This window comes from Ranitomeya imitator, chromosome 6 (genome assembly GCF_032444005.1).
Source record: "Ranitomeya imitator isolate aRanImi1 chromosome 6, aRanImi1.pri, whole genome shotgun sequence".
Lineage (NCBI taxonomy): Eukaryota > Metazoa > Chordata > Amphibia > Anura > Dendrobatidae > Ranitomeya > Ranitomeya imitator.
In genome coordinates, this window is record NC_091287.1 from 559,344,344 (window position 1) to 559,416,432 (window position 72,089).

The 72,089-nt window shown below is 47.7% G+C and overlaps 1 protein-coding gene across 1 annotated transcript; it reads right to left on the reverse strand.

The window, feature by feature from the left end:
- Window positions 1–3,120: 3,120 nt before the first annotated feature.
- Window positions 3,121–41,941, reverse strand: LOC138641528 (secreted Ly-6/uPAR-related protein 1-like). The gene is made up of 3 exons (XM_069728999.1): window positions 41,847–41,941; window positions 21,377–21,496; window positions 3,121–3,722 (listed from the first exon to the last, which is right to left on the reverse strand). Exons 1-3 carry the CDS (start codon window positions 41,899–41,901, stop codon window positions 3,469–3,471), a joined length of 429 nt encoding a protein of 142 aa, XP_069585100.1. The 5' UTR covers window positions 41,902–41,941; the 3' UTR covers window positions 3,121–3,468.
- Window positions 41,942–72,089: the final 30,148 nt, after the last annotated feature.

Below are 72,089 nucleotides of genomic sequence, written 5' to 3' on the forward strand. Positions count from 1 at the left end.
AACCAGCAGGCATAGGAAATCCCACCATGACATCCTTAAGAGCCTCAGAGAGACCCTTTCTGAACAAAGCTGCCAGCGCAGATTCATTCCACTGAGTGAGTACTGACCATTTCCTAAATTTCTGACAATATACTTCTATATCATCCTGACCCTGGCACAAAGCCAGCAAATTTTTCTCAGCCTGATCCACTGAATTAGGCTCATCGTACAGCAATCCGAGCGCCAGGAAAAACGCATCGACACTACTCAATGCAGGGTCTCCTGGCGCAAGAGAAAATGCCCAGTCTTGAGGGTCGCCGCGCAAAAAAGAAATAATAATCAAAACCTGTTGAATAGGATTACCAGAAGAATGAGGTTTCAAGGCCAGAAATAGCTTACAATTATTTTTGAAACTTAGAAACTTAGTTCTATCTCCAAAAAACAAATCAGGAATAGGAATTCTTGGTTCTAACATAGATTTCTGATCAATAGTATCTTGAATTTTTTGTACATTTATAACGAGATTATCCATTGAAGAGCACAGACCCTGAATATCCATGTCCACACCTGTGTCCAGAATCACCCAAATGTCTAGGGGAAAAAAAAAAAAGTGAACACAGAGCAGAAAAAAAAAAAAATGATGTCAGAACTTTTTCTTTCCCTGTATTGAGAATCATTAGTTTGGCTCCTTGTACTGTTATGTTTGCTAATGACAGGTGTTATGAAGGCAATCCAGAAACACAGTGTGCTTAGCGATCAGAGCGCACACAGTGATCTGACAAATACCCAAAAATACAAGAACGAGCTCTGAGACGTGGAAACTCTGTAGACTGCACACCTGATCCTATCCTAAACACAACTAAAAGCGGCTGTGGATTGCGCCTAACAACTACCTAGGCAACTCGGCACAGCCTAAGAAACTAGCTAGCCTGAAGATAGAAAAATAGGCCTGACTTGCCCCAGAGAAATTCCCCAAAGGAAAAGGCAGCCCCCCACATATAATGACTGTGAGTAAGATGAAAAGACAAAACGTAGGGATGAAATAGATTCAGCAAAGTGGGGCCCGATATTCTAGGACAGAGCGAGGACAGTAAAGCGAACTTTGCAGTCTACAAAAAACCCTAAAGCAAAACCACGCAAAGGGGGCAAAAAAAAACCCACCGTGCCGAACTAACGGCACGGCGGTACACCCTTTGCGTCTCAGAGCTTCCAGCAAAACCAAAGACAAGCTGGACAGAAAAAAAGCAACAAAAAAGCAAAAAGCACTTAGCTATACAGAGCAGCAGGTCACAGGAACAATCAGGAGAAGCTCAGATCCAACACTGAAACATTGACAAGGAGCAAGGATAGCAGCATCAGGCGGAGTTAAGTAATGAAGCAGTTAACGAGCTCACCAGAACACCTGAGGGAGGAAGCTCAGAAGCTGCAGTACCACTCGTGACCACAGGAGTGAATTCAGCCACAGAATTCACAACACACCACATCACCTGAGGAAGGAAACTCAGAAGCCGCAGTACCACTTTCCTCCACCAACGGAAGCTCACAGAGAGAATCAGCCGAAGTACCACTTGTGACCACAGGAGGGAGCTCTGCCACAGAATTCACAACAGTTCTAGCGCTGCAGTGTGCTGCCTTATTTACTTAACTATATACGAGTTGGCGACTCTAGGTTTAGCACCTGTTCACACTGAGTTTATGTTTGGATGTGCAGGTCAGGTTTTTGAAATGTCAACTCTAAAGTGTAACTGTCAAGTTTTGTGCCTCAATTTTGATGTGTAACTCTAAAGTTCTGTGCCTCAACTCTGATATATAACCACCAAGTTCTGTGCCTCATCTCTGATGTGTAACTGTCAAGTTCTGTGTCTCATCTCTGATGTTTAACGCTAAAGTTCTGTGCCTCAACTCTGATGTGTAACTATCAAGTTCTGTGCCTCAACTCTGATATATACCCACCACCAAGTTCTGTGCCTCACCTCTGATGTGTAACTGTCAAGTTCTGTGCATCAACTCTGATGTGTAACTCTAAAGTTCTGTGACTCAACTCTGATGTGTATCTGTCAAGTTCTGTGTCTCAACTCTGATATATAACAACCAAGTTCTGTGCCTCATCTCTGATGTGTAACTGTCAAGTTCTGTGTCTCATCTCTGATGATTAACTCTAAAGTTCTGTGCCTCATCTCTTATGTGTAAATCTAAAGTTCTGTGTCTCATCTCTGATGTTTAACTCTAAAGTTTTGTGCCTCAACTCTGATATGTAACTGTCAAGTTCTGTGCATCAACTCTGATGTGTAACTCTAAAGTTCTGTGCCTCAACTCTGATGTGTAACTGTCAAGTTCTGTGCCTCAACTCTGATGTGTAACTTTCAAGTTCTGTGCCTCAACTCTGATGTGTAACTGTCAAGTTCTGTGCCTCAACTCTGATGTGTAACTGTCAAGTTCTGTGTCTCAACTCTGATATATAACCACCAAGTTCTGTGCCTCATCTCTGATGTGTAACTCTCAAGTTCTGTGCATCAACTCTGATGTGTAACTCTAAAGTTCTGTGCCTCAATTCTGATGTTTAACTGTCAAGTTCTGTGTCTCAACTCTGGTGTGTAACTCTAAAGTTCTGTGCCTCAACTCTGATGTGTAACTCTAAAGTTCTATGCCTCAACTCTGATGTGTAACTGTCAAGTTCTGTCTCAACTCTGATATATAACCACCAAGTTATGTGCCTCATCTCTTATGTGTAACTGTCAAGTTCTGTGCCTCAACTCTGATGTGTAACTGTCAAGTTCTGTGCCTCAACTCTGATGGGTAACTGTCAAGTTCTGTGCCTCATCTCTGATGTGTAACTCTAAAGTTCTGTGCCTCATCTCTGATGTGTTCCTGAATTTCAACTTCCACATGAGCAGATGAGAGATGAGATGAAACCATAACAGTATGGAGAGGACAGAGGAGTCCTGCAAATCTCCTTTACCCCATGAGGGCACCATCAGAAATAGCCGTTAGTCAAATGATCATGTTTGGACACCTTGAGAGATCACTGTTTAACTTTCAACATAAACAAGGTCCGGTTTTGCCCCATACGGGCTCCGGGCAGTGAGTGCAAGTGGATTTTGAGAAGGGTTTTCTAAGCATTCATTAAAACTGAAGATGAACTTGATTTTTTACTTCAATTTATTGGTGCTGAAGGATCATTATATGTAACAGTAGGTAAATACATGAGAATGTTCGCTGTGCCAGAGGCGATGAGACAGTCTACAGAGAAAGGACAGGAGGTCATAGCCAGGCTTCATTGCCTTCACCCAGGACAAAGGTTCAGGTTCCTGCCCTAGCGTTATACTGAAATACAGGCCCAGTGTAGAAGCTGGGTAGTGCCCCCTCGGCCACCCAGCACCCGATCTCCAGGGTCTCTGTAACAAGTATAATACTTTCTCAGCTCTGGCTTCAAGATATAACACGAGTTCACCAAAAAGATTGCTCCAGTGCGAAAGCTCGAGGTGATGGCTAAATGAAGAGTCCAAGACTGGTCAACGCCAGGGCAGCCACTAGTCCTATGTAGATGCCTCCCGCCATGATTCTGGGTGAATTATTAGGGAGGTGACCGGTCTGGTTTGTGAACATTTCGTAGAGGTGGTTGCACAGATTTCCTATGCAGCAGTACACCGAGCTCTCTTGTCCCAGGAAATTGGGGTCACTTTGGAAGCAGGATTTAGCGCAGTCTCTGGTCACCATCTCTTCTCCCGACACAAAAGGATATCCTGGAAAATTGGACATTTTTATAAAATATCATATTCAGATATCATCTAATGGGAAGATGCAAAGAAATAAAGAAATAACTGACTGCGCGTGAAGAGGGTCCCTACCTGCAAAGAATAGAAGGAAAAGGGCTAGTAGGGGAACATTTTTGTGGAGCTCATAGAGTACAGATTCATAAATTCACCTTTAAGAGGCACTTATGCATACAGATTTATACAGTCACCACTAGATGGAGCCCAGTATATACAGATTTATACAGTCACCACTAGGGCGAGCTCACTACATACAGATTTATACAGCCACCACTAGAGGGAGCTCACTGCATACGGATTTATACAGTCACCACTAGAGGGAGCTCACTGCATACGGATTTATACAGCCACCACTAGAGGGAGCTCACTACATACAGATTTATACTGTCACCACTAGGAGGAGCTTACTACATACAGATTTATACAGTCACCACTAGAGGGAGCTCACTACATACAGATTTATACAGTCACCACTAGGGCGAGCTCACTACATACAGATTTATAAGGCTATCACTAGGGGGAGCTCACTACATACAGATTTATACTGTCACCACTAGAGGGAGCTCACTACATACAGATTTATACAGTCACCACTAGAGGGAGCTCACTACATACAGATTTATACAGTCACCACTAGGGCGAGCTCACTACATACAGATTTATAAGGCTATCACTAGGGGGAGCTCACTACATACAGATTTATACAGCCACTACTAGAGGGAGCTCACTACATACAGATTTATAAGGCCACCACTAGGGAGAGCTCACTACATACAGATTTATACAGCCACCACTAGGGGGCGCTCACTACATACAGATTTATACAGCCACCACTAGGAGGAGCTTACTACATACAGATTTATACAGCCACCACTAGAGGGAGCTCATTACATACAGATTTATAAGGCCACCACTAGGAAGAGCTCACTACATACAGATTTATACAGCCACCACTAGAGGGAGCTCACTACATACAGATTTATACAGCCACTACTAGAGGGAGCTCACTACATACGGATTTATACAGTCACCACTAGAAGGAGCTCACTACATACAGATTTATACATTCACCACTAGGGGGAGCACAATAGATACAGATTTATACAGTCACCACTAGAGGGAGCACAATACATACAGATTTATACAGTCACCACTAGGGGAGCTCACTACATACGGATTTATACATTCACCACTAGGGGGAGGGCACTACCTAGATTTATACACCACTAGAGGGAGCTCACTCCATATATTTATACGGTCTCCACTAGAGGAAGCTCAGTATATACCACTGGTCACCGGCCACCCGCCACATCATCAACCACCCGAGCTGTCGCCATGTCACCAACCACCTGAGCTGCCGCCACGTCACCGACCACCCGAGCTGCCGCCACGACCATCCGAGAAGCCGCCTCACCACCACCAGTGCTGCAGCACACCAACCTCCTGTCTCTTCCCCATTATCCTGAAGAATGTAAGTCTGTAAGGACAGGGTCCTCTCCCCTCTGTACCAGTCTGTCACTGTAAATTTGTTTACTGTTAACGTTATCTATAACCCTGTATTTAACACCTTTTCACATGTACAGCACCATGGAATTAATGGTGCTATATAATTAAATAATAATAATATATACAGATTTATACAGTCACCACTACAGTGAGTTCATTGCATACAGATTTATACAGCCACCACTGGAGGGAGCTCACTACATACAGATTTATACAGCCACCACTAGGGGGAGCTCTCTACATGCAGACTTATACAGCCACCACTATAGGGAGCTTACTACATAGATTTATACAGTCACCACTAAAGGGAGCTCAGTATATACAGATTTTCACAGCTACCACTAGAGGGCGTTCACCGCATACAGATTTATACAGTCACCACTAGAGGGAGCTTACTACATACAGATCTATACAGCCACCACTAGGAGCCTGTAGTCTGTGGAGAAAGGTGCTGTTCTGTTTGCTCCTGGAGAGTCACCAGTTATTTTTTTTTGTTTTTTTTTCACCCAGGAATTCCCCCCCTCTCTGACCCAGGAAAGAGAGGGGTGTAGTGGATGGACTGTAGGGCTAAGTCCCCATCTCCCACCCCTCAGTCTAAGCCGGCGAGGGGTGGGAGCTCATTGCTATCGGCAAGGAGGGTAACCAGATCCGGCAAGGCACAAAACATGGAGGAGCCCAGGAAGACCCAGGAGGGCTGCAAAGCCCCTAAGGCTGAGGCGAGGGCCACTGCGGTGTCTCCTCCCGGAGGTGAGCGGAGTACTCGCAGAGGTGCAGCGGTGGCGGTGCCGAAGGATTGGGGTACTAGGGCCGCACGGAGCTGGTTACCAGCTATGGCTCCCGCATCCATGCATACCTCAGCGAGTATGAGGAGGCTGGGAAGACCCTGAGGAGGCTCCAGGAGGAGATGAAGGAGGTGAGGCAGACAGAGCCTCCCGCACAGAGAAGTCTGCTCTAACAGCCAGGATATCCAGCCTGGGGATCTGCATTGAGGGCTTGGAAGCCCGGAGAGCGGCGATATTGGACAACAGCGGGCCCTTCCAGGAAAAGCTGGAAAATGAGGACCGATTCCACAAAATGGCTGCTGCAAAGGAGCCAGAGGGGTCTCAGCGTCCGACCCAGGTGGAGGAGGTGGACCATGAGGAGATGGAGGAGGCACCGTACCCACCTGGGGGCTTGGTAAGTGATCTCCAGGCCACACACAGCGGGATAGATCCAGTGCAGGTCCCAGTCCCATCAGACAATAGTATTTCAGAGGATGATGGGGGTGATACGGATGATAGCAGCAGCGATAACAGCAATAGTGGGGGTTGCCTCGTCTTGCAGTAGATCCGTCAGCTAGAGTCCCCAGTAAATTATGCCCAACTGAAATTTGGGGATGAGGTCTGCAGGGACAAGGCAACCAGGAGGGGGAAAAAGAAATGGAAGAAAACATCGGAGGAGAGGTTGGTGTTTGTCCCCATTCCTGGGACCCCCCGGTCCCGCTGTGTGGAGCCCGCTACCCACCCCGGCCCGGGACCTGCAGCGGGTCCGGTGCGAGGGAGCGGGGAGAGTACAAGTCATATGGCGCAGGTCGCCGTCTCTGCTGGCGGTAGCAGAGGGGGCGAGAGCGGGCATGCGACTGCAGAGCCGGACAGTGTGCATGGTCTAGAATGTGGCCCTGTGGCGGGCAGTAATAAAATCTGTGGAGGTGTCCAGGCCCGATCCTCTGTGGAAACGGGGGACGGCTTGGTGCCTGCTGCACCCGCTGACGCTCGGGGGGTGGAGGCTGTGGGTACCTTGCCGGTGGTCACCGCTCCCCACAGTGTTGGTGGTGCGCTGTCAGCCGGGGCCGCATCATTGGCGGCGTGTGCTGTGGTGTCGGGGTCCCCCACATGCAGATCCGATGCTGGGTCAAAGTCACGGAACTCCGACACCGGTTATCATCTCAGGTGCAGCCGTAATGGCTGCGGTAATGCCGGCCCGGATCGCACCCTCACCGGAGGGGGTCTGTTATGATCTGGTGGCTGTTGTGAATTCTGTGGTCAAGCTCCCTCCTGTGGTCATGAGTGGTACTTCGGCTGGTTCTGTCTATGAGCTTCCTCTGGTGGATGTGAGTGGGGTTGCGGCTTCTGAGTTTCCTTCCTCAGGTGACGAGGTTAAGTCGTTAGGTGCTGCTCTATTTAACTCCACCTAGTTCTTTGTTCCTGGCCTCCAGTCAATGTTCCAGTATTGGTCTTGCTCTCTCCTGGATCGTTCTTGTGGCCTGTCTGCCCTGCATAAGCTAAGTTTTGCTTGTGTTACTTTTGTTTGCTATATTTTCTGTCCAGCTTGCTATATTGGTTTTTCTTGCTTGCTGGAAGCTCTGAGACGCAGAGGGAGCACCTGCGTACCGTTAGTCGGTGCAAAGGATCTTTTTGCCCCCTCTGCGTGGTTGTTTGTAGGTTTTTGTGCTGACCGCAAAGCTATCTTTCCTATCCTCGGTCTATTCAGTAAGTCGGGCCTCACTTTGCTAAAATCTATTTCATCTCTGTGTTTGTATTTTCATCTTTACTCACAGTCATTATATGTGGGGGGCTGCCTTTTCCTTTGGGGAATTTCTCTGAGGCAAGGTAGGCTTATTTTTCTATCTTCAGGGCTAGCTAGTTTCTCAGGCTGTGCCCGAGGCGCCTAGGTCTTGTCAGGAGCGCTCCACGGCTACCTCTAGTGTGGTATGATAGGATTAGGGATTGCGGTCAGCAGAGATCCCACGTCTCAGAGCTCGTCCTATGTTAGTAACTATCAGGTCACTTTGTGTGCTCTTAACCACTAGGTCCATTGTGGTTCTGAATCACCAGTTCATAACAGGTGGCCCAGGAGCAGCATGAGACGTACTCTGGAGAAGGTGGTACCTGTACTGACCGCAAACCCTGAACTTAGCACCGCAACTAGAAGTAGCCGTGAGGAGTACCTAACACTCCCTAGACCCCTCGACACAGCCTAAGAACTAACTTCCCCTAAAGACAGAAACGGGAAAACTATCTTGCCTTAGAGAAAATCCCCAAAGGATAGACAGCCCCCCACAAATATTGACTGTGAGAGGAGAGGGAAATAACATACGCAGACTTGAAATCAGGATTTAGCATAGGAGGCCATTCTAGCTAAAAAGAAAGAATAGGACAGTACTATGCAGTCAGTATTAAAACACTAGAAAATATGCACCACAGAAAATACAAATCTCCACATCTGACAAAAGACATGGAGGGTATATCTGCATCTCCAGAGACGCAGCTTGGCTGCAAAAAATCCTTCACAGACAAAGCTGGACAAGACAAAACATGAAAATGCACAGAACTATAAGGTCCACAGCAGGTAGACAGCAAAAACAAAGCCAGAACTTATCTTTGTTGAAATGAACAGCAAAACAGGAGAGACCAGGAATGGATGTGAATCCTCTAAAAACAATAGACAACTGGCACTGACTAAAGGATAAAGCAGGACTAAATAGCCCAGCCCAAATTGCAAAATGTGGATACACCTGATAAATGCTGCGATCCAAAGACAGCAGCACTACCACTCACAACCACCGGAGGGAGCCCAAGAGCAGAATTCACAACACGGGTCGCACCGCCAGGGTCCTCTGCATGTGTGTCACAGAAGGGTGGAGTGCACCCAGAAGCTTGGATATGGTCTGCAGGAAAGGCTGGAGCAAAGGTCTGCAGCTGCCAGCACATGCTCTGCTGAAAAGCAGGGTGTGGTAATTAAACCCTGCAGTATCCCTTGTAAAGGAGCAGCTGCGCTGCAAATAGCAAACCCCCCAGCAGAAAGCATTAAAAAAATACAAATAAAAATGTAAATAAGAATGGAAGTGGTGCAAGTGGTATGAATAGTGTGTGTTATAATGGTGAAGGGTCAGGTGTTGGAGGGGCAGATTCTGCTGGAGGTATGGTTGGTGTGAATGGTGCCAGCGCGGGGACTTCTACTAGTGAAAATGGTGAGGCTGAAGTAAGTGAGGTGGAGATGGTTGACTGTGAGGTTGAGGGTTCAGGGAAAATAGGGGCTGGTCCAACGTCCCCCTCACCTGCTGGCACCATTAGTTATGTGGTTGCTGCCGGTGGGGTTCTACAGGGGTCTTCCTCATCTCCGGACCCAGGGAATGATGCTTTTCGCAGCCATTTCCTGGAGGCCCTCAAAAAAGGGGAGCGGACGATCAATGTAGAGGGAAGAGAGATGGCGTTGTCCTACTGGCTAGATAAGTTTGGTCTAGCTGCCTTCCAAGAGAAAAGGGGGGGAGACCGTGTGGTACCTCCCGACAGCCGGGCAGGGGGTCTCCAGGAGAAATGTGGTTCGTCTTCGCTGGAGGGGCGATGAGGCGTGTCCATCCAGGACAAATGTGGTGAAGCTCCTCATGAAGATGGACTTCAGAGCTATTGACATCTTTGCTCTGATACATCCTTTTGGGACCTCCACCTTTGATATCAGCTTTGTTCGGCCGGAGGGCTTGGAGCTCTTTTGGTCGAATTATAGCTGGTAAAAGAGGAGCCCGGCTGGTGAGGGTTCGCCGTGGAGGCAATTTCTCGCCAAGTGGGCCGAAGAAAGTGACCGTTTTAATGTGTACTGAGTCTCTTTCTGGCATTGATATAATGACCTGGATGAGCCGATACGGCGAGGTTGTGGAGGTCCCCAGGTACGGACTGGGACTGAAATTCAGCCCTGGCATTTGAAACCACACAGGCCCATGTTGTCCTCGTCCCCAAGAACCAGATGGGATATATTACTAATATTACCCTGGATGGAGGAAATAAAGATTTACTACATGACCAATATTTCAAATGATACCCATGGCATGCTGGGTAAGTGACGGAGTCAGTGACTTTGTGCTTCATCACAACTGTTAACAGTATGGGAGTCCTGAGAACATCGATTTTGTTAACAATGTAGCAGACATAGCAGCCCACAACCAGACCGGCCCTTCTGGCATTTGCCAGAATTGCCCAATGGCCAGTCCGGCCCTGGAGGTCCCTAAGAAGAACCGGGACGATTTTGGCATCTGGTCAGGAGGCTGGACCTTCATGGTAAAGTTGAAGCGTTCAGGTGGCACTGTCACCCACATGCCTTCCTCTGCTTTCCTGGGAAGGGATCGGATTCTGGTCTTCTACCAGGGGCAGCCGAAGGTCTGCCACAGGTGCGGTGATCCTCGTCACTTCAGCGCGGGCTGCAAGGTGCTGAAATGTGCCTTGTGTGGCGAGGTGGGTCACCTCGCTGCATCCTGTGGTGTCATTCGGTGTCACCTGTGTGGTGATCTAGGTCACCCGTTCAGCCGCTGCCCTCGTTCCTTCTCTAATGCCATGGCCAGCCGGGCGGAGGGGAGCTGCGAGGAAGTTCTTGGTGCAACTTCTGCAGAGGTTGGAGGTGGTAGCCGGGGAGGAGCTGAGGGGCCGATGAGGAATGGCAGGGCTAGGGGCCCCTCTTACCAGCGGAGGCAGTCTAGGCATCAGGAGGGCAGGGGGCAGAAGGAGCCTCGGGAAACTGGAGTAATGGCTGCCCCCTCCTCCGAGGTGACGGTCCATGTCACGGAGGCCCCGGGGGAGGAAGCGGTGAATGAGATCAGACGGATAGAGAATGAGGAAGTGGCTGATCTCTCAGATGCCTCCCAATATGAAAGTTTTGATGAGGATGGAGAGGAACAGCCAAAAGAAATGGGTGACAAGGGTGCCAAGAGTGCAAAGAGTGCCAAAAGTTAAAAAAAGAAAAAAGGTGGAAAATCTTCTCCTTCCCTGACCAAGGTGCCTAGGGAAGGTCCCACCGACTCCCCTCTGATCCTCCTCTCCAACCGATTCCAAGCCCTTGACGACCCTGCTGAGACAGGAGTCGGGGGTGAGGTTCCAGAGGTAACATCGGGAGGGCCTTTGGGAGGGGGTGGGGTCCCTTTTCCAGGGGGTGTGTTTTTCTCAGGAGGTGGGGCCGACCCTGGGTCCGGAGATGAGAAAGAGGTGGGAGGGATGGATTCCTCTGTCTCTCTGAAAAGAAGAGGGGGGGGCTAGAGATGAGCGGCTAGGAAAATGGGTGGGGGGAAGAAAAAGGCCATCTAAATTGATCACTCATGATGGCGGCACCCACCCCGTTGACTCTGGTGACCATTAATGTCGCTAGTATAAAGTCTGATGCGGCTAGATTTCCGGCCTTTGATTCTCTCACCCGATTTGAGGCTGAAATTTTGTTTTTGCAGGAGACCAGACTTACGGATATGGGGGCCATACGCAAGGCGGAGAGCGAGTGGAGGTGCGGGTCCTCGTACTGGTTTCATGCAGCCGTGTAGCGGGGTGGCAGTCCTTTTTAAGACTGCATCGGTTGAATGCCTGAGAGTTATCGAAGTAGAAATGGGGAGGTGCCTGGTCTTGGATGTCTTCATGAGGGGACAGGAGCTTCGGCTCATTAACATGCATGGTCCGTAGTCAAAGTGGGACCGTAAATGTCTCTTCCTGAAGATTAAACCCTATTTTTTTACGAGCAGGTGGTCTTTGGAGGTGAGTTTAACATTGTTACAAGGCTTCGTGATAGGGGAGGCTCCATTGACTGGCTGGCTTATGATAGCAATACTCTTAATAGCATAGCTAGTGACGCCCGCCTGGTGGATGTCCACATCCAGCACACCCCAGGTCACTGTGGTTTCACCTTCAATACAGACCGGAAGGTTCTGGCAAAGGTGCTGTTCAAACGGCTGGTGAAGTTTGCACCCCGGCTCCTTTTTGTTTAGTGCTGTGCTCGGTGTCCGAGAGGCAGTGGAGCAGGGCAGGTCACTGGAAGGGGTACTTGCTGTCTTTAGATCAGGCGAAGGCTTTTGATTGGGTTAACCATGATTACCTCTGGTCCGTCCTTCTGAGATACGGTCTGCCTGGGGGGTTTGTAAATTGGCTAAAGATCTTGTACGCGGAGGCAGAGACTTTCCCGCTAGTGAATGGTTGGTCTGGCCGCCCTTTTGAGGTTGGGTCCGAGGTCCGCCAGGGCTGTCCATTGAGCCCGCTGTTATACGTATTCGCGATAGATCCCCTTTTATAATAATAATAATAATAATTTTTATTTATATAGCGCCAACATATTCCACAGCGCTTTACAAATTATAGAGGGGACTTGTACAGACAATAGACATTACAGCATAACAGAAATACAGTTCAAAACAGATACCAGGAGGAGTGAGGGCCCTGCTCGCAAGCTACAAACTATGGGGAAAAGGGGAGACACGAGAGGTGGATGGTAACAATTGCTTTAGTTATTCGGACCAGCTATAGTGTAAGGCTCAGGTGTTCATGTAAAGCTGCATGAACCAGTATGTAGCAGTACAGACACAGAGGGCTAATACTGCATAAAGTGTATGAGAACATGATGCGAGGAACCTTTTTTTTTTTTTTTATTATAAATAGGCCACACAGGGATCGTTAGGTTAATGCATTGAGGCGGTAGGCCAGTCTGAACAAATGAGTTTTTAGGGTACGCTTAAAACTGTGGGGATTGGGGATTAATCGTATTAACCTAGGTAGTGCATTCCAAAGAATCGGCGCAGCACGTGTAAAGTCTTGGAGACGGGAGTGGGAGGTTCTGATTATTGAGGATGCTAACCTGAGGTCATTAGCGGAGCGGAGGGCACGGGTAGGGTGGTAGACTGATACCAGGGAGGAGATGTAGGGTGGTGCTGAGCCATGGAGTGCTTTGTGGATGAGGGTAGTAGTTTTGTACTGGATTCTGGAGTGGATGGGTAGCCAGTGTAATGATCTTTTAAGGAGGATTGAGCGCTGGCCGTTGGCGGGAGTCAGGATGTACCAGGTGGCCCTGGAAGCCACTCTGAGGGTGGTAGCATATGCCGATGATGTCTCCCTTTTCGTGTCCTCGGCTGAGGAGGTGGAGTGGGTCATGTCTGAGGTTGATCGCTACTCGGAGGCTTCTGGGTCCAGAATTAATCAGGAAAAGTGTGAGAGTCTCTGGCTGGGAGGGGAAGACCCTAGTTCTGGTCTCTCAGACACTCTTCCAGAGCCCCAGGCATCGGCAAAAATCCTAGGCATCGAATTTGGCCCTGGGGACTACCCCCAGCAAAATTGGGAGAGCAGACTTAAGATTGCCCCCCAGAAGGTGGACCAATGGAAGGGTCTTTGACCCTGAGGGAAAGGTTAGCCTGGTTAAGGGTTTTTTGCTACCCTTGTTAATATACCTTGACAGTGTCTGCATGAAGGAGCTGCTCGCTCCGAAACGTGCGTCGGGGTCGGGCCTGCTTGACTGTTCCCTGGATCCGTGGTGCCTGCTGTGGGTATGTTGATTTATTGACACTATTTGCTATACTTCCCATGTGAGGGCACTTGCCCTGTATATATCTGACTGTTAATTATTTATTATGTGTTATTATTATTATTATTTATTTATATAGCACCATTGATTCCATGGTGCTGTACATGAGAAGGGGTTACATACAAGTTACAAATATCACATACAGTAAACAAACTAACAAAGACGGACTGATACAGAGGGGCGAGGACCCTGCCCTTGCGGGCTTACATTCTACAGGATTTTGGGGAAGGAGACAGTAGGTTGAGGGTAGCAGGAGCTCCGGTGTTGGTGAGGCGGTAGCTCCGGTGTTGGTGAGGTGGTAGCTCCGGTGTTGGTGAGGCGGTAGCTCCGGTGTTGGTGAGGCGGTAGCTTCGTTGGTGATGAGGCAGCATCGGTGTTATGGGGAAGTATTGTGTACTATCTTGCTACCATAGCAGCACGGTCTGTGGACTGGCTTTTAGCCTGCTTTGCATTGCCATTTGGAGCGTACTCTCATCCCTTCTTGTACCCCTGTTCTTTGTCTGGTGTTTTTCATGTATTTCAATAAAGAGTTATTTTTTATGGGACCATATGGCTGCTTGTTTCCTTTTCTGTTTTGCTTAGCATATGTTGTTTGGCAGCTGGCCCCTATTTATCCATACAGCATATTTCATCTTTTTGAGGTCCACTGTACTTTAGTAATATTATCTGTTTAATATGCTGGCTTCAATACTGTTTTGTAGTGTCTGCATGTTGCCAGAGCCGCTCTGGTCTACAGCCTGTTTTTTCAGATGTTATGGGGAAATAGGCTGAACCTAGACAAGTGGGAGGTCACATATCGCACAAGGAGACTAGGAGGGTTGGGTATGGTCAACCCAGTGGTGTTTCTAATAAACACTTTTGTTAAGACTGACATCGCCAACCTCTGGTCAGAGAGGGCTCCTCCATGGGTATTCTCCTGCAGGGGATGGCTTCGGCCCTTCTTCCAGGAATGGGAGACAGGAGGGCAAGTGAAGGACCTGCGCACACTGCATGGGCATCTCCCGACTTACGCTACCCCAGTTCTGAAGGTGATACGCCGGTGGGGTCTGGGAATGTGGGAGATCAGGAATATGTTGAGGAAATTCCTTGACAGGAGGGTCCTGTTGACCCATTTCCAGAAGCCTCTGGTGCTCAAAGTTTGCAAGTCGGGATCTGGAGGGTGGGCTGAGATTATTCAATTCTACATGGGTCCCCTTGAAGTTTTGGGACTTGGCTTGGCGCTGCTTCCATGGAAAACTGTATGTAAGGGACAACCTGAAGTGTAGGAACTCCGATGATCGGGGTTGTCCCCGTGAGGGTAGTTGCGACACACTGGAAAGCATGGAGCACTTCCTCCTTCAGTGTCCTTTTAATACAGGGGTCTACAACAGGGTGGGTGCTTCCATAGACTGGCCTCGGTTGGCACACCTTTCCTATGCGGAGTGGGCATATGTATCTTTATTTAACCCTTTGCCAACTGTAGGATTAGTAATGGATATTTGTCTTATTGACACCTCTCCATTACTAAGCCGGGCTTGATGTCACCTTACAATACAAAGGTGACATCAACCACCCAATTATTACTACCCCATATGCCTCTGCTACAGGGAAGTGGGAAGAGAGAGTCTAAGTGCCAGAATTGGCACATATTACAGATGCGCCTTTTCTGGGGTGGCTGAGGGCAGATGTTTTTAGTCGGGGGGGGGGCAATATCCATGGTCCCTTCCTAGGTTAATATCTGCCCCCAGTCACTGGCTTCCCTCTCTGGCTTTGAAAATTGCATTGGAGCCCATGCCATTTTTTCCCCTGAAAATAATCATTTATTAAATACATGCATGTCCCCGAATTTGCACACACACTGTACAAACTGTATTGGTCACACACATCTATATATCTAACTATTCCGCAATGGTTTACTGTATGTAAACCATGTCTTCTATCCTGTCGGCTCCTGCATTGATTTTTACAGAAGCAAACAATTGAATTAACGGCTAATCTTCTATCTATATCTCTATGCAATATAAATATATATATATATATATATATATATATATATATATATATATGCGTGTGTCACTGATATGTATATACAGTGGGGCAAAAAAGTATTTAGTCAGTCAGCAATAGTGCAAGTTCCACCACTTAAAAAGATGAGAGGCGTCTGTAATTTACATCATAGGTAGACCTCAACTATGGGAGACAAACTGAGAAAAAAAATCCAGAAAATCACATTGTCTGTTTTTTTAACATTTTATTTGCATATTATGGTGGAAAATAAGTATTTGGTCAGAAACAAAATTTCATCTCAATACTTTGTAATATATCCTTTGTTGGCAATGACAGAGGTCAAACGTTTTCTGTAAGTCTTCACAAGGTTGCCACACACTGTTGTTGGTATGTTGGCCCATTCCTCCAGGCAGATCTCCTCTAGAGCAGTGATGTTTTTGGCTTTTCGCTTGGCAACACGGACTTTCAACTCCCTCCTAAGGTTTTCTATAGGGTTGAGATCTGGAGACTGGCTAGGCCACTCCAGGACCTTGAAATGCTTCTTACGAAGCCACTCCTTCGTTGCCCTGGTGGTGTGCTTTGGATCACTGTCATGTTGAAAGACCCAGCCACGTTTCATCTTCAATGCCCTTGCTGATGGAAGGAGGTTTGCACTCAAAATCTCACGATACATGGCCCCATTCATTCTTTCATGTACCCGGATCAGTCGTCCTGGCCCCTTTGCAGAGAAACAGCCCCAAAGCATGATGTTTCCACCACCATGCTTTACAGTAGGTATGGTGTTTGATGGATGCAACTCAGTATTCTTTTTCCTCCAAACACGACAAGTTGTGTTTCTACCAAACAGTTCCAGTTTGGTTTCATCAGACCATAGGACATTCTCCCAAAACTCCTCTGGATCATCCAAATGCTCTCTAGCAAACTTCAGACGGGCCCGGACATGTACCGGCTTAAGCAGTGGGACACGTCTGGCACTGCAGGATCTGAGTCCATGGTGGCGTAGTGTGTTACTTATGGTAGGCCTTGTTACATTGGTCCCAGCTCTCTGCAGTTCATTCACTAGGTCCCCCCGCATGGTTCTGGGATTTTTGCTCACCGTTCTTGTGATCATTCTGACCCCACGGGGTGAGATTTTGCGTGGAGCCCCAGATCGAGGGAGATTATCAGTCGTCTTGTATGTCTTCCATTTTCTAATTATTGCTCCCACTGTTGATTTCTTCACTCCAAGCTGGTTGGCTATTGCAGATTCAGTCTTCCCAGCCTGGTGCAGGGCTACAATTTTGTTTCTGGTGTCCTTTGACAGCTCTTTGGTCTTCATAGTGGAGTTTGGAGTCAGACTGTTTGAGGGTGTGCACAGGTGTCTTTTTATACTGATAACAAGTTTAAACAGGTGCCATTACTACAGGTAATGAGTGGAGGAAAGAGGAGACTCTTAAAGAAGAAGTTACAGGTCTGTGAGAGCCAGAAATCTTGATTGTTTGTTTCTGACCAAATACTTATTTTCCACCATAATATGCAAATAAAATGTTAAAAAAACAGACAATGTGATTTTCTGGATTTTTTTTTCTCAGCTTGTCTCCCATAGTTGAGGTCTACCTATGATGTAAATTACAGACGCCTCTCATCTTTTTAAGTGGTGGAACTTGCACTATTGCTGATTGACTAAATACTTTTTTGCTCCACTGTATGTATACAGTGTATATATATATATATACACCTATTCTATGTGTATATCTCTATTCTTTCTTTTCTATTCTAATCTGTCAGTGTGATTCTACTGTATGCAGCATATGAATTACCAGCTATTCAAAGGACACCAGTGCATACAAATCGGACAGCACTCGCACCATGCACCTTGCGCCATGATTTTTTTCTCGCATCCATTGACTTGCATTGGCGAATCTCGTCTGAGATACGCAGCAATACGCTGCATGCAATTTTTTTTTCTCAGTCTGATTTCAGCTGAGAAAAAAATTGCAGATGAGATGTCACCCAGAGAATAACATTGGTCAGAGTGCAATCTGATATTTTATCGGATTGCAAACGTCCGTTTTTCTCGCAAATGGGTATGAGCACCATGAAGGCAACTATGGTCAAACATGGCAGATATCAGCAAAAACTGCCAAGTGCAAAACTACGTGAGATTACAAGAAAAACACAGGGCAGAGCCTGCACAGGAGAAAGAGACCACACAAGAGGAAGAGACTGCCCACAGTGTCTGCACAGGAAGAAGAGACTGCACACAGTGTCCACAAAAGAGGCAGTGACCACAACAAAGAGAATGTCCACAGTGTCCGCACAGGAAGAAGAAAATGCACACCGTGTCTGCACAGAAGGAAGAGACTGCACACAGTGACCGTACAGGAGGAAGAAACTGCACACAGTGTCTGCACAAGAAGAGAAGACTGCACACAATGTCCGCACAGTAAGAAGAGACTACACACAGGAGGGACTGCACATAGTGTCCTCACAGAAGAAATAGACTGTACACAGTGTCCACACAGGAGGAAGAGACTGCACAGTGTCCACACAGGAGGAAGAGACTGCACAGTGTCCACACAGGAGGAAGAGACTGCACAGTGTCCACACAGGAGGAAGAGACTGCACAGTGTCCACACAGGAGGAAGAGACTGCACACAGTGTCTGCACATGAGGAAGAGACTGCACACAGTGATTGTGAGTCGCCTGCCGGGGCCGTGGGGTACCCGGTACCGGTGTTCACAGGGAATGTCACGGTGGCAACCCGGTCCGTGGCCCTGTGCACCCATGTAAAAGGGAAATTGAATAAAGTTTATGTTCGTGAGGCCACCTGTGGTATTCGGTCAGTGAGGACCGACGCTGCTTTAAGGGGTCCTCTGGGGTGATGTTATGGCAGCTAGATGGTATAACTTCCCACAGGTGAAGTGTATCCCCAGGGCTCCTGGTGTGTAGATGGAAGATGGTGAATGGTGCAGTAAGGAACGAGGACACAGGTTTTCAGTCTCTTTACCTGGTTTACTGAAGACTTCAGGCAACCACAGTGCAGGGCACCAGATCACAGGTACAGGCAGGGTTCGGCCGGCTTGGAAGCGAATCCAGAGTTCCTCCTTTACCAGGTCGAATTAAAAGCCTTCCTCTAGCGCGGTGGTGTTGTAGTCCCTTACTGCATATGGCTTCTGATAAGGTCGTCACGGATCTTCTCTGTCTCCCATATAGTATAGGACATAACCCATATGACAGGTGACTTGAGCCTTTTTACAGGATCTTTATCATGACCCAGGTTCTATGTGTCACTGTGCCTCCTGGGTATTGAGGCGGACAGGTAACTTGCAGTTCAACTGTCCTGCCTGTTTCTGCTGTAAGTCGTAGAGTCCCTTACAACCTCGGTATTCTGGCTACTGGTTATCTGCGCTTCAGAGGGAGGCAGCTCATTTGCAGCTGGTCTCCCCTGATCTTACTCTCCTGTGCTTCGCTCTCCTTCACGCTCACTGAACAATGTTCTTTCCTTCTGTATGTCGCTTTCTTCAGGGGCTGTAGTACTTCAGAGTACAGGGCCCCTTCAGACCTTCTGACACTCTATGTCGGTCTGCACTCTCCTCTGTCTCTCTCTGGCAGGAACTGACTGACTTTCCCTCCAAACCACAATATATATGGGGGAGTCACCTAGAAATAGGATCAAAAGCTCCACCTCGTGGCCTGGAGTGTGAACATGTTGTGTGCATTGTGATTACGTGATAAAGAGATATCCTTCATCGCTTCCAAGCGTAACATCACTCTCGCCATGAGGAAAGCAATGTCACTTTGATGACCAGGACCCTGGGGCACCACAATTGCACAGGAGGAAGCGACTGCACACAGGAAGAAGAGACTTCACACAGTGTCCTCACAGAAGGAAGAGACTGCACACAGTGTCCGCACAGAAGGGACTGCACACAATGTCCGCACAGGAAGAAGAGACTGCACATAATGTCTGCACAGGACGAAGAGACTGCACAGTGTATACACAGGAAGAAGAGACTGCATACAGTGTCCATACAGGAGGAAGACATTGCACACAGTGTCCATACAGGAGGAAGAGACTGCACACAGTGTCCATACAGGAGGAAGAGACTGCACACAGTGTCCATACAGGAGGAAGAGACTGCACACAGTGTCCGCACAGAAGGGACTGCACACAATGTCCGCACAGGAAGAAGAGACTGCACAGTGTATACACAGGAGGAAGAGACTGCACACAGTGTCCATACAGGAGGAAGAGACTGCACACAGTGTCCATACAGGAGGAAGAGACTGCACACAGTGTCCATACAGGAGGAAGAGACTGCTCACAGTGTCCATACAGGAGGAAGAGACTGCACACAGTGTCCGCACAGAAGAGACTGCACACAGTGTCCGCACAGAAGGGACTGCACATAATGTCTGCACAGGAAGAAGAGACTGCACAGTGTATACACAGGAGGAAGAGACTGCATACAGTGTCCATACAGGAGGAAGAGACTGCACACAGTGTCCATACAGGAGGAAGAGACTGCACACAGTGTCCATACAGGAGGAAGAGACTGCACACAGTGTCCATACAGGAGGAAGAGACTGCATACAGTGTCCATACAGGAGGAAGAGACTGCACACAGTGTCCATACAGGAGGAAGAGACTGCACACAGTGTCCATACAGGAGGAAGAGACTGCACACAGTGTCCATACAGGAGGAAGAGACTGCACACAGTGTCCATACAGGAGGAAGAGACTGCATACAGTGTCCATACAGGAGGAAGAGACTGCACACAGTGTCCATACAGGAGGAAGAGACTGCACACAGTGTCCATACAGGAGGAAGAGACTGCACACAGTGTCCATACAGGAGGAAGAGACTGCATACAGTGTCCATACAGGAGGAAGAGACTGCACACAGTGTCCATACAGGAGGAAGAGACTGCACACAGTGTCCATACAGGAGGAAGAGACTGCACACAGTGTCCATACAGGAGGAAGAGACTGCACACAGTGTCCATACAGGAGGAAGAGATTGCACACAGTGTCCATACAGGAGGAAGAGATTGCGCACAGTGTCCGCACAGGAGGATAAGACTGCACACAGTGTCCGCACAGGAAGAAGAGACTGCACACAGTGTCCGCACAGGAGTAAGAGAACGCACACAGTGTCCGCACAGGAGGAAAAGACTGCACACAGTGTCCACACAGTAGGAAGAGATTGCACACAGTGTCCGTACAGGAGGAAGAGATTGCGCACAGTGTCTGCATAGGAGGAAAAGACTGCACACAGTGTCCGCACAGGAAGAAGAGACTGCACACAGTGTCCGCACAGGAAGAAGAGACTGCACACAGTGTCCGCACAGGAAGAAGAGACTGCACAAAGTGTCCGCACAGGAGTAAGAGAATGCACACAGTGTGCGCACAGGAGGAAAAGACTTCACACAGTGTCCATACAGTAGGAAGAGTTTGCACACAGTGTCCGCACAGAAAGAAAAGACTGCATACAGTGCTCGTACAGGAACAAGAGACTGCACAGTGTGCACACAAACGGCACAAAGGGGTAACAGACTGTACACAGTGTCCACACAGGAGGAAGAGATTGCATGCAGGGACCACACAAGAGGAAGACACATCGTGCAGGGACCACACAAAATGACTGTAAATGAGGGAGATAAAGAGGTGATCATTCACAGAACAACACAGGAGGAAGAAACTGCACACAGTGACTGCACGAAGTGTCCGCACAGAATGAAAAGACTGAACACAGTGTCCACACAGGAAGAAGACACTGCACACAGTGTCCACAAAGTGGGAAGACTCTGAGCTGAGTTACTTTATCTCTAGATTGCGCTGTGGATTCCCCACTCACCGGTGTCCGGGCTCATCGTGACCGTCTTGCAGCCTCTGTCGTCCTCCGAACAATCCTTTACTAGGTTGCAGTTCTGGACTTCAGTGGCCTCATAGCAAAAATAACACTGAAGACACTGAGCTGAAGAGAAATGAGAAGATCGGAGATGTGTAAGACACAGATGGTAGTGAGGTACAAAAAGCGCAACATTTTGCACAGGAGCCGCCACATGAGGTACAGATACCGCCACACACTGCACAGGAGCCGCCACATGAGGTACAGATATCGTCACACACTGCACAGGAGCCGCCACATGAGGTACAGATACCGCCACACACTGCACAGGAGCCGACACACCAGGTACAGATACCGCCACACACTGCACAGGAGCCGACACACCAGGTACAGATACCGCCACACACTGCACAGGAGCCGACACACCAGGTACAGATACCGTCACACACTGCACAGGAGCCGACACACCAGGTACAGATACCGCCACACGCTGCACAGGAGCCGACACACCAGGTACAGATATCGTCACACGCTGCACAGGAGCCGACACACCAGGTACAGATACCGTCACACACTGCACAGGAGCCGACACACCAGGTACAGATACCGCCACACACTGCACAGGAGCCGACACACCAGGTACAGATACCGCCACACACTGCACAGGAGCCGACACACCAGGTACAGATACCGTCACACACTGCACAGGAGCCGACACACCAGGTACAGATACCGTCACACACTGCACAGGAGCCGACACACCAGGTACAGATACCGTCACATACTGCACAGGAGCCGCCACATGAGGTACAGATACCGCCACACACTGCACAGGAGCCGCCACATGAGGTACAGATATCGTCACACACTGCACAGGAGCCGACACACCAGGTACAGATACCGCCACACACTGCACAGGAGCCGACACACCAGGTACAGATACCATCACACACTGCACAGGAGCCGACACACCAGGTACAGATACCGTCACATACTGCACAGGAGCCGCCACATGAGGTACAGATACCGCCACACACTGCACAGGAGCCGCCACATGAGGTACAGATATCGTCACACACTGCACAGGAGCCGACACACCAGGTACAGATACCGCCACACACTGCACAGGAGCCGACACATGAGGTACAGATACCGTCACACACTGCACAGAAGCCGACACACCAGGTACAGAAACCGCCACACACTGCACAGGAGCCGACACACCAGGTACAGATACCGCCACACACTGCACAGGAGCCGACACACCAGGTACAGATACCGCCACACACTGCACAGGAGCCGACACACCAGGTACAGATACCGCCACACACTGCACAGGAGCCGCCACATGAGGTACAGATACCGTCACACACTGCACAGGAGCCGACACACCAGGTACAGATACCGCCACACACTGCACAGGAGCCGACACACCAGGTACAGATACCGCCACATAGTGCACAGGAGCCACCACACCAGGTACAGATACCGCCACACACTGCACAGGAGCCGACACACCAGGCACAGATACCGCCACACACTGCACAGGAGCCGCCACATGAGGTACAGATACCGCCACACACTGCACAGAAGCCGCCACATAAGGTACAGATACCGCCACACAGTGCACAGGAGCCGACACACCAGGTACAGATACCGCCACACACTGCACAGGAGCCGACACATGAGGTACAGATACCGCCACACACTGCACAGGAGCCGACACACCAGGTACAGATACCGCCACATAGTGCACAGGAGCCACCACACCAGGTACAGATACCGCCACACACTGCACAGGAGCCGACACACCAGGTACAGATACCGCCACACACTGCACAGGAGCCGCCACATGAGGTACAGATACCGCCACACACTGCACAGGAGCCGACACACCAGGTACAGATACCGCCACACACTGCACAGGAGCCGCCACATGAGGTACAGATACCGCCACACACTGCAAAGGAGCCGACACACCAGGTACAGATACCGTCACACACTGCACAGGAGCCGCCACATGAGGTACAAATACCGCCACACACTGCACAGGAGCCGACACACCAGGTACAGATACCGTCACACACTGCACAGGAGCCGCCACATGAGGTACAGATACCACCACACACTGCACAGGAGCCACCACACCAGGTACAGATACCGCCACACACTGCACAGAAGCTGCCACATGAGGTACAGATACCGCCACACACTGCACAGGAGCCGACACACCAGGTACAGATACCGTCACACACTGCACAGGAGCCGCCACATGAGGTACAAATACCGCCACACACTGCACAGGAGCCGACACACCAGGTACAGATACCGCCACACACTGCACAGGAGCCGCCACATGAGGTACGGATACCGCCACACACTGCACAGGAGCCACCACACCAGGTACAGATACCGCCACAAACTGCACAGGAGCCGACACACCAGGCACAGATACCGCCACACACTGCACAGGAGCCGCCACATGAGGTACAGATACCGCCACACACTGCACAGAATCCGCCACATAAGGTACAGATACCGCCACACAGTGCACAGGAGCCGACACACCAGGTACAGATACCGCCACACACTGCACAGGAGCCGACACATGAGGTACAGATACCGCCACACAGTGCACAGGAGCCGACACCCCAGGTACAGATACCGCCACACACTGCACAGGAGCCGACACACCAGGTACAGATACCGCCACACACTGCACAGGAGCCGCCACATGAGGTACAGATACCGCCACACACTGCACAGGAGCCGACACACCAGGTACAGATACCGCCACACACTGCACAGGAGCCGCCACATGAGGTGCAGATACCGCCACACACTGCACAGGAGCCGACACACCAGGTACAGGTACCGTCACACACTGCACAGGAGCCGCCACATGAGGTACAAATACCGCCACACACTGCACAGGAGCCGACACACCAGGTACAGATACCGTCACACACTGCACAGGAGCCGCCACATGAGGTACAGATACCGTCACACACTGCACAGGAGCCGCCACATGAGGTACAGATACCGCCACACACTGCACAGGAGCCGACACACCAGGAACAGATACCGCCACATAGTGCACAGGAGCCACCACACAAGGTACAGATACCACCACACAGTGCACAGAATCCAACACCAGGTACAGATACCACCACACACTGCACAGAAGCCGCCACATGAGGTACAGAAACGGCCACACACTGCGCAGGAGCCGACACATGAGGTACAGATACCGCCACACACTGCACAGGAGCCGACACACAAGGTACAGATACCGCCACACACTGCACAGGAGCCGCCACATGAGGTACAGATACCGCCACACATTGCACAGGAGCCGACACACCAGGTACAGATACCGCCACACACTGCACAGGAGGCACCGCACAAGGTACAGATACCGCCACACACTGCACAGGAGCCGCCACACCAGGTACAGATACCGCCACACACTGCACAGGAGCCGCCATATGAGGTACAGATACCGCCACACACTGCACAGGAGCCGCCACACCAGGTACAGATACCGCCACACACTGCACAGGAGCCGCCACATGAGGTACAGATACCGCCACACACTGCACAGGAGCCGCCACATGAGGTACAGATACCGCCACACACTGCACAGGAGCCGACACACCAGGTACAGATACCGCCACACACTGCACAGGAGCCGACACACCAGGTACAGATACAGCCACACACTGCACAGAAGCCGACACACCAGGTACAGATACCGCCACACACTGCACAGGAGCCGACACACCAGGTACAGATATCGTCACACAGTGCACAGGAGGCACCGCACAAGGTACAGATACCGCCACACACTGCACAGGAAGCACCGCACAAGGTACAGATACTGCCACACACTGCACAGAAGCCGACACACCAGGTACAGATACCGCCACACACTGCACAGGAGCCGACACACCAGGTACAGATACCGCCACACACTGCACAGGAGTCGACACATGAGGTACAGATACCACCACACACTGCACAGGAGCCGACACACCAGGTACAGATACCGCCACACACTGCACAGGAGCCACCACACGAGGTACAGATACCGCCACACACTGCACAGGAGCCAACACACCAGGTACAGATACCGCCACACACTGCACAGGAGCCGCCACATGAGGTACAGATACCGCCACACACTGCACAGGAGCCGCCACACCAGGTACAGATACCGCCACACATTGCACAGGAGCCAACACACCAGGTACAGATACCGCCACACACTGCACAGGAGCCACCACACAAGGTACAGATACCGCCACATAGTGCACAGGAGCCACCACACAAGGTACAGATACCACCACACAGTGCACAGAATCCAACACCAGGTACAGATACCACCACACACTGCACAGAAGCCGCCACATGAGATACAGATACCGCCACACACTGCACAGGAGCCGACACATGAGGTACAGATACCGCCACACACTGCACAGGAGCCGACACACCAGGTACAGATACCGTCGCACAGTGCACAGGAGCCACCGCATGAGGTACAGATACCACCACACACTGCACAGGAGCCGACACAACAGGTACAGATACCGCCACACACTGCACAGGAGCCGCCACATGAGGTACAGATACCGCCACACATTGCACAGGAGCCGACACACCAGGTACAGATACCGCCACACACTGCACAGGAGGCACCGCACAAGGTACAGATACCGCCACACACTGCACAGGAGCCGCCACACCAGGTACAGATACCGCCACACACTGCACAGGAGCCGCCACATGAGGTACAGATACCGCCACACACTGCACAGGAGCCGCCACACCAGGTACAGATACCGCCACACACTGCACAGGAGCCGCCACATGAGGCACAGATACCGCCACACACTGCACAGGAGCCGCCACATGAGGTACGGATACCGCCACACACAGCACAGGAGCCGCCACATGAGGTACAGATACCGCCACACACTGCACAGGAGCCGACACACCAGGTACAGATACCGCCACACACTGCACAGGAGCCGCCACACCAGGTACAGATACAGCCACACACTGCACAGAAGCCGACACACCAGGTACAGATACCGCCACACACTGCACAGGAGCTGACACACCAGGTACAGATACCGTCACACAGTGCACAGGAGGCACCGCACAAGGTACAGATACCGCCACACACTGCACAGGAGGCACCGCACAAGGTACAGATACTGCCACACACTGCACAGAAGCCGACACACCAGGTACAGATACCGCCACACACTGCACAGGAGCCGACACACCAGGTACAGATACCGCCACACACTGCACAGGAGCCGACACAACAGGTACAGATACCGCCACACACTGCACAGGAGCCGCCACATGAGGTACAGATACCGCCACACATTACACAGGAGCCGACACACCAGGTACAGATACCGCCACACACTGCGCAGGAGGCACCGCACAAGGTACAGATACCGCCACACACTGCACAGGAGCCGCCACACCAGGTACAGATACCGCCACACACTGCACAGGAGCCGCCACATGAGGTACAGATACCGCCACACACTGCACAGGAGCCGACACACCAGGTACAGATACCGCCACACACTGCACAGGAGGCACCGCACAAGGTACAGATACCGCCACACACTGCACAGGAGCCGACACATGAGGTACAGATACCGCCACACACTGCACAGGAGCCGCCACATGAGGTACAGATACCGCCACACACTGCACAGGAGCCGCCACATGAGGTACAGATACCGCCACACACTGCACAGGAGCCGACACACCAGGTACAGATACCGCCACACACTGCACAGGAGCCGACACACCAGGTACAGATACAGCCACACACTGCACAGAAGCCGACACACCAGGTACAGATACCGCCACACACTGCACAGGAGCCGACACACCAGGTACAGATACCGTCACACAGTGCACAGGAGGCACCGCACAAGGTACAGATACCGCCACACACTGCACAGGAGGCACCGCACAAGGTACAGATACTGCCACACACTGCACAGAAGCCGACACACCAGGTACAGATACCGCCACTCACTGCACAGGAGCCGACACACCAGGTACAGATACCGCCACACACTGCACAGGAGCCACCACACGAGGTACAGATACCGCCACACACTGCACAGGAGCCAACACACCAGGTACAGATACCGCCACACACTGCACAGGAGCCGACACACCAGGTACAGATACCGCCACACAGTGCACAGGAGCCAGCACACCAGGTACAGATACCGCCACACACTGCACAGGAGCCAACACACCAGGTACAGATACCGCCACACAGTGCACAGGAGCCAACACACCAGGTACAGATACCGCCACACACTGCACAGGAGCCACCACACAAGGTACAGATACCGCCACACACTGCACAGGAGCCACCACACGAGGTACAGATACTGCCGCACACTGCACAGGAGCCGACACATGAGGTACAGATACCGCCACACACTGCACAGGAGCCGACACACCAGGTACAGATACCGCCACACACTGCACAGGAGGCACCACACAAGGTACAGATACCGCCACACACTGCACAGGAGCCGACACACCAGGTACAGATACCGCCACACACTGCACAGGAGCCGACACACCAGGTACAGATACCGTCACACAGTGCACAGGAGCCGACACACCAGGTACAGATACCGCCACACACTGCACAGGAGCCGCCACATGAGGTACGGATACCGCCACACACTGCACAGGAGCCACCACACCAGGTACAGATACCGCCACACACTGCACAGGAGCCGACACACCAGGCACAGATACCGCCACACACTGCACAGGAGCCGCCACATGAGGTACAGATACCGCCACACACTGCACAGAATCCGCCACATAAGGTACAGATACCGCCACACAGTGCACAGGAGCCGACACACCAGGTACAGATACCGCCACACACTGCACAGGAGCCGACACATGAGGTACAGATACCGCCACACAGTGCACAGGAGCCGACACCCCAGGTACAGATACCGCCACACACTGCACAGGAGCCGACACACCAGGTACAGATACCGCCACACACTGCACAGGAGCCGCCACATGAGGTACAGATACCGCCACACACTGCACAGGAGCCGACACACCAGGTACAGATACCGCCACACACTGCACAGGAGCCGCCACATGAGGTGCAGATACCGCCACACACTGCACAGGAGCCGACACACCAGGTACAGGTACCGTCACACACTGCACAGGAGCCGCCACATGAGGTACAAATACAGCCACACACTGCACAGGAGCCGACACACCAGGTACAGATACCGTCACACACTGCACAGGAGCCGCCACATGAGGTACAGATACCGTCACACACTGCACAGGAGCCGCCACATGAGGTACAGATACCGCCACACACTGCACAGGAGCCGACACACCAGGAACAGATACCGCCACATAGTGCACAGGAGCCACCACACAAGGTACAGATACCACCACACAGTGCACAGAATCCAACACCAGGTACAGATACCACCACACACTGCACAGAAGCCGCCACATGAGGTACAGAAACGGCCACACACTGCGCAGGAGCCGACACATGAGGTACAGATACCGCCACACACTGCACAGGAGCCGACACACAAGGTACAGATACCGCCACACACTGCACAGGAGCCGCCACATGAGGTACAGATACCGCCACACATTGCACAGGAGCCGACACACCAGGTACAGATACCGCCACACACTGCACAGGAGGCACCGCACAAGGTACAGATACCGCCACACACTGCACAGGAGCCGCCACACCAGGTACAGATACCGCCACACACTGCACAGGAGCCGCCATATGAGGTACAGATACCGCCACACACTGCACAGGAGCCGCCACACCAGGTACAGATACCGCCACACACTGCACAGGAGCCGCCACATGAGGTACAGATACCGCCACACACTGCACAGGAGCCGCCACATGAGGTACAGATACCGCCACACACTGCACAGGAGCCGCCACATGAGGTACAGATACCGCCACACACTGCACAGGAGCCGACACACCAGGTACAGATACCGCCACACACTGCACAGGAGCCGACACACCAGGTACAGATACAGCCACACACTGCACAGAAGCCGACACACCAGGTACAGATACCGCCACACACTGCACAGGAGCCGACACACCAGGTACAGATATCGTCACACAGTGCACAGGAGGCACCGCACAAGGTACAGATACCGCCACACACTGCACAGGAAGCACCGCACAAGGTACAGATACTGCCACACACTGCACAGAAGCCGACACACCAGGTACAGATACCGCCACACACTGCACAGGAGCCGACACACCAGGTACAGATACCGCCACACACTGCACAGGAGTCGACACATGAGGTACAGATACCACCACACACTGCACAGGAGCCGACACACCAGGTACAGATACCGCCACACACTGCACAGGAGCCACCACACGAGGTACAGATACCGCCACACACTGCACAGGAGCCAACACACCAGGTACAGATACCGCCACACACTGCACAGGAGCCGCCACATGAGGTACAGATACCGCCACACAGTGCACAGGAGCCATCACACCAGGTACAGATACCGCCACACACTGCACAGGAGCCACCACACAAGGTACAGATACCGCCACATAGTGCACAGGAGCCACCACACAAGGTACAGATACCACCACACAGTGCACAGAATCCAACACCAGGTACAGATACCACCACACACTGCACAGAAGCCGCCACATGAGATACAGATACCGCCACACACTGCACAGGAGCCGACACATGAGGTACAGATACCGCCACACACTGCACAGGAGCCAACACACCAGGTACAGATACCGCCACACACTGCACAGGAGCCGACACACCAGGTACAGATACCGCCACACACTGCACAGGAGCCGACACACCAGGTACAGATACCGTCGCACAGTGCACAGGAGCCACCGCATGAGGTACAGATACCGCCACACACTGCACAGGAGCCACCATACGAGGCACAGATACCGCCACACACTGCACAGGAGCCGACACAACAGGTACAGATACCGCCACACACTGCACAGGAGCCGCCACATGAGGTACAGATACCGCCACACATTGCACAGGAGCCGACACACCAGGTACAGATACCGCCACACACTGCACAGGAGGCACCGCACAAGGTACAGATACCGCCACACACTGCACAGGAGCCGCCACACCAGGTACAGATACCGCCACACACTGCACAGGAGCCGCCACATGAGGTACAGATACCGCCACACACTGCACAGGAGCCGCCACACCAGGTACAGATACCGCCACACACTGCACAGGAGCCGCCACATGAGGCACAGATACCGCCACACACTGCACAGGAGCCGCCACATGAGGTACAGATACCGCCACACACAGCACAGGAGCCGCCACATGAGGTACAGATACCGCCACACACTGCACAGGAGCCGACACACCAGGTACAGATACCGCCACACACTGCACAGGAGCCGACACACCAGGTACAGATACAGCCACACACTGCACAGAAGCCGACACACCAGGTACAGATACCGCCACACACTGCACAGGAGCTGACACACCAGGTACAGATACCGTCACACAGTGCACAGGAGGCACCGCACAAGGTACAGATACCGCCACACACTGCACAGGAGGCACCGCACAAGGTACAGATACTGCCACACACTGCACAGAAGCCGACACACCAGGTACAGATACCGCCACACACTGCACAGGAGCCGACACACCAGGTACAGATACCGCCACACACTGCACAGGAGCCGACACAACAGGTACAGATACCGCCACACACTGCACAGGAGCCGCCACATGAGGTACAGATACCGCCACACATTACACAGGAGCCGACACACCAGGTACAGATACTGCCACACACTGCGCAGGAGGCACCGCACAAGGTACAGATACCGCCACACACTGCACAGGAGCCGCCACACCAGGTACAGATACCGCCACACACTGCACAGGAGCCGCCACATGAGGTACAGATACCGCCACACACTGCACAGGTGCCGACACACCAGGTACAGATACCGCCACACACTGCACAGGAGGCACCGCACAAGGTACAGATACCGCCACACACTGCACAGGAGCCGACACATGAGGTACAGATACCGCCACACACTGCACAGGAGCCGCCACATGAGGTACAGATACCGCCACACACTGCACAGGAGCCGCCACATGAGGTACAGATACCGCCACACACTGCACAGGAGCCGACACACCAGGTACAGATACCGCCACACACTGCACAGGAGCCGACACACCAGGTACAGATACAGCCACACACTGCACAGAAGCCGACACACCAGGTACAGATACCGCCACACACTGCACAGGAGCCGACACACCAGGTACAGATACCGTCACACAGTGCACAGGAGGCACCGCACAAGGTACAGATACCGCCACACACTGCACAGGAGGCACCGCACAAGGTACAGATACTGCCACACACTGCACAGAAGCCGACACACCAGGTACAGATACCGCCACTCACTGCACAGGAGCCGACACACCAGGTACAGATACCGCCACACACTGCACAGGAGCCACCACACGAGGTACAGATACCGCCACACACTGCACAGGAGCCAACACACCAGGTACAGATACCGCCACACACTGCACAGGAGCCGACACACCAGGTACAGATACCGCCACACAGTGCACAGGAGCCAGCACACCAGGTACAGATACCGCCACACACTGCACAGGAGCCAACACACCAGGTACAGATACCGCCACACAGTGCACAGGAGCCAACACACCAGGTACAGATACCGCCACACACTGCACAGGAGCCACCACACAAGGTACAGATACCGCCACACACTGCACAGGAGCCACCACACGAGGTACAGATACTGCCGCACACTGCACAGGAGCCGACACATGAGGTACAGATACCGCCACACACTGCACAGGAGCCGACACACCAGGTACAGATACCGCCACACACTGCACAGGAGGCACCACACAAGGTACAGATACCGCCACACACTGCACAGGAGCCGACACACCAGGTACAGATACCGCCACACACTGCACAGGAGCCGACACACCAGGTACAGATACCGTCACACAGTGCACAGGAGCCGACACACCAGGTACAGATACCGCCACATAGTGCACAGGAGCCACCACACCAGGTACAGATACCGCCACACACTGCACAGGAGCCGACACACCAGGTACAGATACCGCCACACACTGCACAGGAGCCGCCTCATGAGGTACAGATACCGCCACACACTGCACAGGAGCCGACACACCAGGTACAGATACCGCCACACACTGCACAGGAGCCGACACATGAGGTACAGATACCGCCACACACTGCACAGGAGCCGACACACCAGGTACAGATACCGCCACACACTGCACAGGAGCCAACACACCAGGTACAGATACCGCCACATAGTGCACAGGAGCCACCACACCAGGTACAGATACCGCCACACACTGCACAGGAGCCACCACACCAGGTACAGATACCGTCACACACTGCACAGGAGCCGCCACATGAGGTACAAATACCGCCACACACTGCACAGGAGCCGACACACCAGGTACAGATACCGTCACACACTGCACAGGAGCCGCCACATGAGGTACAGATACCGTCACACACTGCACAGGAGCCGCCACATGAGGTGCAGATACCGCCACACACTGCACAGGAGCCGACACACCAGGTACAGGTACCGTCACACACTGCACAGGAGCCGCCACATGAGGTACAAATACAGCCACACACTGCACAGGAGCCGACACACCAGGTACAGATACCGTCACACACTGCACAGGAGCCGCCACATGAGGTACAGATACCGTCACACACTGCACAGGAGCCGCCACATGAGGTACAGATACCGCCACACACTGCACAGGAGCCGACACACCAGGAACAGATACCGCCACATAGTGCACAGGAGCCACCACACAAGGTACAGATACCACCACACAGTGCACAGAATCCAACACCAGGTACAGATACCACCACACTCTGCACAGAAGCCGCCACATGAGGTACAGAAACGGCCACACACTGCGCAGGAGCCGACACATGAGGTACAGATACCGCCACACACTGCACAGGAGCCGACACACAAGGTACAGATACCGCCACACACTGCACAGGAGCCGCCACATGAGGTACAGATACCGCCACACATTGCACAGGAGCCGAAACACCAGGTACAGATACCGCCACACACTGCACAGGAGGCACCGCACAAGGTACAGATACCGCCACACACTGCACAGGAGCCGCCACACCAGGTACAGATACCGCCACACACTGCACAGGAGCCGCCATATGAGGTACAGATACCGCCACACACTGCACAGGAGCCGCCACACCAGGTACAGATACCGCCACACACTGCACAGGAGCCGCCACATGAGGTACAGATACCGCCACACACTGCACAGGAGCCGCCACATGAGGTACAGATACCGCCACACACTGCACAGGAGCCGCCACATGAGGTACAGATACCGCCACACACTGCACAGGAGCCGACACACCAGGTACAGATACCGCCACACACTGCACAGGAGCCGACACACCAGGTACAGATACAGCCACACACTGCACAGAAGCCGACACACCAGGTACAGATACCGCCACACACTGCACAGGAGCCGACACACCAGGTACAGATATCGTCACACAGTGCACAGGAGGCACCGCACAAGGTACAGATACCGCCACACACTGCACAGGAAGCACCGCACAAGGTACAGATACTGCCACACACTGCACAGAAGCCGACACACCAGGTACAGATACCGCCACACACTGCACAGGAGCCGACACACCAGGTACAGATACCGCCACACACTGCACAGGAGTCGACACATGAGGTACAGATACCACCACACACTGCACAGGAGCCGACACACCAGGTACAGATACCGCCACACACTGCACAGGAGCCACCACACGAGGTACAGATACCGCCACACACTGCACAGGAGCCAACACACCAGGTACAGATACCGCCACACACTGCACAGGAGCCGCCACATGAGGTACAGATACCGCCACACAGTGCACAGGAGCCAACACACCAGGTACAGATACCGCCACACACTGCACAGGAGCCACCACACAAGGTACAGATACCGCCACATAGTGCACAGGAGCCACCACACAAGGTACAGATACCACCACACAGTGCACAGAATCCAACACCAGGTACAGATACCACCACACACTGCACAGAAGCCGCCACATGAGATACAGATACCGCCACACACTGCACAGGAGCCGACACATGAGGTACAGATACCGCCACACACTGCACAGGAGCCGACACACCAGGTACAGATACCGCCACACACTGCACAGGAGCCGACACACCAGGTACAGATACCGTCGCACAGTGCACAGGAGCCACCGCATGAGGTACAGATACCGCCACACACTGCACAGGAGCCACCATACGAGGCACAGATACCGCCACACACTGCACAGGAGCCGACACAACAGGTACAGATACCGCCACACACTGCACAGGAGCCGCCACATGAGGTACAGATACCGCCACACATTGCACAGGAGCCGACACACCAGGTACAGATACCGCCACACACTGCACAGGAGGCACCGCACAAGGTACAGATACCGCCACACACTGCACAGGAGCCGCCACACCAGGTACAGATACCGCCACACACTGCACAGGAGCCGCCACATGAGGTACAGATACCGCCACACACTGCACAGGAGCCGCCACACCAGGTACAGATACCGCCACACACTGCACAGGAGCCGCCACATGAGGCACAGATACCGCCACACACTGCACAGGAGCCGCCACATGAGGTACAGATACCGCCACACACAGCACAGGAGCCGCCACATGAGGTACAGATACCGCCACACACTGCACAGGAGCCGACACACCAGGTACAGATACCGCCACACACTGCACAGGAGCCGACACACCAGGTACAGATACAGCCACACACTGCACAGAAGCCGACACACCAGGTACAGATACCGCCACACACTGCACAGGAGCTGACACACCAGGTACAGATACCGTCACACAGTGCACAGGAGGCACCGCACAAGGTACAGATACCGCCACACACTGCACAGGAGGCACCGCACAAGGTACAGATACTGCCACACACTGCACAGAAGCCGACACACCAGGTACAGATACCGCCACACACTGCACAGGAGCCGACACACCAGGTACAGATACCGCCACACACTGCACAGGAGCCGACACAACAGGTACAGATACCGCCACACACTGCACAGGAGCCGCCACATGAGGTACAGATACCGCCACACATTACACAGGAGCCGACACACCAGGTACAGATACTGCCACACACTGCGCAGGAGGCACCGCACAAGGTACAGATACCGCCACACACTGCACAGGAGCCGCCACACCAGGTACAGATACCGCCACACACTGCACAGGAGCCGCCACATGAGGTACAGATACCGCCACACACTGCACAGGAGCCGACACACCAGGTACAGATACCGCCACACACTGCACAGGAGGCACCGCACAAGGTACAGATACCGCCACACACTGCACAGGAGCCGACACATGAGGTACAGATACCGCCACACACTGCACAGGAGCCGCCACATGAGGTACAGATACCGCCACACACTGCACAGGAGCCGCCACATGAGGTACAGATACCGCCACACACTGCACAGGAGCCGACACACCAGGTACAGATACCGCCACACACTGCACAGGAGCCGACACACCAGGTACAGATACAGCCACACACTGCACAGAAGCCGACACACCAGGTACAGATACCGCCACACACTGCACAGGAGCCGACACACCAGGTACAGATACCGTCACACAGTGCACAGGAGGCACCGCACAAGGTACAGATACCGCCACACACTGCACAGGAGGCACCGCACAAGGTACAGATACTGCCACACACTGCACAGAAGCCGACACACCAGGTACAGATACCGCCACTCACTGCACAGGAGCCGACACACCAGGTACAGATACCGCCACACACTGCACAGGAGCCACCACACGAGGTACAGATACCGCCACACACTGCACAGGAGCCAACACACCAGGTACAGATACCGCCACACACTGCACAGGAGCCGACACACCAGGTACAGATACCGCCACACAGTGCACAGGAGCCAGCACACCAGGTACAGATACCGCCACACACTGCACAGGAGCCAACACACCAGGTACAGATACCGCCACACAGTGCACAGGAGCCAACACACCAGGTACAGATACCGCCACACACTGCACAGGAGCCACCACACAAGGTACAGATACCGCCACACACTGCACAGGAGCCACCACACGAGGTACAGATACTGCCGCACACTGCACAGGAGCCGACACATGAGGTACAGATACCGCCACACACTGCACAGGAGCCGACACACCAGGTACAGATACCGCCACACACTGCACAGGAGGCACCACACAAGGTACAGATACCGCCACACACTGCACAGGAGCCGACACACCAGGTACAGATACCGCCACACACTGCACAGGAGCCGACACACCAGGTACAGATACCGTCACACAGTGCACAGGAGCCGACACACCAGGTACAGATACCGCCACATAGTGCACAGGAGCCACCACACCAGGTACAGATACCGCCACACACTGCACAGGAGCCGACACACCAGGTACAGATACCGCCACACACTGCACAGGAGCCGCCTCATGAGGTACAGATACCGCCACACACTGCACAGGAGCCGACACACCAGGTACAGATACCGCCACACACTGCACAGGAGCCGACACATGAGGTACAGATACCGCCACACACTGCACAGGAGCCGACACACCAGGTACAGATACCGCCACACACTGCACAGGAGCCAACACACCAGGTACAGATACCGCCACATAGTGCACAGGAGCCACCACACCAGGTACAGATACCGCCACACACTGCACAGGAGCCACCACACCAGGTACAGATACCGTCACACACTGCACAGGAGCCGCCACATGAGGTACAAATACCGCCACACACTGCACAGGAGCCGACACACCAGGTACAGATACCGTCACACACTGCACAGGAGCCGCCACATGAGGTACAGATACCGTCACACACTGCACAGGAGCCGCCACATGAGGTACAGATACCGCCACACACTGCACAGGAGCCGACACACCAGGTACAGATACCGCCACATAGTGCACAGGAGCCACCACACAAGGTACAGATACCACCACACAGTGCACATAATCCAACACCAGGTACAGATACCACCACACACTGCACAGAAGCCGCCACATGAGGTACAGATACCGCCACACACTGCACAGGAGCCGACACATGAGGTACAGATACCGCCACACACTGCACAGGAGCCGACACACCAGGTACAGATACCGCCACACACTGCACAGGAGCCGACACACCAGGTACAGATACCGTCACACAGTGCACAGGAGCCACCACATGAGGTACAGATACCGCCACACACTGCACAGGAGCCGACACAACAGGTACAGATACCGCCACACACTGCACAGGAGCCGCCACATGAGGTACAGATACCGCCATACATTGCACAGGAGCCGACACACCAGGTACAGATACCGCCAGACACTGCACAGGAGGCACCGCACAAGGTACAGATACCGCCACACACTGCACAGGAGCCGCCACACCAGGTACAGATACGCCACACACTGCACAGGAGCCGCCACACCAGGTACAGATACCGCCACACACTGCACAGGAGCCGCCACATGAGGTACAGATACCGCCACACACTGCACAGGACCCGCCACATGAGGTACAGATACCGCCACACACTGCACAGGAGCCGCCACATGAGGTACAGATACCGCCACACACTGCACAGGAGCCGACACACCAGGTACAGATACCGCCACACACTGCACAGGAGCCGACACACCAGGTACAGATACAGCCACACACTGCACAGAAGCCGACACACCAGGTACAGATACCGCCACACACTGCACAGGAGCCGACACACCAGGTACAGATACCGTCACACAGTGCACAGGAGGCACCGCACAAGGTACAGATACCGCCACACACTGCACAGGATGCACCGCACAAGGTACAGATACTGCCACACACTGCACAGAAGCCGACACACCAGGTACTGATACCGCCACACACTGCACAGGAGCCTCCACACGAGGTACAGATACCGCCACACACTGCACAGGAGCCAACACACCAGGTACAGATACCGCCACACACTGCACAGGAGCCAACACACCAGGTACAGATACCGCCACACAGTGCACAGGAGCCAACACAGCAGGTACAGATACCGCCACACACTGCACAGGAGCCACCACACGAGGTACAGATACTGCCACACACTGCACAGGAGCCGACACATGAGGTACAGATACCGCCACACACTGCACAGGAGCCGACACACCAGGTACAGATACCGCCACACACTGCACAGGAGGCACCACACAAGGTACAGATACCGCCACACACTGCTCAGGAGCCACCACATAAGGTACAGATACCGCCACACAGTGCACTGGAGCCGCCACATGAGGTACAGATACCACCACATAGTGCACAAGAGGCACCACACAATGTAGAGATACCACCACACAGTGCACAGGAGCCACCACATCAGGTACAGATACCGCCACACACTGCACAGGAGCCGACACACCAGGTACAGATATCGCCACACACTGCACAGGAGCCTCCACACACTGCGCAGAAGCCGCAACACGAGGTACAGATACCGCCACACATTGTACAGGAGCCATCACACGAGGTACAGATATTGCAACACAGTAAACAGGAGCCGCCACACGAGGTACAGATACCGCCACACAGTGGACAGGAGCCGACACACGAGGTACAGATACCACCACACAGGGGACAGGAGCCGACACACGAGGTACAGATACCACCACACAGTGCACATGCCGCCACACCAAGTACAGATATCACCACACAGTGCACAGGAGCCACCATACGAGGTACAGATAGTGCACAGGAGCCACCACATTGAATATTCGCCATGCCTGGGAGTAAAGGTCACAGTTATGAGATCAGACAAACTGGCAGAAATATTTCTATATAGTACAGTGACTAGTGCCTATTTAAAGGTGATGCATACTACTGTTAAAGGGATTCTGTAAGCATGCTTTTACATATGGGTTACTCAGCTATCTTGGCACCAGCTCCAGGCCATCCATCTCTCTTCCCCGGGGTGAGTCCATCTCTTTTTCCTGGTGTCCTCTCTTCCTCGGTGTCCATCTCTCTTCCCCGATGTCCTCTCTTCCTCGGTGTCCATCTCTCTTCCCCGGCGTCCGTCTCTCTTAGCCGGCGTCTGTCTCTCTTCCCCAGCGTCCACCTCTCTTCCCCGGCGTCCATCTCTCATCCCCGGCATCTGTCTCTCTTCCTCGTCATCCATCACTTTTTCCCCGGCGTCCATCTCTCTTCCCCGGCGTCCATCTCTCTTTCCCGGCGTCCGTCTCTCTTCCCCGACGTCCGTCTCTCTTTCCCGCCATCCGTCACTCTTCCCCGGCATCCGTCTCTCTTCCTCGGTGTCCATCTCTCTTCCCCAGCATCCGTCTCTCTTCCTCGGTGTCCATCTCCCTTTCCCGGCATCCGTCTGTCTTCCTCGGCGTCCTTCTCTCTTCCCCGGCGTCTGTCTCTCTTCGCCGGCGTCTGTCTCTCTTCCCCAGCGTCCACCTCTCTTCCCCGGCATCCATCTCTCATCCCCGGCATCTGTCTCTCTTCCTCGTCATCCATCACTTTTTCCCTGGTGTCCATCTCTCTTCCCCGGCGTCCATCTCTCTTCCCTGGCGTCCATCTCTCTTTCCCGGCATCTGTCTCTCTTCCCTGGCGTCCGTCTCTCTTTCCCGGCATCCGTCACTCTTCCCCGGCATCCGTCTCTCTTCCTCGGTGTCCATCTCTCTTCCCTGGCATCCGTCTCTCTTCCTCGGCGTCCTTCTTTCTTCCCCGGCATCCATCTCTCTTCCTTTGCGTCTGTCTCTCTTTCTCGGCATCCGTCTCTCTTCCCGGGCGTCTGTCTCTCTTCCTTGGCATCTGTCTCTCTTCCTCGGCATCGGTCTCTCTTCCCGGGCGTCTGTCTCTCTTCCTTGGCATCTGTCTCTCTTCCTCGGCATCGGTCTCTCTTCCCCGGCGTCCGTCTCTCTTTCTTGGCATCTATCTCTCTTCCTCGGCATCCGTCTCTCTTCCCCGGCGTCTGTCTCTCTTCCCCGGCATCCGTCTCTCTTCCCCGGTGTCCGTCTCTCTGGGATCTATCAGCACATGCTAGTGTCATGCTCCTTGGCCTGTTCTGGCCGCTGTATGACACGTGAGTATTCAGGTAGTAACCTGCTGATACAATGTGCAGACATTCCACTGTTATACAGTCTGTATTAAGGTGCCAGACTGACTTTTGCCTGGGCTACTCCACGGTCTCGTCCGCACACTCAGCTCTGCTGTGCCAAAGTGCTGTCTGCATAATCAGCTCTGCAGTAATATAGTGTTAGGCTGCCGTCACACTAGCAGTATTTGGTCAGTATTTTACATCAGTATTTGTAAGCCAGTATTTGTAAGAGCTGCACTCACTATTCTGCTGGTGCAGTCACTGTGTACATACATTACATTATTAATTCTGAGTTACATCCTGTATTATACCCCAGAGCTGCACTCACTATTCTGCTGGTGCAGTCACTGTGTACATACATTACATTACTGATCCTGAGTTACATCCTGTATTATACTCCAGAGCTGCACTCACTATTCTGCTGGTGCAGTCACTGTGTACATACATTACATTATTAATTCTGAGTTACATCCTGTATTATACCCCAGAGCTGCACTTACTATTCTGCTGGTGCAGTCACTGTGTACATACATTACATTACTGATCCTGAGTTACCTCCTATATTATACTCCAGAGCTGCACTCACTATTCTGCTGGTGCAGTCACTGTGTACATACATTACATTACTGATCCTGAGTTACATCCTGTATTATACTCCAGAGCTGCACTCACTATTCTGCTGGTGCAGTCACTGTGTACATACATTACTGATCCTGAGTTACATCCTGTATTATACCCCAGAGCTGCACTCACTATTCTGCTGGTGCAGTCACTGTGTACATACATTACTGATCCTGAGTTACCTCCTGTATTATACCCCAGAGCTGCACTCACTATTCTGCTGGTGCAGTCACTGTGTACATACATTACTGATCCTGAGTTACCTCCTGTATTGTACCCCAGAGCTGCACTCACTATTCTGCTGGTGCAGTCACTGTGTACATACATTACTGATCCTGAGTTACCTCCTATATTATACCCCAGAGCTGTACTCACTATTCTGCTGGTGGAGTCTTTGGGTACATACATTACAGTCTCTTACCCATGAGCACAGTGTGTGCGGCAGTCAGGAAGCAGGTGAATATAAATCTTCCCATCTTGATGTCCGGACCTGTGATTGCGGTGCTGTATATGAGATTGCTTAGATTTATAGCACAGGTCCTCCCCGGATTATCAGACACAGAATATCTTGTGTAATGACGCCGCTGGTAGTTATTAGGTTACATTTCCTCACATAAGATCTGTAATTATCCTACATTATTTCTGCCTTTCAGTTACGGAAAAAAGTTGCGACGATTGATAACGAGACGTCTCGGCTTGCGTCATTCTGTAAGAGAAAGTCTGATATTAGAGGGTCTTGTGCTGGACTTCACACCACCCTAGATTTGGTGACTGAGGTGGACCTCTGCACTATGGATTCTAGCAACACAGTTACATGTTTTGCAAAGACAGATGTCCGTCAGGCTAAATTAGGTGTTGGGAAAGGACAAAGGGAAAGGGTATTGGCACAGCCATAATGCTTGATCCAATCTGCCCTGAAAAGAAAGTTCTACCCTCCTGTGGAGACACAGGGTCAGAGGGTGCCCTAGTCCGCTAGCCGAAAACTCATGGACAAGGACTCATCCCACTAAACATCTACTCTCCTTTTATCATGGACATAATACTACTACAAAACAGGCAAATAACACGTAAAATTGTCCCAGCAAAATACCCAAAATGCTGCAAATTAGAGTCTCACCCTTCCGCTGATTCGCCGGGATAAGAGCAGCTGTGACTTCAGAGCTTCCAGGGTTGACTACCCCACCTGTGGCATGCACAGAGAGGATGTACCGACAAGCATAGGAAGCTGACAGTCCATTGAGGTAGAAGGCCAGATGAACAAAGGGTAACATCCTGGCTTCTCTGAAGATCTCCATGGAGCCAAGCGACCGGTGGGTCCTAATCCTGGCTTTCTCAAATGTATCAATGGGGATCAGGTGACTGGTGGGTCCAAATCCTTACTATTCCAAACCTATCCATGGGTTCTGGTGACCAGTGGGTCCACATCCTGACCTTCCCAAACATATCTATAGGTTTAGTGATGGTCAATGGAGCTGAACTGTATTCTTTCAGCCGGGGCCGTGGTCCCCTAAGCTGGCCTCCTGTCGAATGTGAAATCTGTGTCCCTCATGATGGAGCTATGGTCTCGCAGCTATCCTGTAGAGCATTCCTAGCTATGGTTTTTTAAAGAGTTCTTTGTATCTCTGGAACTATTGGACATCTTGGATCTCTTGGATATATTGTTACATATCCCCTTTATATAGCTCACAATTGTTTGCCTTCAAGCCAGAATCCATGGGTCAAGAGTATGGTGAGATGAGATTATTTTGCATTGCGTGCCTATTTTATCAGTTTGCATAGTTTGTACTCCTTTGTTTTGCACATCAACAAGCGACAACACCCACAAGATGGTCACTCAACATATTAAGAAAATATCCATTGTTTAATAACCCTTCATCACTGTCTTGCAAAGATAATAGTACAATAAACTGTAGGAGTTGGTATAAGAGGTAAATAACAACCATTCATCAATTTACAAATATCAATTTAACCTACAAGAATAGTCAACATTTCAGACTTTTGGCCAACTGAAGATAGAAACGCATATATTCAAAAGTTAACATGTAGATAAGGATTGCTGAAAATAGACGTCTGGATAATTAAGATAAAGTTCTGTGTCATCACACCTTCTGGTCCCGAATGTCGATCAACAGGCTCATCATTCAGACCTCAAATTTTATACATTTACATAAATACACAGCTCTGCCAGGGTAAAATGGTTTGAAAAGTAGCAGATGATTTTTATACTTTCTATCGCTGAACTTAGTGAAAATATAAACAAAATTCCATCACGTACAGTTTTTCCCAAACAGAGACTTTTTCTTTCACCTTAAATTGATTAGAATTAGTTTTTCATAGTACAGAAGCAGAGAAAATGAAATCCTGCCACGGGGCTTTAGTGATTACAGTGAGATTCCTGGGCTGATGTAAAGTTGTAACATTGAGCACAATGTGTGCAAGTGGAGATTATTGATTCATCCTAAAAAAAAGTCTGAAAGCTGTTCTACTGCACAATGGCAGCGAGTATGTCAGTGCCTGCAGGACATTCTGTGCACTTGAAGGAAAGATATGAGAATTTAGACTTTACTCTCAAAAAACTTAAAGGGTATTCACATCTCCAAAGTCCTATCCCATTATGTAGTTATGATGCTTAGGGTGAAAAAGTGGACCCTCTGGACCACGGCAACGAACCCCTCATGGACGGGCTAACCAGATGGACCACCCCCTATACAGGGAGAGTTAGGGGCAGGCCCGTGAGGGACTATCGCCAAGGGAGCTGGGGGACTAAGACAGAAAAGAAGGAACATTAGACTGATGAGAGTGACAGAGGCTAGGGAAATGGCAAGGACCAAACAGGAGACACAGGAGATGCAAGGACACAGAGACTGACAGGAGTACCGCAGAGACACAGGAGCTGACAGGTACACCGCAGGGACACAGGAACTAGCAGGGTACTGCAGAGACCCAAAGGCTGGCTGGAACAAGGCAGGAACACAGGAACAGATGATGTACAGGAGAGACAAAGAGACTGGTAGGAACAGCGCAGGAACGGACGGGTTACAGGAGAGATGGAGAGACTGGCAGGAACAATGCAGGAACACAGGAACGGATGGGGTACTGCAGAGACGGAGACAGAAACCAAAAGTCAGAGAGCACGAGAATGCACAGGGACCATGGGCAGCCTAGGGCAATAGAAGTCCCTGGTCCTTGTGTGGCCAGTCCTGAACCTGAAGTCCCTGGTCCTTGTGTGGCCAGTCCTGACCCTGGAGTCCCTGGTCCTTGTGTGGCCAGTCCTGAACTTGAAGTCTCTGGTCCTTGTGTGGCCAGTCCTGGAAATTAAAAAGGTTCAACTCCTCTTGGTCCTTAGGATTTGTATCATATCAGACAGTCTGATATCGTCCAAATTGGTCATGAATTGTTTAGAAACAGACATTCCTGGCTGCTGAAGAGTCTGTGCCGCAGCTGCAGGCTCGTGCTGTGGAGGGACCATAATGAGCACACAGAAGAGCAGCTGTGATTGTCACGGCTCCGCTCTGCGCCGCCGATCCTACTGCCCTGCCTGCCGCTCTGCCCCTCACTCCCTTCTCCACTCGCCGGCATACTTACCTGCTTCGGCGCGCTCCTCCTGCGGGTGCACGTTCTTCCTTCTCCTCTTCATGTCTCATCGCAGCTTCTGGGCTTCCGCCGGCTGCGCATGCGCACCTCGCACTCCAACTCCCTCTGCGCACGCGCACCTTCCCTTTTGATAAACTGGCATGCCTCTCTCCTCTCTTTGACCCTGGAGGACCCTGACCCAGAAGTCCTTCTGCGTCTCTTCTATTTAAGGTAACTCTTCCTCTGCCTCCTTGCCTGATTGTCATTTGTCCTCATTTGACCCAGGTCCCTTCATACCTTGCTCTGTCCTGTGTGTCCGCCATACCTTGCTCTGTCCTGTCCGTCCGTCATACCCAGCCTGTCCTGTGTTTCCGCCATACCTTGCTCTGTCCTGTGTGTCCGCCATACCCTGCCCGCCCTGTGTTTCCACCATACCCTGCCCGTCCTGTATTTCCACCATACCCTGCCTGACCGGTGTTTCCGCCATATCCAGTCCGTCTTGGGTGTCCGCCTTATCCGGACTGTCCTGGGCGTCCGCCATATACAGCCTATTCTTAGTCTCAGTCATTGCCAGTCTGTCCTGTGTCTCCGTCTTAGCCAGTTCTGCGACTTTTCCACTCCTACTTCCTGTCCCCGGGTATCAGCTTCTGCGGCAATAGTCTCCCTTGGGCCTGCCCCTAACACTCCCTGTATTGGGGGTGGTCCACCAGGCCAGCTCACCCTTGGGAGGTTCGTTGTCGTGGTTCTGCGGGTTCACTTTAGGAGTTCCGAAAGAGCTGACAGACTGCCGCGACCCAGAAAAACTCCTCTCCCACAAAGTGACGCCACACATGCCTATTTCAATATAACTCGTTTATTTAGGAAAGATTTATTCAAAAATAACTTCCATCTTTTCTTTGGCTTAAAATTATGGTCGCAGCTTAACAGCGGCAAAATTTGCCAACCAATCGGGTGCAGGGAGATTGTCTGCCTTCCGGTCTCCCAGTGCAGGTATCTTCACCACGAGAATCTCCACCCATTCCGCAGCTGCGACTGAAAAACCAACCAAACAAAGGAAAGGGAGGGCGGGAACCAGGTCCAAGTTCAGAATGAGGACCGGAAGCTGCATCGAGGCGCGCTCGTCCCCCTTCCAAATGAGGCCATGCCCCCCGGCGGCGCGGCCACCCAATCACAAGTGACGTCACCCCGTGGGAGACCGGGGGTAGCCATGCAGGGGCCCGGCAGTCAGGGGACAGCGGGAGTACCGCAGTGTCCCTCAGACTGCCACAACCCAGAAAACTCCTCTCCCACAAAGTGACGCCACACATGCCTATTTCAATATAACTCGTTTATTTATTCAAAAATAACTTCCTTCTTTTCTTTGGCTTAAAATTATGGTCGCAGCTTAACACCGGCAAAATTTGCCAACTAATTGGGTGCAGGGAGATTGTCTGCCTTCCGGTCTCCCGGTGCAGGTATCTTCACCACCAGAATCTCTACCCATTCCACCACGGAGTAGCCCGGGACCCAAGCTACGACCCACCCAAAGAATGGAGCGCCTGAACCACCCCTTCCCGAAGACCATCCAGAAAACTATCCAAACCAGCATCATTAAGATGAACCCCACCTGGGAGGAGAAAACCCGAATTATTCCCCTCTAATCGGTGGTGCCTCACCACAACACCATTCTTAAATCTGATAAAACGAGATATTCGCTGGTTTAAAGTGCGTCTAGATCTTTCCATGGTGTTCAGCTCCCTGGCGCCTCTCCAAACCAGCCTAGGAATCAGCTCCGACCAAACCAAACGCATTACTGGAAAGAAACCCGGAAATTTTTCCAAATCGGCTCTCATAAGGGTTAACAGTTCAGCGAGAGAAAAAGAAGCCAGGTCGTTCCCTCCGGCATGAATAACCACCACTGTCAGGGAAGACGCAACTCTTGCAATATGGACAACTTCCGGAAGGACTTGAGACCAGATAAGACCCCTCGTACCACGCCAGATAACGTCCATTCCTGTGAAGCCGGGCGATTGTCCTCCTGGGCACAATTCAGCACGCCGAGCTGCCCAATATATGTACGAATGACCCACCAGCCATATGCTGGGCCGCATACCATCTGAAGCAAATTAAAATTGTTAATAAACAAAAAACGAAATATAAGCCAGGGAACAGAACATCAGGAAACTTGTATAAAACCACAAAAAGAAGCAAAATGCAGCAGCACAGCCTTAAAGCGAGATCAGGTGCACACTTAGTCCTCAATAATGGAGACCCGACAGTCTCAGGAGGTGCTCGCGTAGAGAAAGCAGAAAATACCACGTAGCAAAAGTAGAAAGAACGCGGCAACACTCACCAGACCTGTGATCAAGGCTTGTCTTTATTGAAGTATACGTAAAAACATCTTCACGGCACGGGGGAGTGAGGAGAAAGAGGTGAGCGGGGAGAGGACAACGGCCATTTCACGCAAAACCGGCGCTTCTACGGGTCCACGCTGAAAGGAAGTGATGCCTGAGAAGATATGGGAAACATACCCACCTCCTCCAGGCGTCAGCCCCAATCGGCATGAAGAAACAGCAGGTGCAGATTAAAGCACAATTAAAAGCATGAACAACAACATGGATGATCATATCATGTGTTCACATCTATAACAGCAAAATCAAAATAACAGAATGTAAATAATAATCATCGGCAAAACTAAACGCGATATCAGTGCGGAGACATTTCAGAACTTATTATTTATTTATTTCTCTTGTTGCTCCATATTGGTCACTCCATCCCCCCTTCCAAACGTGGAAAAGGAGAGATGGAGTGGACCCAACGGCCAACATAAGGTCAGAAAAATCAGGAGTTAATATATAAATGGATTCAATGACACCAACTATCAAAACCGCAACTATACTTGTCACAAGAAGACGGACATATCAATTCTCTCATTAAGACCTGCTGGTCCTGTTGCCCGTGTTTTCATGATCCATCTGGCCTCGTGTTGCAACAATAATTTCTGCAAGTCCCCTCCTTGTCTAGGTAACGTTACCCTCTCAATACCTGCGAAAGACAATACATCGGGATTGCTCTCATGGCACTCTCTAATATGTTGAATCAGCCTGGGAACTCCTTTCCTGAAAGGATAGACTTGTAATGTTCCCTAAAGCGCATATACAACTTTCTGACAGTTTTCCCAATATAGTATCTTCTGCAGGGACAGAAGACCACGTATACTACGTAGTCGGCTTTTCAGGTAATCAGTTGTTTTACTTTATGTGAACAGGGAACAATATTCAGTACCGGATCTTGAATGTGGAAACCGCAATACTGACACTGCCCGCATCGATAATTACCCTTCCGGCTAATTTGTTCCAACCAAGTAGTTTTTTCCTTGACTAAACGGTTATGAACCAATACATCTCTCACCCTTCTACCTCGCCTGTTCGAAATAAGCGGTCCTCCCGCAGCTCTGCTTGCCAGATCCCTATCCCTTTCCAGTATATGCCAATGCTTCCTTATAATGGATCTGATGTCTCTATCCATGGGGCTATACTGAAAGCAAAAAGCAAAACGCTGCGGAGAAGTGTCCGTGGGGTAAAAAGGACGAACCTGGGTGTTAACCTGTTCCACAGCATTTGACAGACTGTTCTCAGGACAGCCTCTGGTGCGGAAGCGTTGGCATAGTTCTTTAGATTGAACCTCAAAACCTCCATGTGTATTATTTACTCTTTTGGTTCTAAGAAGTTGACTGTAGGGTAACGACCTTTTAACATGAGGGGGGTGGTAACTGTCGAAATGCAGAAGCGAATTGACGGCAGTCGGCTTCCGAAAGATCGACGTACACAATTTACCCTCTTGGATGTCAATAGCCACATCCAGAAATACCAACTTTTCACCCCCAAAATTGGAGGTGAAAGACATACCCATGGTATTCTTCGTGTTCAAAAAAATCGACGAACCGGGAAAATTCGTCTTCGGTACGGTCCCATATCAGGAACACGTCATCGACGTATCTTAAGTATACCTTAATGTGTCTCAAAAACGTATTCAAACTAGAATACACATAATCCTCTTCAAACACTGCCATGAACAAGTTAGCAAAAGTACATGCAGCCGGGGTCCCCATGGCAGTGCCAGTGGTCTGTTTGTACCAAGTATCTAGGAAAGTGAAGACATTGTGAGTGAGGATAAAGTGTAAACCCTCACACACAAAATCCACATAACCCGGACTACTATCAGTAGTCTCTAAGATACGTCTGATCATTCCAATACCCAATTCCTGCAGGATATTGGTGTAAAGGCTGACTACATCGATGGATGCCAGGGAGAACCCCGGCTGCCAATCAACATTCTGCACATGGTTTAGAAAAGAATTAGTGTCCCTGATATATGAGGGGATATCTTTTAGAAGAGGGCGTAGAAGCCAGTCAATATACTGGGAGAGGGGCTTGGTGAGCGTACCTATCCCCGACACGATCGGTCTACCAGGGGGCGACGTGACCGATTTATGAATTTTCGGAAGATAATACCAATGAGGTCTTGTGGGAAATTGGGGGAGTAATCTTTCTGCTTTTCTTTGTGTGATAATTTTATTTTCTACTGCTTTCCTCAAAAAGCAGCCCAGTTCCCCTTCAAATTTTTGTGTGCAATCTCCCTTTAACTTAAGGTGAGTGGTGGTATCTGATAGCTGACGATTAGCTTCCGTTAAATATGCCTCTCTTGGTATCAATACGGTCTAGCCTCCTTTGTCGGCTGGACGTATGACAACATCCGTCCAGTCGGCCATGTCCCTTAGAGCTTCTCTTTCAACCGGAGTTAAATTGGAGGGAACGTTTTTATACTATCCTTTCAGGAAAAGGAGTTCCCAGGCTGATTCAACATATTAGAGAGTGCCATGAGAGCAATCCCGATGTATTGTCTTTCGCAGGTATTGAGAGGGTAACGTTACCTAGACAAGGAGGGGACTTGCAGAAATTATTGTTGCAACACGAGGCCAGATGGATCATGAAAACACGAGCAACAGGACCAGCAGGTCTTAATGAGAGAATTGATATGTCCGTCTTCTTGTGACAAGTATAGTTGCGGTTTTGATAGTTGGTGTCATTGAATCCATTTATATATTAACTCCTGATTTTTCTGACCTTAGGTTGGCCGTTGGGTCCACTCCATCTCTCCTTTTCCACGTTTGGAAGGGGAAATGGAGTGACCAATATGGAGCAACAAGAGAAATAAATAAATATTAAGTTCTGAAATGTCTCCGCACTGATATCGTGTTTGGTTTTGCCGATGATTATTATTTGCATTCTGTTCTTTTGATTTTGCTGTTATAGATGTGAACACATGATATGGTCGTCCATGTTGTTGTTCATGCTTTTAATTGTGCTTTAATCTGCACCTGCTGTTTCTTCATGCCGATTGGGGCTGACGCCTGGAGGAGGTGGGTATGTTTCCCATATCTTCTCGGGCGTCACTTCCTTTCAGCGTGGACCCGTAGAAGCGGCGGTTTTGCGTGAAACAGCCGTTGTCCTCTCCCCGCTCACCTCTTTCTCCTCACTCCCCCGTGCTGTGAAGATGTTTTTACGTATACTTCAATAAAGACAAAACGACAAAGAAATTGAAGCAAACAACCATAGAGTATAAAAAATATATTAAATTTTATTAAATTCCTTTATATAAAATATTAGACAGTATTCCGAACAGAGCAAGATAAGGGGTTAATGGTGCACCTTGAATGATGGCACCCCAGGACAAGAAATGGCCGTCATCCTCTCCCCGCTCACCTCTTTCTCCTCACTCCCCCGTGCCGTGAAGATGTTTTTATGTATACTTCAATAAAGACAAACCTTGATCACAGGTCCGGTGAGTGTTGCTGCGTTCTTTCTACTTTTGCAAACTTGTATAAAAGTATACCCCTAATAGAATGTTCTTACAGAACTAATTCGGGCCTGATATACCTGGTGAAAAAACGGGATCTCCATCTACCAACTCTTTGAATATCTGATTCAAAAAGACCCACCCTGGAGGCTTCTGTAGCCGCGCAGATCCTAAAAGAATGAGTACCGAAATCTGATGCGGGAAGGAATGACAGCGTGTGCCTTAGGACTGCCGGAAACTGACTCGAAAATAGGGGATAGCCGTTCTCATGTACGAAAAATTGAGCCCCACTGCTCCTAACCTGAATATAACTGTTGATTAACGCCAATGGGCAAATCGTTCCTTTTATGGCAAACAGCGGGAACCAAGTGCCGCTACCTTCCTGGTCGGTTTTGGATCTGCGCAGTCTAACCCTCAAACCATCATCGCAAATCACCATGTCGTCCAGCTGCAGGCCACCTACCCTGCAGCGGGACGAGGGGAGTATCTCACTGACCCGCATGGCCCCAAAAAACGCCAGGCCGAAAGCCGCTGAGATAAACGTGGTTTCGTAAACGGAATCATAGACAGTGCCCGAAACCTTAACTAAGTTAGCCAGGAGTGGGAAGGAAATGGGCCTCCTTTGGTCGTTCCGTGTGCTTACTCGATGCCAGCCTTTTAGTACTTGTCCGATCAAAAAATGCTTGGTTGAATCGGACCAACCGCGTAATTCAAAATGAAAAGCCACGCCCGATATGCGGTTACGAGCCACCGCTCCCAAAACCCTGGAGACCTGCAATCGAGCCAGGAATGCCAAAGTGACCTGTACCCTCAGGGAGTCCGAAGTACCTACCGGTTTATCCACTGCTAGAATACACCACTCATTCCACGCCTTACCGTATGCTGTCCAGGTAGACGGAGCAATGGATGACCTAATCAGGGGAATTAATTCTCCAGGACATCACAAACCGAAGGAGGGCATTCCAGAATTCGTGTTTGTTCCCTCGGGAGCCAACCACACCGTTCCTGTGAATCAGACCAATGTTTGACATTCATTAAACTGTCATTATCACTGTTACCAACGCTCGCTTTTATCCACACATTGAACTCCAAACATCTCAACACAATGAAACCAATGATCTCTATAACAGTTATAGAGGAAGATGACAGGTAATTAATGGCATGTGTAGCGCTGTCCGTTTTGAGCTGCAGTCGGATGTGCTTATTGCAAAAACGCTGACCTCAAAGTTCCATAGCAGCCGCCAGGGGAAACAACTCGGTTAAGGTCGGATCCCGAGCCCATGCTCTGCCAATCCAAGATTCAGGCCATGTGCCAACGCACTTTTGGTCCTTGAAACGAACGCTGAAACCTACAGGACCCGCTGGTCCGAACATTAGGTCCAAGCTACCACTATCGCAGTCCTCCTCCTGAAAACATGTTTTTCCGTTGTACGTATTAAGGAATCGCTGCCATATGATCAGATCACTTCGTAGTTGGGCAGTGATCCTGATCCTGTGGTGAGGTTGCTTCACGCCTCTCGTGGCAAGAATCAACCTGCGAGAAAAGATTCTGCCCATCGGCATTATCTTACAAGCGAAATTCAAAGAGCCGAGAAGAGATTGCATTTGAACTAGTGAAATCTTACCGACCGATAAGCAACCCTCGATTAAATCTAACAGCTTCGCAATCTTGTCCTGGGGCAACCTAAATTGCATGGCAACCAAATCAATTTCGATCCCAAGGAAAGTGATTACGGGGACAGGACCAATCGTTTTTTCCAGGGACAGGGGTACACCGAAATGGGACATGAAATCCTTAAATTGTGCCAGGGCCTGGGAACATGATTCCGAATTTGCCGGTCCCACTAACAAAAAGTCATCGAGGTAGTGCGTAATAGATGACAAACGCGTGACCTTATGAGCGACCTATTCCAAAAATGTGCTAAACATTTCGAAATAATGGCAGGAAATTGAGCATCCCATAGGGAGGCATGTATCGTAATAGTACCGGCCTTCGAACATGGCACCTAACAGGTGATAGCAATCCGGGTGGAACAGGAGCAGGCGGAAGGCGGATTCAATATCTGATTTGGCCATAAGGGCCCCGGGCCCAGCTTTTCTTACCATCTCAATGGCTCTGTCAAAAGGTATATATGTTACTGCGGTGTCGTCACCCGGGATGCCATCGTTCACCGATCTGCCTTTTGGGTAAGACAAATGGTGAATTAGCCGGTATTTTCCCTGATCTTTTTTGGGATCTATGCCCAACGGGGAAACCCGTAAGTTATAAATGGGGGGAACGTCGAAGGGACCATGGAAGCGTCCTGCTTGAATCTCCTTATTCAATTTTTCGTACAAGATAACGGGGAGGTCCCTTGCAGATTTTAAATTAGGGGCCGACTGAGGTTTGTCCGAAAAAATGAAAGGGATGAAAAAAACGAAAGAAAACCCGAAACTGAGCTGTGCCGCGGCCGGTTTATTGGAGCACCTGACCAACCACGGTTCAATGTTTTTTGCGCTCACTGGTGTCAAGTGGTTCACACCCTGTGGGTGTCTTACTGCTATTCGATTTTTGAGAGGGTCTTGTGCATTTAGATGCCGAATGGGTTCCACCTCAAACGGAACATTCGTGTTTGTATTTGCATAATCCGTAAAATTTGCAGTGACCCTCATTGAACAGTCAACAAGTGCCAGTTCTTCGTATAACCGCCAACCCTGCATTGTTGGCAGAGTCGGCGGACGAACTGGGAAAGGGCTGCAAGGTTTTCTGGGCCATCATCAAGCGCAACCAGGAATCAGTGGCCTTCACCCCCCACCCTAAATGTGGGTTGACGGCTAGCCGACGGCGGAAATCTTCATATTTCCACCATGCAGAACCGCCGTGGGACTTGTACGAACTATAGATGCTGTCTAAATATAATGAATAGCTCGGAACAGCGTTCCGAATGCTTCTCACCCATCACGCAACCTAAAACCGCGAAAGCCTGCAGCCAATTGTTGATAGTTTTGGCTACCTTAGGCTTCCTGTCGTAAACCTTTTCGCCCACCCGTCTCTCCTTGTCCACCGAGTGCTGCTCGGTGGATACTAGGGACCAAATATCGATGAACTAGTTAGCCCAAATTTGTTCCTTTACGCTAACGTCTAGATGTGAACCTAGAGGTGGAACACCACAAAAAAGTCCATCTTTGTAAATGTCCGGCGAGGAGGGGGGAGGGGGGTTTGGGCGGCGCTGCAGGTTGTAGCAACCTGGGATTCACAAAAATCCTGCCGCCACCCGTGCTAAACGGGATCACCGTGTCCGATAAATTCACAGTATTAATCCAGTCACCGCCCCAAGCCCCGGTAAAGGCGTACTCACCGGATTGCATATTGGGCTCCAGACGGCTCTGCTCTTGAGTTTCATGGTTAGTAGCACTTCGCCGTTCCACTCGGGACGTGGACCTGTGGCGTGATGAAACGTGTCGACGAGACCGGCTGGATGAACTATTCGACGAGGATGGAGAACGCCACCTTGACGCTCTAGACCACCTGCTGCGACGGCTGGATCTGGACCTATGAGAATGCCCCCTACTACTGTAATGCTCCCTACGCCTTTTCCGGCGTTGGCGATAGTGTCCGGATGACGATGAAGAGGAAAGGCTGTGCGTGGAGCGGTTGCCCGCACTCTGACCGCTAACCAGAGCCAGGGTGCCAGCACCCTGTACGGGAGGTCCAACATCGGTTGCCACCAGCGATAAAACTGCTGAGGCGTTCTGATGTTCTCCTGCTGCCATTTGCGATGGAACTATTTGCCCCCCAGGTATTTGTGAAGGAGGTGTTGTTAAAATCAATGGGCATGAGGGGAAAGGGGATTCATCTCTAACCCCTACGTGGCCAGCAACAGTTTGTTGCCCGAATGCTGAGGAGGAACGTACCTGTTGTTGGGCTGCTATTAATGCCTCCCACCGCCTCCCTGTATTATTGCTACATTCTCCCATTGGTTGTGGAGTCGGGGAAACATTTTCTTGTGACTCTCCTACTCCCCCAGCCTCCTGCGAGGACGAAGATGACCCCTGTACTCCCCCCATGCTAGCAGAAGGTATCAGCCCTGGCCCAGTTACAGTACCCAAAGGCTGTTGCTGTACACCTCCTCCACTAGGAGTAGTGCCCGCCAAATGAGCGGCGCTGGTAGGCTTAAATATAACCCCCTCCTGTGCCTGCCCGACCCCTGATGCCGAGACATGCTGTCTGCCGCTCACATGTGAGGAAGCGCACGCGCTTGAACCGCGCAAGCTCCTCTTCAAATGAATTGGCGGGCTGGCGGCCGGGTTGCTCTGCTAGATCGCCGCCTGCCCGACAGCATCGCTTGGCTCGCCGCAGGGAGGGAGCCGCTCCCGGCCAGCAAAGCGGCCAGCCATTCACTGCCCTCCCTGCTAATTTTTTTCCTCACCGCCTCCTGGAGCAGGCCCCAACCAGGTCCGGGTTCAGAATGAGGACTGGAAGCCGCGTCGAGGCGCGCCCATCCCCCTTCCAAATGAGGCCACGCCCCCCCCGGCGGTGCGGCCACCCAATCACAAGCGACATCACCCCGTGGGAGACCAGGGGTAGTCATGCAAGGGCCCGGCAGTCAGGGGACAGCGGGACTGCCGCAGTGTCCCTCAGTGATGGTGCGGATATTTGTTGCTACATGTGACAAGTAACACTGCTCATGATTATTAATATCTGAGTGCCGGTGATTCTGCTGAAAGCTGAAGTGTGCAACGGTCCGTCCATTCCTTGTTCTGCAATCATGTATCAAGGTTTCCGTATAAACCGGATCCGTCACCAGTAATTTATCATAAACTGATTCCAGACTCTACATGTCGATCAGTGAGAAAATGTGAGACCTGAAGACATGAACTTTTACTAAACTTCCACCAGTCGGAAATCTGTAGAAAGTTAAAAGAACAAAAGTTAAATCTATGGCAAATGTCCCGGCTCAGTAAGAACGAGATCCGTGATACATTGTGTCCGGCAGGGAGGACGCCACCCTGCTCAGATACTCAGTGAATCTTGTGTAATGATGACAGGGACAATATGCTGTTTGTATAAGTCGTCACACCCTCATAATCCACCATGATCTGAATTAGCTGTAAGAGACTCACATTACAAGCAGTTAGTGCTGGAAAGAGTCCAAGAGAGCAACTCAGTGCAAGACGTAATTATAACCCTGCGGACTAATGATTATCTACAGGATCGGAAGGTGACCTCCACCGAGAAGCAGCCGAATGAAGGAGAGTCACTTTATGAGGAGATGGAAGTTCAATAAACAGATCGTATGAGCTCCCCAAAATCACACACATCCATATACTAAATATACGACACCAAACAAGTGTGGGAAGTAAATGTAGAAGAAAGGGAAAAACCACAGATACAGAGAGAAGGGAGGGAAGAGAAAGTCTATAAACTATAAACACCCTAGGGCATCAACAATTACCACAATGCTACCAACCACTGAAAAGAAAATAATATGTGCAAGAATATAACTACTATAATACTGCTCCTATGTACAAGAATATAACTACTATAATACTGCCCCTATGTACAAGAATATAACTACTATAATACTGCTCCTATGTACAAGAATATAACTACTATAATACTGCTCCTATGTAATATGTGCAAGAATATAACTACTAAAATACTGCTCCTATGTACAAGAATATAACTACTATAATACTGCTCCTATGTACAAGAATATAACTACTATAATACTGCCCCTATGTACAAGAATATAACTACTATAATACTGCTCCTATGTACAAGAATATAACTACTATAATACTGCTCCTATGTAATATGTGCAAGAATATAACTACTAAAATACTGCTCCTATGTACAAGAATATAACTACTATAATACTGCTCCTATGTACAAGAATACAACTATTATAATACTGCTCCTATGTACAAGAATATAACTACTATAATACTGCGCCTATGTACAAGAATATAACTACTATAATACTGCTCCTATGTACAAGAATATAACTACTATAATACTGCCCCTATGTACAAGAATATAACTACTATAATACTGCCCCTATGTACAAGAATATAACTACTATAATACTGCTCCTATGTACAAGAATATAACTACTAAAAAATACTGCTCCTATGTACAAGAATATAACTACTATAATACTGCTCCTATGTACAAGAATATAAATACTATAATACTGCTCCTATGTACAAGAATATAACATCTATAATACTGCCTCCTATGTACAAGAATATAACTACTATAATACTGCTCCTATGTACAAGAATATAACTACTATAATACTGCTCCTATGTACAAGAATATAACTTCTATAATACTGCCTCCTATGTACAAGAATATAACTACTATAATACTGCTCCTATGTACAAGAATATAACTACTATAATACTGCTCCTATGTACAAGAATATAACTTCTATAATACTGCCTCCTATGTACAAGAATATAACTACTATAATACTGCTCCTATGTACAAGAATATAACTACTATAATACTGCTCCTATGTACAAGAATATAACTGCTATAATACTGCCCCTATGTACAAGAATATAACTACTATAATACTGCCTCATATGTACAAGAATATAACTACTATAATACTGCCTCATATGTACAAGAATATAACTACTATAATACTGCCCCTATGTACAAGAATATAACTACTATAATACTGCCTCATATGTACAAGAATATAACTGCTATAATACTGCCTCATATGTACAAGAATATAACTACTATAATACTGCTCCTATGTACAAGAATATAACTACTATAATACTGCTCCTATGTACAAGAATATAACTTCTATAATACTGCCTCCTATGTACAAGAATATAACTACTATAATACTGCTCCTATGTACAAGAATATAACTACTATAATACTGCTCCTATGTACAAGAATATAACTGCTATAATACTGCCCCTATGTACAAGAATATAACTACTATAATACTGCCCCTATGTACAAGAATATAACTACTATAATACTGCTCCTATGTACAAGAATATAACTACTATAATACTGCTCCTATGTACAAGAATATAGCTACTATAATACTGCTCCTATGTACAAGAATATAACTACTATAATACTGCTCCTATGTACAAGAATATAACTTCTATAATACTGCCTCCTATGTACAAGAATATAACTACTATAATACTGCTCCTATGTACAAGAATATAACTACTATAATACTGCTCCTATGTACAAGAATATAACTGCTATAATACTGCCCCTATGTACAAGAATATAACTACTATAATACTGCCCCTATGTACAAGAATATAACTACTATAATACTGCTCCTATGTACAAGAATATAACTACTATAATACTGCTCCTATGTACAAGAATATAGCTACTATAATACTGCTCCTATGTACAAGAATATAACTACTATAATACTGCTCCTATGTACAAGAATATAACTACTATAATACTGCCCCCTATGTACAAGAATATAACTGCTATAATACTGCCCCTATGTACAAGAATATAACTACTATAATACTGCCCCATGTACAAGAATACAACTACTATAATACTGCTCCTATGTACAAGAATATAACTACTATAATACTGCTCCTATGTACAAGAATATAACTACTATAATACTGCTCCTATGTACAAGAATATAGCTACTATAATACTGCTCCTATGTACAAGAATATAACTACTATAATACTGCCCCCTATGTACAAGAATATAACTACTATAATACTGCCCCTATGTACAAGAATATAACTACTATAATACTGCCCCTATGTACAAGAATATAACTACTAGAATACTGCCCCCTATGTACAAGAATATAACTACTATAATTCTGCTCCTATGTACAAGAATATAACTACTATAATACTGCCCCTATATACAAGAATATAACTACTATAATACTGCTCCTATGTACAAGAATATAACTACTATAATACTGCCCCTATGTACAAGAATATAACTACTAGAATACTGCCCCCTATGTACAAGAATATAACTACTATAATACTGCTCCTATGTACAAGAATATAACTACTATAATACTGCCCCTATGTACAAGAATATAACTACTAGAATACTGCCCCCTATGTACAAGAATATAACTACTATAATACTGCTCCTATGTACAAGAATATAACTACTATAATACTGCCCCTATATACAAGAATATAACTACTATAATACTGCTCCTATGTACAAGAATATATCTACTATAATATTGCCTCTATATACAAGAATATAACTACTATAATACTGCCCCTATATACAAGAATATAACTACTATAATACTGCTCCTATGTACAAGAATATATCTACTATAATATTGCCCCTATATACAAGAATATAACTACTATAATACTGCCCCATGTACAAGAATACAACTACTATAATACTGCTCCTATGTACAAGAATATAACTACTATAATACTGCTCCTATGTACAAGAATATAACTACTATAATACTGCCCCTATATACAAGATTATAACTACTATAATACTGCTCCTATGTACAAGAATATATCTACTATAATATTGCCCCTATATACAAGAATATAACTACTATAATACTGCCCCATGTACAAGAATACAACTACTATAATACTGCTCCTATGTACAAGAATATAACTACTATAATACTGCTCCTATGTACAAGAATATAACTACTATAATACTGCTCCTATGTACAAGAATATAGCTACTATAATACTGCTCCTATGTACAAGAATATAACTACTATAATACTGCCCCCTATGTACAAGAATATAACTACTATAGTACTGCCCCCTATGTACAAGAATATAACTACTATAATACTGCCCCTATGTACAAGAATATAACTACTAGAATACTGCCCCCTATGTACAAGAATATAACTACTATAATACTGCTCCTATGTACAAGAATATAACTACTATAATACTGCCCCTATATACAAGAATATAACTACTATAATACTGCTCCTATGTACAAGAATATAACTACTATAATACTGCCCCTATGTACAAGAATATAACTACTAGAATACTGCCCCCTATGTACAAGAATATAACTACTATAATACTGCTCCTATGTACAAGAATATAACTACTATAATACTGCCCCTATGTACAAGAATATAACTATATAACTACTATAATACTGCCCCTATGTACAAGAATATAACTACTATAATACTGCCCCTATGTACAAGAATATAACTACTAGAATACTGCCCCCTATGTACAAGAATATAACTACTATAATACTGCTCCTATGTACAAGAATATAACTACTATAATACTGCCCCTATATACAAGAATATAACTACTATAATACTGCTCCTATGTACAAGAATATATCTACTATAATATTGCCCCTATATACAAGAATATAACTACTATAATACTGCCCATATATACAAGAATATAACTACTATAATACTGCTCCTATGTACAAGAATATATCTACTATAATATTGCCCCTATATACAAGAATATAACTACTATAATACTGCCCCATGTACAAGAATACAACTACTATAATACTGCTCCTATGTACAAGAATATAACTACTATAATACTGCTCCTATGTACAAGAATATAACTACTATAATACTGCCCCTATATACAAGAATATAACTACTATAATACTGCTCCTATGTACAAGAATATATCTACTATAATATTGCCCCTATATACAAGAATATAACTACTATAATACTGCCCCATGTACAAGAATACAACTACTATAATACTGCTCCTATGTACAAGAATATAACTACTATAATACTGCTCCTATGTACAAGAATATAGCTACTATAATACTGCTCCTATGTACAAGAATATAACTACTATAATACTGCCCCCTATGTACAAGAATATAACTACTATAATACTGCCCCCTATGTATAAGAATATAACTACTATAATACTGCCCCTATGTACAAGAATATAACTACTATAATACTGCTCCAATGTACAAGAATATAACTACTATAATACTGTCCCTATGTACAAGATTATAACTACTGTAATACTGCCCCATATGTACAAGAATATAACTACTATAATACTGCCCCCTATGTACAAGAATATAACTACTATAATACTGCCCCTATGTACAAGAATATAACTACTATAATACTGCCCCTATGTACAAGAATATAACTACTATAATACTGCTCCTATGTACAAGAATATAACTACTATAATACTGCCCCTATGTACAAGAATATAACTACTAGAATACTGCCCCATGTAGAAGAATACAACTACTATAATACTGCTCCTATGTACAAGAATATAACTACTATAATACTGCTCCTATGTACAAGAATATAACTACTATAATACTGCCCCTATATACAAGAATATAACTACTATAATACTGCTCCTATGTACAAGAATATATCTACTATAATATTGCCCCTATATACAAGAATATAACTACTATAATACTGCCCCATGTACAAGAATACAACTACTATAATACTGCTCCTATGTACAAGAATATAACTACTATAATACTGCTCCTACGTACAAGAATATAGCTACTATAATACTGCTCCTATGTACAAGAATATAACTACTATAATACTGCCCCCTATGTACAAGAATATAACTACTATAATACTGCCCCCTATGTACAAGAATATAACTACTATAATACTGCCCCTATGTACAAGAATATAACTACTATAATACTGCTCCAATGTACAAGAATATAACTACTATAATACTGTCCCTATGTACAAGATTATAACTACTGTAATACTGCCCCATATGTACAAGAATATAACTACTATAATACTGCCCCCTATGTACAAGAATATAACTACTATAATACTGCCCCTATGTACAAGAATATAACTACTATAATACTGCCCCTATGTACAAGAATATAACTACTATAATACTGCTCCTATGTACAAGAATATAACTACTATAATACTGCCCCTATGTACAAGAATATAACTACTATAATACTGCTCCCATGTACAAGAATATAACTACTTATATAGGCTGGACCACGGTGAGTCATTGGACGTGGTATATCTCGATTTTCCCAAAGCGTTTGATACCGTGCCGCACAAGAGGTTGGTACACAAAATGAGAATGCTTGGTCTGGGGGAAAATGTGTGTAAATGGGTTAGTAACTGGCTTAGTGATAGAAAGCAGAGGGTGGTTATAAATGGTATAGTCTCTAACTGGGTCGCTGTGACCAGTGGGGTACCGCAGGGGTCAGTATTGGGACCTGTTCTCTTCAACATATTCATTAATGATCTGGTAGAAGGTTTACACAGTAAAATATCGATATTTGCAGATGATACAAAACTATGTAAAGCAGTTAATACAAGAGAAGATAGTATTCTGCTACAGATGGATCTGGATAAGTTGGAAACTTGGGCTGAAAGGTGGCAGATGAGGTTTAACAATGATAAATGTAAGGTTATACACATGGGAAGAGGGAATCAATATCACCATTACACACTGAACGGGAAACCACTGGGTAAATCTGACAGGGAGAAGGACTTGGGGATCCTAGTTAATGATAAACTTTCCTGGAGCAGCCAGTGCCAGGCAGCAGCTGCCAAGGCAAACAAGATCATGGGGTGCATTAAAAGAGGTCTGGATACACATGATGAGAGCATTATACTGCCTCTGTACAAATCCCTAGTTAGACCGCACATGGAGTACTGTGTCCAGTTCTGGGCACCGGTGCTCAGGAAGGATATAATGGAACTAGAGAGAGTACAAAGGAGGGCAACAAAATTAATAAAGGGGATGGGAGAACTACAATACCCAGATAGATTAGCGAAATTAGGATTATTTAGTCTAGAAAAAAGACGACTGAGGGGCGATCTAATAACCATGTATAAGTATATAAGGGGACAATAGAAATATCTCGCTGAGGATCTGTTTATACCAAGGAAGGTGACGGGCACAAGAGGGCATTCTTTGCGTCTGGAGGAGAGAAGGTTTTTCCACCAACATAGAAGAGGATTCTTTACTGTTAGGGCAGTGAGAATCTGGAATTGCTTGCCTGAGGAGGTGGTGATGGCGAACTCAGTCGAGGGGTTCAAGAGAGGCCTGGATGTCTTCCTGGAGCAGAACAATATTGTATCATACAATTATTAGGTTCTGTAGAAGGACATAGATCTGGGGATTTATTATGATGGAATATAGGCTGAACTGGATGGACAAATGTCTTTTTTCGGCCTTACTAACAATGTTACTATGTTACTATGTTACTATAATACTGCTCCTATGTACAAGAAAATAACTACTATAATACTGCTCCTATGTACAAGAATATAACTACTATAATACTGCTCCTATGTACAAGAATATAACTACTATAATACTGCCCCTATGTACAAGAATATAACTACTATAATACTGCTCCTATGTACAAGAATATAACTACTGTAATAATGCCCCCTATGTACAAGAATATATTATAATACTGCTCCTATGTACAAGAATATAACTACTATAATACAGCTCCTATGTACAAGAATATAACTACTATAATACTGCTCCTATGTACAAGAATATAACTACTGTAATAATGCCCCCTATGTACAAGAATATAACTACTATAATACTGCTCAAATGTACAAGAATATAACTACTATAATACTGCCCCCTATGTGCAAGAATATAACTACTATAATACTGCTCCTATGTACAAGAATATAACTACTACTAGATGGTGGCCCGATTCTAATGCATAGGATATTCTAGAATATGCATGTCCACGTAGTATATTGCCCAACCACGTAGTATATTGCCCAGCCACGTAGTATATTGCCCAGTCACGTAGTATGTACAAGAAAATACCTACTATAATACTGCCCCTATGAAAAAGAATAACTTCTATAAAACTACTCCTGTGTACAAGAATATAATTACTGTAATACTGCCCCTATGTACAGGAATAAAACTACTATAATACTGCCCCTGTGTACAAGAATATAACTACAATAATACTGACCCTATGTACAAGAATATAACTACGATAATACTGTTCCTATGTACAAGAATATGACTACTATAATACTGCCCCTATGTACAAAAATATATCTACTATAATACCGCCCCTATGTACAAGAATAACTACTATAATACTACTCCTATGTACAAGAATGTAACTACTATAATACTGCCCCTATGTAGAAGAATATAACTAATATAATACTGCTCCTATGTACAAGAATATAACTACTATAATACTGCCCAGATGTAAATGAATATAAATACCATAATACTGACCCTATGTACTGAATATAACTACTATAATACTACCCCTATGTACAAGAATATAACTACTATAATACTGCTCCTATGTACAAGAATATAACTACTATAATACTGCCCCTATGTACAAGAATATAACTACTATAATACTGCCCCTATGTACAAGAATATAACTACTATAATACTGCTCCTATGTACAAGAATATAACTACTATAATACTGCTCCTATGTACAAGAATATAACTACTATAATACTGCCCCTATATACAAGAATATAACTACTATAATACTGCTCCTATGTACAAGAATATAACTACTATAATACTGTCCCTATGTACAAGATTATAACTACTGTAATACTGCCCCATATGTACAAGAATATAACTACTATAATACTGCCCCCTATGTACAAGAATATAACTACTATAATACTGCCCCTATGTACAAGAATATAACTACTATAATACTGCCCCTATGTACAAGAATATAACTACTATAATACTGCTCCTATGTACAAGAATATAACTACTATAATACTGCCCCTATGTACAAGAATATAACTACTAGAATACTGCCCCATGTAGAAGAATACAACTACTATAATACTGCTCCTATGTACAAGAATATAACTACTATAATACTGCTCCTATGTACAAGAATATAACTACTATAATACTGCCCCTATATACAAGAATATAACTACTATAATACTGCTCCTATGTACAAGAATATATCTACTATAATATTGCCCCTATATACAAGAATATAACTACTATAATACTGCCCCATGTACAAGAATACAACTACTATAATACTGCTCCTATGTACAAGAATATAACTACTATAATACTGCTCCTACGTACAAGAATATAGCTACTATAATACTGCTCCTATGTACAAGAATATAACTACTATAATACTGCCCCCTATGTACAAGAATATAACTACTATAATACTGCCCCCTATGTACAAGAATATAACTACTATAATACTGCCCCTATGTACAAGAATATAACTACTATAATACTGCTCCAATGTACAAGAATATAACTACTATAATACTGTCCCTATGTACAAGATTATAACTACTGTAATACTGCCCCATATGTACAAGAATATAACTACTATAATACTGCCCCCTATGTACAAGAATATAACTACTATAATACTGCCCCTATGTACAAGAATATAACTACTATAATACTGCCCCTATGTACAAGAATATAACTACTATAATACTGCTCCTATGTACAAGAATATAACTACTATAATACTGCTCCTATGTATAAGAATATAACTACTATAATACTGCCCCTATGTACAAGAATATAACTACTATAATACTGCTCCTATGTACAAGAATATAACTACTATAATACTGCCCCTATGTACAAGAATATAACTACTATAATACTGCTCCCATGTACAAGAATATAACTACTTATATAGGCTGGACCACGGTGAGTCATTGGACGTGGTATATCTCGATTTTCCCAAAGCGTTTGATACCGTGCCGCACAAGAGGTTGGTACACAAAATGAGAATGCTTGGTCTGGGGGAAAATGTGTGTAAATGGGTTAGTAACTGGCTTAGTGATAGAAAGCAGAGGGTGGTTATAAATGGTATAGTCTCTAACTGGGTCGCTGTGACCAGTGGGGTACCGCAGGGGTCAGTATTGGGACCTGTTCTCTTCAACATATTCATTAATGATCTGGTAGAAGGTTTACACAGTAAAATATCGATATTTGCAGATGATACAAAACTATGTAAAGCAGTTAATACAAGAGAAGATAGTATTCTGCTACAGATGGATCTGGATAAGTTGGAAACTTGGGCTGAAAGGTGGCAGATGAGGTTTAACAATGATAAATGTAAGGTTATACACATGGGAAGAAGGAATCAATGTCACCATTACACACTGAACGGGAAACCACTGGGTAAATCTGACAGGGAGAAGGACTTGGGGATCCTAGTTAATGATAAACTTTCCTGGAGCAGCCAGTGCCAGGCAGCAGCTGCCAAGGCAAACAAGATCATGGGGTGCATTAAAAGAGGTCTGGATACACATGATGAGAGCATTATACTGCCTCTGTACAAATCCCTAGTTAGACCGCACATGGAGTACTGTGTCCAGTTCTGGGCACCGGTGCTCAGGAAGGATATAATGGAACTAGAGAGAGTACAAAGGAGGGCAACAAAATTAATAAAGGGGATGGGAGAACTACAATACCCAGATAGATTAGCGAAATTAGGATTATTTAGTCTAGAAAAAAGACGACTGAGGGGCGATCTAATAACCATGTATAAGTATATAAGGGGACAATAGAAATATCTCGCTGAGGATCTGTTTATACCAAGGAAGGTGACGGGCACAAGAGGGCATTCTTTGCGTCTGGAGGAGAGAAGGTTTTTCCACCAACATAGAAGAGGATTCTTTACTGTTAGGGCAGTGAGAATCTGGAATTGCTTGCCTGAGGAGGTGGTGATGGCGAACTCATTCGAGGGGTTCAAGAGAGGCCTGGATGTCTTCCTGGAGCAGAACAATATTGTATCATACAATTATTAGGTTCTGTAGAAGGACGTAGATCTGGGGATTTATTATGATGGAATATAGGCTGAACTGGATGGACAAATGTCTTTTTTCAGCCTTACTAACAATGTTACTATGTTACTATGTTACTATAATACTGCTCCTATGTACAAGAAAATAACTACTATAATACTGCTCCTATGTACAAGAATATAACTACTATAATACTGCTCCTATGTACAAGAATATAACTACTATAATACTGCCCCTATGTACAAGAATATAACTACTATAATACTGCTCCTATGTACAAGAATATAACTACTGTAATAATGCCCCCTATGTACAAGAATATACTATAATACTGCTCCTATGTACAAGAATATAACTACTATAATACAGCTCCTATGTACAAGAATATAACTACTATAATACTGCTCCTATGTACAAGAATATAACTACTGTAATAATGCCCCCTATGTACAAGAATATAACTACTATAATACTGCTCAAATGTACAAGAATATAACTACTATAATACTGCCCCCTATGTGCAAGAATATAACTACTATAATACTGCTCCTATGTACAAGAATATAACTACTACTAGATGGTGGCCCGATTCTAATGCATAGGATATTCTAGAATATGCATGTCCACGTAGTATATTGCCCAGCCACGTAGTATATTGCCCAGTCACGTAGTATGTACAAGAAAATACCTACTATAATACTGCCCCTATGAACAAGAATAACTTCTATAAAACTACTCCTGTGTACAAGAATATAATTACTGTAATACTGCCCCTATGTACAGGAATAAAACTACTATAATACTGCCCCTGTGTACAAGAATATAACTACAATAATACTGACCCTATGTACAAGAATATAACTACGATAATACTGTTCCTATGTACAAGAATATGACTACTATAATACTGCCCCTATGTACAAAAATATATCTACTATAATACCGCCCCTATGTACAAGAATAACTACTATAATACTACTCCTATGTACAAGAATGTAACTACTATAATACTGCCCCTATGTAGAAGAATATGACTAATATAATACTGCTCCTATGTACAAGAATATAACTACTATAATACTGCCCAGATGTAAATGAATATAAATACTATAATACTGCCCCTATGTACAGGAATATAACTACCATAATACTGACCCTATGTACTGAATATAACTACTATAATACTACCCCTATGTACAAGAATATAACTACTATAATACTGCTCCTATGTACAAGAATATAACTACTATAATACTGCCCCTATGTACAAGAATATAACTACTATAATACTGCCCCTATGTACAAGAATATAACTACTATAATACTGCTCCTATGTACAAGAATATAACTACTATAATACTGCTCCTATGTACAAGAATATAACTACTATAATACTGCCCCTATGTACAAGAATATAACTACTATAATACTGCCCCTATGTACAAGAATATAACTACTATAATACTGCTCCTATGTACAAGAATATAACTACTATAATACTGCCCCCTATGTACAAGAATATAACTACTATAATACTGCCCCTATGTACAAGAATATAACTACTATAATACTGCTCCTATGTACAAGAATATAACTACTATAATACTGCTCCTATGTACAAGAATATACAGTTGTGGCCAAAAGTATTGACACCCCTGAAATTCTGTCAGATAATACTCAGTTTCTTCCTGTAAATGATTGCAAACACAAATTCTTTGTTATTATTATCTTCATTTAATTTGTCTTAAATGAAAAAACACGAAAGGAATTGTCCTAAAGCCAAATTGGATATAATTCCACACCAAACATAAAAAGGGGGTGGACAAAAGTATTGGCACTGTTCGAAAAATCATGTGATGCTTCTCTAATTTGTGTAATTAACAGCACCTGTAACTTATGGTCAAGCAGTCCAGTGCCAGAGGCAGCAAAGCAACCCCAAAACATCAGGGAACCTCCGCCATGTTTGACTGTAGGGACTGTGTTCTTTTCTTTGAATGCCTCTTTTTTTCTCCTGTAAACTCTATGTTGATGCCTTTGCCCAAAAAGCTCTACTTTTGTCTCATCTGACCAGAGAACATTCTTCCGAAAGCAATGAAGCAATACCAGCAAGCAAAAAAGAAAAGGGCACACAGCAACAAGTGACAGCAAAAAGTACAGCCAAGAAGCAACGAAGAGTGGTGGTGGTGGGAGACTCACTACTGAGAGGCACCGAAGCAGACATCTGCAGACCGGACATAACTGCAAGAGAAGTATGCTGCCTTCCAGGTGCGATGATCAAGGATGTGACCGATAGGATACCAAAGCTCTTCAGCTCCAAGGACGTCCACCCATTTCTTCTGATACATGTTGGCACCAATGACACGGCAAGGAAGGACCTACCGACAATCTGCAAGGACTTTGAAGAGTTGGGGAAGAAAGTAAAGGAACTGGATGCACAGGTAGTTTTTTCTTCTATCCTTCCAGTAGACGGGCATGGCACCAGGAGATGGAACAGGATCCTTGATGCAAACAACTGGCTAAGACGATGGTGCAGACAACAAGGATTCGGATTCCTGGACCACGGTGTGAATTACTGGTATGATGGACTCCTCGCCAGAGACGGACTACACCTCAACAAACCTGGGAAACACACATTCGCCAGAAGACTCGCTACACTCATCAGGAGGGCGTTAAACTAGAAGAAGAGGGGACGGGAAGAAAAACATTAGACTCAAACAAAGACGACCCAGGAAAACATAATCAGAAGGGAGGTAAGAACATTTCTAAAACAATCCACAGTGAGGAGATTGGAACAAAACAAAATCCTCTAAACTGCATGCTCGCAAACGCCAGAAGCCTGACAAACAAGATGGAAGAACTAGAAGCAGAAATATCTACAGGTAACTTTGACATAGTGGGAATAACCGAGACATGGTTAGATGAAAGCTATGACTGGGCAGTTAACTTACAGGGTTACAGTCTGTTTAGAAAGGATCGTAAAAATCGGAGAGGAGGAGGGGTTTGTCTCTATGTAAAGTCTTGTCTAAAGTCCACTTTAAGGGAGGATATTAGCAAAGGGAATGAGGATGTCGAGTCCATATGGGTTGAAATTCATGGAGGGAAAAATGGTAACAAAATTCTCATTGGGGTCTGTTACAAACCCCCAAATATAACAGAAGGCATGGAAAGTCTACTTCTAAAGCAGATAGATGAAGCTGCAACCCATAATGAGGTCCTGGTTATGGGGGACTTTAACTACCCGGATATTAACTGGGAAACAGAAACCTGTGAAACCCATAAAGGCAACAGGTTTCTGCTAATAACCAAGAAAAATTATCTTTCACAATTGGTGCAGAATCCAACCAGAGGAGCAGCACTTTTAGACCTAATACTATCTAATAGACCTGACAGAATAACAAATCTGCAGGTGGTTGGGCATTTAGGAAATAGCGACCACAATATTGTACAGTTTCACCTGTCTTTCACTAGGGGGACTTGTCAGGGAGTCACAAAAACATTAAACTTTAGGAAGGCAAAGTTTGAACAGCTTAGAGATGCCCTTAATCTGGTAGACTGGGACAATATCCTCAGAAATGAGAATACAGATAATAAATTGGAAATGTTTAAGAACATCCTAAATAGGCAGTGTAAGCGGTTTATACCTTGTGGGAATAAAAGGACTAGAAATAGGAAAAACCCAATGTGGCTAAACAAAGAAGTAAGACAGGCAATTAACAGTAAAAAGAAAGCATTTGCACTACTAAAGCAGGATGGCACCATTGAAGCTCTAAAAAACTATAGGGAGAAAAATACTTTATCTAAAAAACTAATTAAAGCTGCCAAAAAGGAAACAGAGAAGCACATTGCTAAGGAGAGTAAAACTAATCCCAAACTGTTCTTCAACTATATCAATAGTAAAAGAATAAAAACTGAAAATGTAGGCCCCTTAAAAAATAGTGAGGAAAGAATGGTTGTAGATGACGAGGAAAAAGCTAACATATTAAACACCTTCTTCTCCACGGTATTCACGGTGGAAAATGAAATGCTAGGTGAAATCCCAAGAAACAATGAAAACCCTATATTAAGGGTCACCAATCTAACCCAAGAAGAGGTGCAAAACCGGCTAAATAAGATTAAAATAGATAAATCTCCGGGTCCGGATGGCATACACCCACGAGTACTAAGAGAACTAAGTAATGTAATAGATAAACCATTATTTCTTATTTTTAGTGACTCTATAGCGACAGGGTCTGTTCCGCAGGACTGGCGCATAGCAAATGTGGTGCCAATATTCAAAAAGGGCTCTAAAAGTGAACCTGGAAATTATAGGCCAGTAAGTCTAACCTCTATTGTTGGTAAAATATTTGAAGGGTTTCTGAGGGATGTTATTCTGGATTATCTCAATGAGAATAACTGTTTAACTCCATATCAGCATGGGTTTATGAGAAATCGCTCCTGTCAAACCAATTTAATCAGTTTTTATGAAGAGGTAAGCTATAGGCTGGACCACGGTGAGTCATTGGACGTGGTATATCTCGATTTTTCCAAAGCGTTTGATACCGTGCCGCACAAGAGGTTGGTACACAAAATGAGAATGCTTGGTCTGGGGGAAAATGTGTGTAAATGGGTTAGTAACTGGCTTAGTGATAGAAAGCAGAGGGTGGTTATAAATGGTATAGTCTCTAACTGGGTCGCTGTGACCAGTGGGGTACCGCAGGGGTCAGTATTGGGACCTGTTCTCTTCAACATATTCATTAATGATCTGGTAGAAGGTTTACACAGTAAAATATCGATATTTGCAGATGATACAAAACTATGTAAAGCAGTTAATACAAGAGAAGATAGTATTCTGCTACAGATGGATCTGGATAAGTTGGAAACTTGGGCTGAAAGGTGGCAGATGAGGTTTAACAATGATAAATGTAAGGTTATACACATGGGAAGAGGGAATCAATATCACCATTACACACTGAACGGGAAACCACTGCGTAAATCTGACAGGGAGAAGGACTTGGGGATCCTAGTTAATGATAAACTTACCTGGAGCAGCCAGTGCCAGGCAGCAGCTGCCAAGGCAAACAGGATCATGGGGTGCATTAAAAGAGGTCTGGATACACATGATGAGAGCATTATACTGCCTCTGTACAAATCCCTAGTTAGACCGCACATGGAGTACTGTGTCCAGTTTTGGGCACCGGTGCTCAGGAAGGATATAATGGAACTAGAGAGAGTACAAAGGAGGGCAACAAAATTAATAAAGGGGATGGGAGAACTACAATACCCAGATAGATTAGCGAAATTAGGATTATTTAGTCTAGAAAAAAGACGACTGAGGGGCGATCTAATAACCATGTATAAGTATATAAGGGGACAATACAAATATCTCGCTGAGGATCTGTTTATACCAAGGAAGGTGACGGGCACAAGGGGGCATTCTTTGCGTCTGGAGGAGAGAAGGTTTTTCCACCAACA

What these genes read in the sequence shown, in the direction of transcription:
- LOC138641528 (XM_069728999.1), bottom strand. Translation starts at nt 41,901, where the DNA reads ATGGGAAGATTTATATTCACCTGCTTCCTGACTGCCGCACACACTGTG. An exon ending in CGCACACACTGTGCTCATGG is followed by an intron (nt 21,497 to 41,846) that starts GTAAGAGACTGT and finishes ATTTCTCTTCAG; the next exon opens with CTCAGTGTCTTCAGTGTTAT. An exon ending in CACGATGAGCCCGGACACCG is followed by an intron (nt 3,723 to 21,376) that starts GTGAGTGGGGAA and finishes CCAATTTTCCAG; the next exon opens with GATATCCTTTTGTGTCGGGA.